The 65007-nt window shown below is 56.1% G+C and overlaps 9 protein-coding genes across 11 annotated transcripts in view; 2 read left to right on the top strand and 7 right to left on the bottom strand.

Annotated features, from left to right (window-relative positions):
• Positions 1-2225, top strand: part of LOC141476174 (C-type lectin domain family 2 member B-like) — a 5315-nt gene extending 3090 nt beyond the window's left edge. Inside the window, exons 5-6 of the mRNA XM_074164780.1 lie at positions 172-272; positions 452-2225. Coding sequence (XP_074020881.1) covers positions 172-272; positions 452-566 — 216 coding nt within the window. The 3' untranslated portion in view covers positions 567-2225. The remainder of the gene's footprint in view (positions 1-171; positions 273-451) is intronic.
• A 4290-nt stretch (positions 2226-6515) lies between these two features.
• Positions 6516-12409, top strand: LOC141476176 (C-type lectin domain family 2 member E-like). 3 transcript variants are annotated; one of them, XM_074164783.1, is made up of 7 exons: positions 6516-6817; positions 7074-7200; positions 8556-8722; positions 9407-9463; positions 9810-9902; positions 10008-10192; positions 10814-12409. In XM_074164783.1, exons 3-7 carry the CDS (start codon positions 8698-8700, stop codon positions 11033-11035), a joined length of 582 nt encoding a protein of 193 aa, XP_074020884.1. In that variant the 5' UTR covers positions 6516-6817; positions 7074-7200; positions 8556-8697; the 3' UTR covers positions 11036-12409. The 3 variants fall into 3 exon arrangements, with proteins under 3 accessions (XP_074020884.1, XP_074020886.1, XP_074020885.1); XM_074164784.1 differs by lacking the exons at positions 6516-6817; positions 7074-7200; positions 8556-8722 and adding an exon at positions 10277-10380 and having other exon boundaries at positions 9427-9457; positions 10038-10192; positions 10814-12403; XM_074164785.1 differs by lacking the exons at positions 6516-6817; positions 7074-7200; positions 8556-8722; positions 10814-12409 and adding an exon at positions 10277-10507 and having other exon boundaries at positions 9328-9463.
• A 362-nt stretch (positions 12410-12771) lies between these two features.
• Positions 12772-17752, bottom strand: LOC141476124 (butyrophilin subfamily 3 member A2-like). Its single transcript, XM_074164727.1, is given in 10 exon segments — positions 12772-13451; positions 13859-13891; positions 14131-14151; positions 14517-14537; positions 14991-15011; positions 15299-15403; positions 15730-16011; positions 16536-16883; positions 17344-17428; positions 17726-17752. Coding segments are annotated over 10 exon segments (1623 nt in total).
• Positions 17753-20613: 2861 nt separating this feature from the next.
• Positions 20614-25691, bottom strand: LOC141476153 (butyrophilin subfamily 1 member A1-like). The gene is made up of 8 exons (XM_074164756.1): positions 25619-25691; positions 24771-25118; positions 23974-24255; positions 23542-23646; positions 23234-23254; positions 22373-22393; positions 21701-21733; positions 20614-21293 (listed from the first exon to the last, which is right to left on the bottom strand). Exons 1-8 carry the CDS (start codon positions 25689-25691, stop codon positions 20614-20616), a joined length of 1563 nt encoding a protein of 520 aa, XP_074020857.1.
• Positions 25692-29666: 3975 nt separating this feature from the next.
• On the bottom strand, positions 29667-33603 carry LOC141476123 (butyrophilin subfamily 1 member A1-like). The gene is made up of 8 exons (XM_074164726.1): positions 33531-33603; positions 32737-33084; positions 31950-32231; positions 31715-31819; positions 31481-31501; positions 31023-31043; positions 30750-30782; positions 29667-30346 (listed from the first exon to the last, which is right to left on the bottom strand). The coding sequence occupies exons 1-8, from the start codon at positions 33601-33603 to the stop codon at positions 29667-29669; spliced, it is 1563 nt and encodes a 520-aa protein (XP_074020827.1).
• A 2435-nt stretch (positions 33604-36038) lies between these two features.
• Positions 36039-45115, bottom strand: LOC141476152 (butyrophilin subfamily 3 member A2-like). The gene is made up of 10 exons (XM_074164755.1): positions 45043-45115; positions 44172-44519; positions 43368-43649; positions 42937-43041; positions 42625-42649; positions 42144-42157; positions 41394-41414; positions 39802-39822; positions 37114-37146; positions 36039-36718 (listed from the first exon to the last, which is right to left on the bottom strand). Exons 1-10 carry the CDS (start codon positions 45113-45115, stop codon positions 36039-36041), a joined length of 1602 nt encoding a protein of 533 aa, XP_074020856.1.
• A 2943-nt stretch (positions 45116-48058) lies between these two features.
• Positions 48059-52083, bottom strand: LOC141476122 (butyrophilin subfamily 3 member A2-like). The gene is made up of 8 exons (XM_074164724.1): positions 52011-52083; positions 51142-51489; positions 50354-50635; positions 50119-50223; positions 49885-49905; positions 49425-49445; positions 49152-49184; positions 48059-48744 (listed from the first exon to the last, which is right to left on the bottom strand). The coding sequence occupies exons 1-8, from the start codon at positions 52081-52083 to the stop codon at positions 48059-48061; spliced, it is 1569 nt and encodes a 522-aa protein (XP_074020825.1).
• Positions 52084-55039: 2956 nt separating this feature from the next.
• LOC141476121 (butyrophilin subfamily 1 member A1-like) lies at positions 55040-59327 on the bottom strand. The gene is made up of 7 exons (XM_074164723.1): positions 59255-59327; positions 58382-58729; positions 57578-57859; positions 57147-57251; positions 56852-56872; positions 56118-56150; positions 55040-55713 (listed from the first exon to the last, which is right to left on the bottom strand). Exons 1-7 carry the CDS (start codon positions 59325-59327, stop codon positions 55040-55042), a joined length of 1536 nt encoding a protein of 511 aa, XP_074020824.1.
• Positions 59328-63473: 4146 nt separating this feature from the next.
• RPS18 (ribosomal protein S18) overlaps positions 63474-65007 on the bottom strand; it is a 3238-nt gene continuing 1704 nt past the window's right edge. The window contains exons 4-6 of the mRNA XM_074164786.1: positions 64252-64353; positions 64067-64158; positions 63474-63595 (exon numbers count right to left, since the gene is read on the bottom strand). Coding sequence (XP_074020887.1) covers positions 63520-63595; positions 64067-64158; positions 64252-64353 — 270 coding nt within the window. The 3' untranslated portion in view covers positions 63474-63519. The remainder of the gene's footprint in view (positions 63596-64066; positions 64159-64251; positions 64354-65007) is intronic.

Below are 65007 nucleotides of genomic sequence, written 5' to 3'. Positions count from 1 at the left end.
GGGCTGGTGAGCTCCTGCAGCAGCTCTGGAGCTTGTTGGAGCAGGTGTGGGGTGGGAGCTGCTGCCATCCCAGGGCTGGTGGCAGCCATGGGGGGCTGGGGCTGAGACAGGGACTGGTGTGGGGCTGGCAGCAGCATCTCCTGACTGTTGGCTTCTCTCTTTCCTGCCCAGGAGTTCCTCTCACGCCTCAAGGGCAACATTGATTACTGGATCGGGCTGCGGAGATGGGGCGAACGCCTGGAGTGGGTGGACGGCAGCAGCTTCAACCAGACGTGAGTCCCGTTGGGAGCCGGGGCTGTGGGGAGACCATCCTGCGGTGGGACGGGCAGGGTCCTGGTGGGAGGTGTCTGCTGGGGCTGTCCCTTGCAGGCAGCCCTTGTCTCCTCCCGGTGTCTTGAGGGGACAACCGCGTCCCCCTGGGTCCCAGCGGTGTCTTTGCTGCTTGTTACAGGTTTAAGGTACACGGCCAGGCAGAGTGTATGTATTTGTACGACCATGTTTTGGGGAGTACAGACTGCTCACAGCGCCGGCCGTACATCTGCAGCAAGCCCCAAGTGCTGAAGTGAGAGAGGTGCTGGAGAAAGGACCATCCCCACGCTGAGGAGTCACAGCTTCACCTCTTTCAGCAGCGTGGAGTGGTGGAGAGATGTCCCTCCCTCTCGTCTGGGTTGGCCCTGCAGGTCGGGAGATGTGGTGGGAGCTGCTGTGGGCCGGCTGGGGCTGGGACCTCATGCATGGAACTGGTTTCTTTCTCCTTCTCTCTGGGACCATCCCAGAGCTCTTCTTGCTTGTGTCACAAACCGCTTCTGACAGAATTTGAGGTAGAACAGCACCAACTTTCTGTTCAATTATTTTATTTTTTACCTAATCCTCTTCTGCTCTCTGAAATTAACAGCACGTTGTTTAAACACACCCTGCTCTCACTCTTGGGTTGATAATTAACTCAGCTAACTCTATTGAGAGTTAATGCCAGGGACTGGGGTGCAGAGAGGCTCTGGCTTATGATTGCTGCTTTAACAACCAAGGTAACTCTGTTACCTACCCCGTTGGAGGGTTGGAAGCAGAAGAGCGTAGAGGGGGTCACGCCTGTGGGGAGGAGTGGACAGGATGGGGGCCCCAAAACTGACCAAGGGGGTGTTCCATCCCATCTGCCCCACGCTCGGTACAAAAGCCGAGGGACCGAAGGGTCAGCTCTTTGTTCGATGGCCGACAATCTGATGAGGACCCTGTCTATTTGTCTGTCTTTGATCCTGATCTGTGTGTTCCTGACTCCAGATGGGGAATGTAGTTCCCGTCCATGGCTGAGTCCAGCCTGGGACTTCCCCAGTGCCTGCCCGTGATGCCATCCTTGAACCTTGATAGAGTTTTGTATAGGATGTACGTATCTATTTCTTTTTTTTTTCATTGAATTAGTTCCTTCTAAACTCACAGCTCTCTCTCCTCCTCCTCTCCTTGGAGTGGGAGGTGGGGGAGAGCATCTGTTGTCTTGTCATTGGCCAATTTGGCCTAAATGACAACAGAATAACCCAGAAAACCTTCTTTTAAGCTTTGGCCTTGGAGCTGGAGCGGCTGCTCCCAGATGAGGTGGGCACAGAAAGCCCTGGGCAGGTCAGAGGGGCCACAGAGTTGGGGGGTGAAGTGGCCCTTGTGGGGCTCCCATGAGAGCGAGAGTCTGTGTCACGCTGAGGCTTATTTTCTGCTTGTAATGTGTTCTCTGTTTTGTACTCTTTATTAAAACATAATGTATTTCTATGGGTGTTTGTCTCCTGCTGGGGGCAGCCCTTTCCCCTCCCCTCCTCGCCCCCGGGGCCACATTTCATCCTGTTTGTGGGAGCCTTGGAGGGGGCAGATGCCCCCCTGGGGTTTTCTCACTCCAGCCCTGGAAGCCTGGGGTGCCGGTGGTGGGAGGATGGGTGTCTGGAGCCCTTCCCTATTCCCTCCCCTGTTTTCCCGTTCACGGAGGCATGCAGGGGCTGCCTAATTCTTGACCCCTCAAGAAGGTGCTCCTGGGAAGTATTTTCCCTCAATATGGGGGTGCAAAGCCAGCTCTTGGGTCACACTCATGAAGATGTCAGCCCAGGTGGAGTCAAGGATTAGGGAGGCGCCATAAAGAGAATATTTTGTGTATAAATAACGGGTGAATGTCCCCAGGGAGGTGTGCTAGATTGGTGGATTTCCACCTAGAACCTGACATTGAATAAAGCAGTATCTCCTCTCTAAACTGCATCTGGTTTCAAGAGCTTTTGATTCAGGTAACAATTACACCCTTTTAATTGTTTAACGTTACCATTGAACCCCATTGAGGCTGGGAGAAGAGGACTCCTGGGGCCATAGCCTTCCTCAACCTGCTCTTACCTACTTTATCAGGCAGGGAGTTTTGGGGATGAGGACTTGATGGACCTTCATCTGAACCCCTGGCTCTCCTGTATCTTCTCAAGGAACAAGCCCAGTCTCTTCCTTGACTAAAGCCAAGCGCGTCAGGGCTCACCTTGAGCCAGCACCAGAAGGAGCAGCCCCGTTTCCAGTTGTTCCTGGCCAATTCTGACTCCCCCCACTTTGCACATGGAGTCAGGATGGGACCCGGCTGCAAATGACTCCAGCTTCTGGCTTGCAGCTGACTTTTCCCCACCTCTATTCCCACAGACTTGCTGGCTTTGAGGAGGCAGAAAACGCAGGATGATCATCTCCCTGTGCAGTGGGGTTTAGAGAGGAACCAGGATGACTTTTCCTTCCTCCAGTTCTCTTAAGCAACTTCCAAAGAAAAACCCGCAGGCCCAAAGGACTTAGAATTGCACTTTTACTTTTAACTCCCCATCAGGGCAAGATTGCAGGCACTCTGTAACAGCCATTTAGCGATTAAAAGATCAAAATAGAGGTCAAGGCATAGAAACGCTCCCATTTTGCACTAAAGGAAAGGAACCTGAACACTGCTACCATTTTCTGTCCCTTTGGTGGGATTGGGACAAAACCCAGCCCCTGGTCTCTTTCCCAAGGGTAAGTTGGTGGCTTTGAGTTTTTTTTTCCCTGTGCCTTAGGGAAGAAGTTTGAGTTGTGCATCCCCGTACACCATGAACCACGGGAAGACTCTCTCCCCTTGGAAAGACGCCGGCGGAAAAGCAAAGATCCGTTCTTTGCTCTCGGCATCAGAAAACACCACCCTCCCTTCCTCATAGTCCAAGCAGATTCGTATCCGCTTGGGGACACTGAGTAGAGTCAAGGGGATGTCATAAGGAGAGGTCAGAGCCTCGTACCCATTTTGGTTATAACACAGAGCCCATACCCCCTCATTAGGCTTCAGTTGCAACCAACGGTTCCTTGGAACTGACTCCTTGGCCACCCCGATGCCCCAAAAGCCTTCTCTGTGGACCTCCACGTCCCAGGAGTGCCACCCCGATGTGAAGCCCCTCGAGCCCAGCACACACTCAGCAACATAGAACCTCCTCAGGTTGAAGGGCAGGTCCTGCTCACACTCTTCCCACCGCACGAGCTTGCAGTCTTCTGAGAGATAAAGCATGGGGTTGGCCGTCTCCGGGTCCAGCGTCATCTGTGCTGGAGGTGGACAGAGAGTCAGGCTCATGGCAGCAGATCTGGGGGGAAACAGGGCTTTTTCTCTCCCTGCCCATCCCTCTGACCAAGTTGGGAACCCTCCAGGCATCGCCTGGTGGTGGGACCAAGGTGGGAGAAGGGGGAAAGGAGGCAGCAGAGCACTTTAGGTCAATCTTTGGGGGCAGCAGAGCTTCTTTTAGCATATTTTTTGATTTCATATTATGACTCAGTTGGGCACGCGTTCGGTTCACTTACTTGTCAAAGGAAACTCGAACTCCAGGAAATCTAGAGGGAAGAGAAAAATGTGAGAGGCAGAAAGATGAGTTGGTGTGATTGTGGGTTTCTGCAAAAGTCCCGAGAGTCAGGAACAGGCTTGGGGGAATGTCGAGAAACTTGAGGAGGCAGAGGAGAAGAAGAGGAGGACAGGCAGGGAACATCAGACCAACGCTCCCTGCTCCTTCGCTGTCTCACTGTGGGATCTTGAAAGAAACAACCCCTCATTCAGCACCCAGGATGCGTTTCCTTCCTGTGGCTTCTCTCCGTCCCTCCCCACCAAGAAGCACGATGGCATTTGCCTTTCTGCACCTGCCCTCGGTACCTTGGAATTTCTCCAGAGCCTCCTTGAATGGTGCAGATTTCTCAGTGAAATCAGAGAATTTCTTTTCCAGCTCCGGGGAAATATCGAGGGAGTGGGAGAGCGTTTCCCTCTGGCCCCTGGAAGGGAAGAGGGGATGGATTTACGCCTGGTTGTAGTTTGCTGCTCCGTGTTTTCTCAGCACTCCCTGCTCCTGCCTCCTGCCAGCCCGTGTCCAAATTCATTGTTCATTAAGGAGAGAGGGGCAGAGCCCTCCTTCCAACCCCCCGTGGCCTCGGTCAAGTCCAAGGGCTGTACTGCAGACGAGCCAACCCGTCCCTACGTGCTTTCTCCCAGTGTCCTGCCACAGAGCTGCTCTGTGGTGGTGACATGGTGACAGGAGAAGGACCACATACCTGATCAAGGTTGTTCCGATGTCCTGGATGAGAGAGAAAAAGAGACTCAGTGACATGGAACACCTCCCCTTGGAGTACCGTGGTCCCACTCTAAGGAAGTCCCTCTCTGAGTGGGTTGGGGTAGAAAAGCGAGGGCTGGAGACCAAGCTCAACGCGGGCCTTCACAGCAAGTTTGGGAAGCCTGGGCTCTCACCTTCAGGAGCTCCCAGTCTGGCTGCTGGTATGTCCTCTCCATCTCCCCAATCAGCGTGCCCAGGCTCGTCGCCTCCTCCATAAGCCTCTGGAGGATTTCTTCATGGGCTTTCCTTATCTCTGTGTCCAGCTGCTCCAGCTGGGCCAGAAGAGAGGACTCCTGCTTCTCCAGGAACTCATGCATCTTCCTATATGTCCTCACAACCTTCTGCTTTGCAGCTTCTGTCCTCTCCTGCCAAGGGCAAGCCGAAGCAGGGAAAAGGGAAGCAGAGAGCAGGAGAAGAGCATCAAGGGTCAAGGGTGGGCCATGCCTTAGTGGGACCCACCAAGAAGAGGCATTTGGAGAAGATACAAACCCCCTCTCCCTTCCCCACAGCCCTTGAGCATCACCCACCCCTGGGGGAGAGGAGGAGGAGGAGGAGATGTTCCTCCTTTCTTCCCCCACCCTCTGCCCAGGAAAAATGATGGGCACCTACAGTGTGGTCCTTGATTCTGTCTTGTCTGTCCTTCACGGAAGATTGAAGCTCCTCGTGCTGTGATTTCAGAAGGTACAGTTGGGTCTCAATGTGTTTCTGAGAGGAAAGAAAGAAGTCCCCTGTGGAATGGCATCGTGGTCTGGCACCCTCAGCAGAAGCAACGGGGAACTCTTGATGGCTCTTGGGGTTAGTGTTGGCAGAGTTTTGGGACCCCCATGACTGTTTCAAGGCGATTAACTTTCTCCCTTTTCGTTTTTTTTTCTTTTTCTATTTTGATCAATGTCAAGGAGGTTTCAGGGAGCTGTGGGGTGGGAGAAGGGCTGAAGATTTCTTTCTCTCCTTTCTGACCTTCAGCAGAGCTGACTTTAATAAGGACCCACAACCTGGAGGACAGAGCTATTTATGTCTGCTGGATAAAAAGCCATGCTGAGGCTCAGGAAACCCCTGGCACTGCAAATCGTGAGGTTAAAAGGTGTCTGAGGGATTGTGGTGGGGAGAAATCCTATGCCTCTGTTTCCTACCCTCCACTCTAGACCCTGCTCGTGGCTGAACCCTGGTGGGGAGGACCCCTTGGTCCCCAAGAGCGTGGTGCTCTTTCCTCCACCTCTTCCTCAGGGCAGGCAATGCCACCTCAAGAGTTGGTAGCAAGAGACAAGGATTGCTGACTCCACAGGGGGTTTATCCCACAGGCCAAAGGCTCTACAGGGATCTCCACCCATCAAGAGCAGCAACACCAGGAGCTTCTGGACATTTGTGTCTCAACGTGCCCATAACCCCCTCACCTTGTACTCCTGGGCAGCCTCGCTCACGGGAACCACAGAATGGTCACGGTGCACCTTGGACCTGTCACACACCACGCAGATAAGCCTTCTGTCGTCTTGGCAGAAGAGCTTCAGGGGTTCCTGGTGCTCCTCGCACAAGTTCTCCCCTCTGTCCATCTCTCTGACCGGTTGCAGGTTCAAGCTCTTGGCTGCTTCAATCACGTTGGCCAACTCCCTGTTGGGGCGTAGTCTTTTTCGTGACACCATCTTTCTGCACTGGGGGCAGGAGAAGTTTTTGGTCAGTCCTTCCCAGCTCCGAGTGATGCACGACCGGCAAAAGCTGTGCCCACAGGAGATGGACACAGGGTCCTGGAATATTTCCAGGCAGATGGAGCAGCAGGCTTCATCCCGCAGGATTTCCACAGGCGTCCTGGCTGCCATGAAGAGCGACCAACCGAGCTCCTTTCCCTCTCAAATGATCAGAAAATTGAGAGATTTCTCTTCCTGATTCTACACCATTGGTTACACTGAGACCCAGCCCCTTCCCGGCAGGGCTTCAGGCAATACATTAACTCATACTGCTCTGGGAAGTAGCGGTTGGACAGCTGAGGAGGACAGGAATTGGAGACACCTTGCTATTTATTGTAGAAGCAGCTGCTTTAATCCAAAAAGGAGCTTGAGCAGACTGAAAATCACTTAATGACGGGGCTGAAAAAAGCTGGGAGGGAGGAAAAGAGTGGAAAAAGCCCTCCGGGGGTGTTTGTGGTTCTGCCTCCATCCCCCCTTTTTTGCTTGGGGTAGCAGCTCCCAGTTCCCCCCAGCCCTTACTGCTGCAGGAGGGAGAAGCAGAAGGTAAATAATTCCATAATTAAATCCGTTTTGAGCTGGTTTGTGTTGATGGTGCTGGGGGTGGGGAGGGAGTGTTTCCTCTGGGTTTTATTTTCTGCTTGTTTTCTTTTTACATTTTTCCTTTATTTTTATTTTCTGATTGTTTTATTGTCCGGCTATTGTTTATTGTCCACCTCTGGCTCAGTATTTATTTCATTCTTTTTTTTTTTTGGTGGGGGGCGCTGAAAAAACATCTAAAAAGCTTTATGTTTATCTGTAGGAGGCAAGAGACGGGATGGGAGAAGAGATTCTTATCCCGGGGGCACCCCCCCACCCCAAGAAGAAGGACAATCCGGGGGTGTCATCCTGCCTCCAGCCACCGCCGTGGGCTGAAAAATCTTGAGCTGGTGGGGAACTGGGAAAACTGGGATTTGGTGGGTTTCCAGCCTAGCACCTAGCACCTTTCCCTGCTGAGTTCTGGGGCCATGAGCCTTAAAAACCTTCAGGAAAAAAAAAGGGGGGGGGGGGGGGGGGCAGCAGAATTTGGGCCATAGCAGTTTGGATTTGAGCTTAATTCTCAAATTCCAGCAATTTCTGGGCTAAATCTGAGGGAGGAGGGAAATTCTGGGCTGAAAAGTGGATTTTTCTCTCTTTTTGGTGGCCAAAAAGTGTATTTTTCTCCTTTTTGGTGACTGAAAAGGGGATTATTCTCTTTTTGCTGCAGTTTTCGGCTGTTGCTGGGGCAGGATCCTGGATTTTTCGCCCTCGGGCATGAGACAAAAGCACTTTTTATTCATATCCATGTGCCCTTTCCAGACGTTTCTTCACCCGGCAACGATGTTTCCCCCTCCCAAGACCATGAATGAGAATAATATTCTCCTTTTAATATTTTTAACGTGCTTTTTGGGACACAAAGTTCTTTATTTTACCATAAGCCCAGTGTATTTGGGAGTATTTTCCCTCCATCCTCACTTATTATTTATTTTTTTTAACTTTTCCTCCATCACCTGCTGTTTTACCCCAAACCTCACCAAGCTCCAGGGCAGGAATAATTTCATGTTTGGGTGTTGGGGACACCCAAAACCGCTTCATCCATGAAACTTTCAAAAATCGAAACGATTGGGAAGAAAAAAACTAAAATATCTTTTTTGATTCTTACTTTTATGAACATAAAGGTTGGAAGATTCTCGCTGCACAATGAGGAAGGTCCAAAATGCAGCTGTTTTAATTTGCATTTCGCTGTTGTTAATAAACAAATGCACCTGGAAACCGTCCTACCAGGTTTTATATTTATATTTTTAGTAAATACAGAAGCTCTTAGAGGAGGTGCAGCTGCTGGGGATTTCAAGGGCTTTTTGGGGGTTTTCTGCTTTGCATTGGTGGATTCTTACCCTGTTTACTTGAATATTTTCTTGCAAATGCAAATATTTAACTATTTTCTTTGGGGACCAATTTTATTCCTCTTCAGAGAGACTGGAGTCTGTCTGTTTTACCGTGGGCTTTAGAAAAAGGTTAAAAATCCAGGAAAAGGTTAAAAATCTGAAGAATTTAGGGAAAAAAAACCTAATTTGTAAGAAGATTGTAGACAAATAGGCGTTTGTGGGAGGTTGTGAGAAGCAAGAATTCAGCGTGAACATTAAACAGCGTGAAAAGAAGAAAAGGAGCTTTGAGAAAAGTAAGATATTTAGGGGAAAAAAGGGCTGTGCCGAGAAACACCGAGGTTTTGGAGGGGATTATGAGCTTTTTATCATTTTATTTTCAGAGCATCCTGGCAAATCCCCGGAGCTGGAGAAGGACCTGGCTGGTTCTTGGGGTCTTCTTGATCCAGCTGACCTTGGTGGTGGTGGAGTTGAGGGACACGCTTGTCCCCGAAGGGTCCTTCTATCCCTTCAGTGGCCCTAGGGATGGCAGAAGCTCTTGGTGACGCAGGTACTTGAGCACAAAACCCTCTTTTTTTAGAGGATTTAAGAGCTGCCCCACATTGCGGGGGGGGGGGGGGGTGGTTTCTGCGGCTCCACTGGGTTTGAAGGACTATCCAGCCCCACCTGAGGGTCCCACCTTGGAGTTGGAGAAGTGGGGAAGCGATTTTTCGGAGAGGGGAGCGACAGGACGAGGGGGGGACGACCTGTTTTAAACTGAAAAGGGGGAGATTTAGATGAGATACTGGGGAGAAATTCTTTATTCTGAGGGTGGGGGAGACACTGGAAGGGGTTGCCCAGAGAAGCTGGGGATCCCTGGAGATGTTCAAGGCCAGCTTGGACGGTGGGAGGACAACCTGGTCTGGTGGGAGGTGTCCCTGCCCGTGGAACTGGGTGGTCTTTAAGGTCCTTTCCCACCCAAACAAGTCAGATTCCGACTGGGACAACGCCTCTCCAGCACAAACAAGAGCCAGCAGGAGCCAATAAAATCAAGCCTGGAAAAATAAAGCAAATCCTGTTGTTTTTTTAAGGGTGGAAACCATGAAATCGTTTCCTTTCCTGACATTTACATGAAGCATAAATGAAGGGAAATGGGTGGGGTTTTTTTGTCCCCTTGGGGGTAGAAAATACTCATTTCCCATGGAATAACTTCACAGCGTGAACAATAAGTCCCTTCATTCTTGCTTTTGGGCAGGCGAAGACTCGCCTGTGACGATGCCGTCGCAGCGGAGAGCAAGGGACGAAGGCACCAGTAAGAACCAGTTTTGTGCTGGGGATAGTCTGTTTTTGCAGATCGTGGCAGGGTTTTAGTGTCCTCCGGGCAGTTAAAATTGAATTAAAATAACTGGGGGGGGAGGGTGGGCGAGGCAAGCGCTGGGTCTGGTGGTTGAGATGGGGGATGGAGAGAATGGAATGGGGTCGGGGAGCCCTAAAAATCCTTGGAAGCTGATAAAAGCACCCCCAAACTGAGCCTGCCCCCCGCCTCCCCGCGCTTTGTGGCTGTGTTTTAAGGTGCTGAAGGCACCATGGTGGTGGTGGGGGGGGTTAGAAGAGCCTGGGGGCTGCTCCGTGCCTCTTCCACGCCCGTTTGTCCCCAGATTTTAGCCTCAAGTGCCTTAAGGACAAGAAGGTCCCCATCGGGGTCACCCTGGTGGTGGCGGTGTTGCTTCTCACCATCATCTCCCTGGCGGGTAAGTGGCTGAGGATGGAGGGATCTCCCTCACCCAAATTTCCTCCTCCCCCGGAGAAAAAAACACGGGTGCAGCCACAGGGGAATATATTCTTCTTCTTTCCAGTTAAAAAATGTCCCTCCTGCCCGAACTGCCCTCCTCCCGTCCTTCCCAGCTGCTGGGAAAAGGGGATCGGTTTCGGGGAGAAGTGTTTTTACTTCCTGGAGGAGGAAGCGGATTGGAATGGGAGCGCGAGCTCCTGCCTCGCTCTTGGAGCCCATTTGGCCACCATCGACAGCCAGGAAGAGCTGGTAAATGAGAAATCCCTGAGGAACTGGGGTGTCCACAGCTTCGGGGAAGGATACAAAGGATGCTTCCTTTTTATCCCCCTCCAGTATTTCCTCCTGCGCTACGGGAGTTCCTTACACTATTGGATCGGGCTCCGCAGGGAAAGTTCTGGACCTTGGAAATGGTTTAACGGGTCTCTCTACAACAATTTGTACGTCCCTGGCTTCTCTTGGAGGGTGTAACCATGTCCTGGGCTGAGGGTCAGGGATTCAATGCCAGAAGATAAAAATACATATCAATTTAATGAGGTGGGAGCAATTAAACACCGGTTTTTCCTTGAAGTGAAGCACGTGGACCATGGTCCGTGGATTTGTCCTGGCAGGGAGTCAAGGACATCCCTGGATGAACACACCCCCCACCCCCCGGGATCAACCAACTGAAAATATTCCCTTTTTATGGAGTGGGAGGCGGTTTTTATTCTCTGTGGGGTGGGTTGTTTGGTGGGATGGGGGGGTCCCTGCTCCTCCCAGTGCCGTTAAACCCCTGTGGGAGATGCTCAGATGCTGATTTGAGGCTGACGCCGACCCGTGTTCTTCCCTTAAAAGTTTTGATTGTTTTTTTTTTTTTTCATTTATTGGGGGCAGGTTCGATGTCCGGGGCATGGGACAATGTGCTTATATCAATCAGGACGGGATCAGCAGCGACTGGTGCTCCCAGACGAAATATTCCCTCTGCAGCCACCTGCAAAAACACCCTGGCAGGATCCAGAAGGATCCAGAAATCCTGAATTTCAGCTGAAAACTCCCCCCCTCCACAGAGAAGATCAACCCCGAGCTGTTATTAACCCCCCCTCCATGTGGCAGTGAGTCCTCATAGTGTCTATTTATTTATATTTTAAATTAAAAAAGGAGAAATGAGACGACGACACGGAGCCCTGACCAAAGGATCTTTACTCTTAGCCTGACCTCTAGTGTCTTTCTGGATTTTGCAGTTGGGAATATCGAGGAATATTCCAAAGGCTTGAAAAACTCCCTGCTTTTGGTGTCTTTTGGGGGTGTTTTTGTGGTGGATTTGGAGGAGCTGAAAGGCAAAGTGGAGAAATAAAAAGAGAATTTCTTGGAAGACACCCCCCCCAAGGAGCCACCCAACGGCTGCCCTGAGCTGTGTTTTGACACTGTCCCCCAGGAAATCCTGGTCCCAGAATTGGAAAATCATGGATTTGATGGATGGATGAGGAACTGGCTGGATGGCGGCACTCAAAGAGCTGTGGTCAACAGCTCCCATGTCCAAGGGGACACCAGTGACAAGTGGTGTTCTTCAGGGGTCAGTACTGGGACCAGCGCTGGTCACCATCATTGTTGGAGACATGGACACTGGGATTTGAGGGCACCCTCAGGAATTTTGCCGCTGAGAGACCTGGTGGGACTATGTGAACCTCATGAAGTGCAACCAGGCCAAGTGCAAGGTCCTGCACATGGGTCCCAAGCCCAAAGGCAGGCTGGGAGGAGAATGCCTGGAGAACAGCCCTGAGGAGAAGGACTTGGGGGTGTTGGTGGATAGGGGTTCTGCTCCACACTGGGGAGACCCCTCCCCCCAGTGCTACCTCCAGCTCTGGGGCCACTAACAGCAGAAGGACATGGGACCTGTTGGAGCGGGGCCAGAGGAGGCCACGGAGATGCTGGGAGGGCTGGAGCCCCTCTGCTGTGAGGACAGGCTGAGGGAGTTGGGGGGAGTTCAGCCTGGAGAAGAGAAGGCTCTGGGGAGACCTTCAAGTCCCTTCGAGTCCCTCAAGGGGGTTCCAGGAAAGCTGGGGAGGGACTCTTGATCAGGGAGGGGAGCCATAGGATGAGGGGAAAGGGATTTAAGCTGAAAAAGGGGAGATTTAGATGAGATATTGGGAAGAAATGAGGAAGAAATGAGTGAGATATTGGGAAGAATATGATATTGGGAAGAAATGAGTAAGACCATGGCCCAGGTTGCCCAGAGAAGCTGTGTCTGCCCCATCTCTGGAAGGGTTCAAGGGAAGTTGGGGGTCTTGGAGCAACCTGGTCTGGTGGGAGGTGTTGCTGCCCAGGGCAGGGGAGTTTGAACTCGATGAGTTTTAAGGTCCCTTCCAACCCGAACCATTCTATGATTCTATGGATAAAGACGGCTTAAGACAACAGTTACGGTAGAAGAAAATAACATTATTAATTGTAAAAAAATATACAAAATAAAGTGATACACCACCAGTCGCCCTCAGCACCTGAGGACTGATTGCCCATCCCATCCCGAGCAGTGATGGAGGATCCCAGCCCCCCAGCAGCCCCTGTTTCTATCCCCAGCAGGAGGTCTGTGGGGTGGAATATCCCTTTGGCCATCTCGTCCTGGCCGTGCTCCCTCTCGGCTGCGAGGGGAAGCTGGAAAAGCCCTTGAACTGATGGGAACATTTCTCAGCCACGTATAAAAATGTGTGACGAATGTCATTCTCACACTAAATCCTAAACAGAGCCCATACCAGAAAGAAAATTAACTCCATCAAAGCTGAAACAAGGACACCTCACCCTGCTCAGAGCCTCCCAGCACCAAGGAGGACCCCACAGCAGCCCCTGTCCCCGGCCCCTCACTCCCCCTCTTCTCCCTCGGCTGGGGCAGGGCAGAGAGGGACATCTCCTGCAGGGGCCAGGAGAGGAGAGCAGGGAGTCTCTGGAGAAGGGCAGGGGGTGCTGGAAGCTGTGGTAGGGCTGGAAGTGGGGCTGAGACTCTAGGGGGTGCTGCGCGTGAGGCACAGCTGGGTTTCAACTTTTCCCACCCTAAACCAGGGACGCAGGGTCTCCCCGTGGAATGAGGCTGGTGGGAAAGTGAAGATTTCAATCCCAGTGTCGGCGTTGAGGAAAGTCACCAGCCCCTGTGTGCAGTCCAGACAGACCCAGATCCTCCTGGGGACCAGGGATTTGGAAAGGACAGTGGGAGGAGAGGTGAGAGCCTCAAACTGCCCTCTCCAGTACCACAACACCCAGACATCTACTCCAGGGCTCAGGAACACTTTCCTCTTCCTCTCCACGGACTCTCTGGCCACTCCAACCCCCCACCATGAATCACCTCCCACCTCCCCCTTCACCTCCACCTCCCAGCAGTGCTTCCCCTCCCAGAATCTCTCCAGGCCCAGCACACAACGCCAATAACTAAATCTCTCGGGCATCTCGGGTAGGTTCAGCTGTTCGGGTCCGTATCTCACACTTCTCAAATCCTCCGACAGGACAAGTTCAGAATGAGCCGTGTTTGGATCCAGGGTCACCACATCTACAGGGAACAGGAGGAGCGGAGCATCAGCGCTCAGTCCTGGGCAGGTTTCACTCCCCCCCTGGGCCAGGATGTGCCCCACAGGGCAGGAGAGTGGGCATCTCCTTCCTCCTTTCCATCCCCATCATGGCCATGGCCAAGCTCAGTCCAGTGGGAAGAGGCACTGGTGGGACCTTGGAGGCAGATGGCACCTCTGGGGCACCACGGTGTAACTCAGAACAGGGTGGAACGGCAAGAAAACGGGGTGAGATCCATGCCAGTGCCGTGGTCTGGGGGGTCTGAGTCACCAACACGCCCAGGCATGACCAGTCCCTTCACTGGACAGCCCAGTTACACCTCGCACAGAGGGAAAGGGAGAAGAACCACCCATAAAACAACATAAAATTAAAAAAAAAAATACAGATTACCTGGATTTTCAGGAAGCAGAAACTTTCTCCAAGCTACAAGGAGAGACAAGAGCAGGTCACATCCCATGGCCGGTCCCCAGTGGCTCTGGTCAGGGGAGAGGGTCCAGCCCTGCTCTGGTGTCCCAGAGCTGCCCACCCCCCACAGACACATCCCCTTGGGGTTTCCCAGACCCAGGGGATGCAGGGATGGAGGGGACGTGCAAGGGGGAAGGGGCTGAGCACAGAGAGGCAGGAAGAAGACACCAAGCCAGGAGGAGGTCACGGAGACTCACCCAGTGAGGCAGCTCCTTTCACTGGAAAAGAAAAAACAGAAGTAAAGAGTGTTCAGAGAGAACATCTTCTCATCACATGCCTGCAACCACAGGAGTGGGCAGATCCCAAACTCCTCTTTTTTGGGGATTGGGAAAACACCCCCCAAACCCTCTGATCCCTCCAGCCTGGTCAAGTCCCACAAACTCTCCACAGAGTCTCTGGTGAGGGGAGAGGGTCCATCTCTGCTCTGGTGTCTCCAAGATGACCACCCTCCCAGGCACCTCCCCTCGGGGCTTTCCTGGACCCATGGGATGCAGGGATGGAGAGGACGGGCAAGAGGGGAAGGGGCCAGGCAGAAAGCACCCGGTAGAGGACATGGAACCAGGAGGAGCTCATGGAGACTCACCCAGTGCTGCATCTTGTTGCTCTGGAAAGGAAAAAACAAAATCATTGAGTGATGAGAGGGGACAGCTTCTCACCCCATGGAGTGAGCAGGCAGAGCTTGGGCTGAGCCCAAACTCCTTCTCTTTGGGAAGCAGGAAAAGTCTCGTCTCCTTGGATCCCAGGGGTGTGAGTGGATCCCTCCCCTCCTATTCCCCACCCCAGCACACCCAGGCACTCCGCAGTTAGGCCTGACTTAAGCAGAGATTTCAGGCTCAGCCTGATTTAAGCTCACTCAATACTGCTCCACACTTCTTCCCATGAGTCAGGACACCTCCCGTGCCCAGTTCCCAACCCCAGTGCTCTCCAGTCCCCTTCTGGGCTCCATCAACCCAATTCAATGACCACAGAAACATCAAGAACCATCCAAAGACACATCCCTTCATGGGGGCTCCTTTCTCAGGAGGCTTTGCTGGTGGCAGGGGCAAGAAGGACTCACCCAGTTCTCTGGACTGCACCACTGGAAAGCAAAGGCAGAGGAAGAGGAGGTCAGGAGAACAGCTACTTCATCACTGGGACCATCTCCCCAGGGTCTCTAGGACCTTCCCACCAGCAAGATGCTCTGCCCATGCTCCCTCTCCTCCCAACCATACCCCATGTCCTTCTCCCCATCCTTCCTTTGCCCAAAAAGCTTCTTTAATGAAGGCAAAACCTGTTCTGACACAACTCTGATCCCGTTCTGCGTACATCCATGGGCCTCACTCCACCCTGAGCCCCTCCACTCCATCCCGACCACCACAAACTCACCTTTCCTTCGGAAGAGATAAACAATGACACCAAAACACATCAGTAAAAGTAGGAGGAGCACACCCAGAGCTGCCATCCAGGGACGGGCATTGTGGAAAAAGGGAGCTGAGAAACAAAAGAAACATCAGGAAAAGGCCTCGTTTTACACTCCCCTGTGTGAGGAGAAGAAAAAAGCCAAAACAACCCCAAAGTTCCAGCTCCTAAAGCCTTGTGCTTGGAGCCCTGGGCTCAAGGAGACATCCTCCTCCTCATCCCATGGACACCCCAAAGCTCCGCTGAAGCACACCAGGCTCAGGTGATCTCCTGCGCTAAAACTCACCTGTGGGTGCAACCCCTTCCCCTTCCCGTACCCCCCGCATGTTTCTCCAGCCCCCTGAGATCAAACCCCCCCAAACAGCGCAGCCAACCCCAGCCCTGCTGCCATCCTGCACCTGAGATGTGCAGGGACGACACCTCCTCCTGCTCCAGGCGGCTGTTCCTCACCACGCACGACACGTTCCCCTCTCCCTTCCCGCTCACAACGATGACATCTTGGATCTCAAAGAGGCCCCTCTCATCAGGGGAACGTCTCAGGGAGACCGAGGGGAGATGCTGCCCGCCGGCATCCTTCCACAGCAGCTGCGGTGGCGGGTACCAGCCGGCCGATCGACACACCACCCGGATGCCTCCGTCCTCGTAAGCCTCCAGAGAGAGGAGAGGGACAGAGCCCATGGCTGGGGGAAGAGCCCAGGGTTGCCCTGAGTTAGGGATGGACCCAGCTCAAAGGCCAAGACCGAATCCCAGACCAGACACATCAGAGGGTGCCCAGGGGGCTGTGGCCGGCCATGTGCTCCTCACACCACCAAACCCACCCCAACGTCTGCAGGAACCGGAGAGCACTGATGCCAAATGACCCCAGATCTCCCATAAAACAGCCTGGCAGAGGAGTACCCAGCGGCTGAGGTTTGGCACCTCAAGGCACCGTCTCTGCATTGACACAGCATCATGAGGACACCACAGACACCCAAAGCCACCGCGTCTGTGCCGCTCTGCCCCAAAAACTCCTCCAGCACCACGTGCGTACTCCCTCCTGATCAGGCATGGATGGGAAGAGACCCCTCACACCCGACCTCTCTCAATGGCACTTGGCGTTTGCCACTAAATAGATCAACATGAGAATAGGAGAGAGCTCTGGGAGGGACACACCAACCCAGGGACACCTGCACCATCCCCACAAAAGACAACAGCGGCCACAAACCTGCCACCTCCAGGTCCACTGTAGCTTCTCCATAAGAGGCAGCATCTTGCACAATGCAGACGTACTGGCCATCATCAGAGGGTCTCAACCCAGAGATTCGCAAGTCCAGGCTCCCACTGGAGAGACCATCTCTGGACAACTCTGTCCTTCCAGAGTATTCCTCCATCTGTGCCCCGACCAGATCCTCTCCGTTTCGGTAGAGGTGCACCGTTTCAGAGACCAGGTGCCGGATCCACCTGATCTCCAAGCTCCGAGCATCCACATGTGGGGACAAGTGACACGGCAGCACGACGTCCTGCCCCACGGTGGCAAGGAGAGGTCGACCTGGTCCCACCACTCTGAACTCCGCTGGGTGACAGAGAAGGACACAGAGAAACAGAGATTGCACCCATGTTAATTTACAGGCATCGCATGGCAAGGGGCCAACTTGGCGTGAGTGGTGCCTGCTCCATCCTGTGGGTGTTGGTTTGCCCTCCCAGTGGCCCAAAGACACTGGAGAAACTGGAGAGGGAGGGGGAGGACTTGAAGGAGAAGGAGGCTTCCTGGGGGTGGGAATCTGCTCCAGAATATCGTGACCCCCACCCCAGCCAGCCCTGGTAGAAGGGACAAAGGCTTTGGGGGAGCACCACAGGGTGGGACTGAAGATGTCCCAGGGCAATGGACATGTGGCATCACAAGCCCAAGGGAAAGTGAAAGCCATACGCGGCTGAGCTCTGGGCTCAATTCATCCTGCCCCACGGCACCTCCCGTGACCCACATCTGCCACCCGGAGCACGATCAGCCTCCCCCAGCCCTGCAGGATCCCTACCTGATCCCAGCTGGAGGAGGTGGAGAGTCAGGAAATGACTGAGCAGGCACCATGGGCTCGTGGGGAACGCCACCTGCTGCTGGAGCTGGAGAAGAGGGTGGGAAGGGAGGCAGAGGGAGGGCAAGGGGGGGTTACAGCCACCACAGAGGGGATGGGGAAGAACGGCTGCACCTACCCCCAATGAGGCTCCAGAAATCCCACCAAACCACCTGCACCCTGACGTCAGAAGGAACCCTCGGTCAAGGGCAGGACCAAGCGCTTGGCTCCCGGTGCATCCCCTTCTCTGCCCCACTGCCCTAACCAGGATTTACTCAAAATCCCTTCCAAAGACTTTAAATTCATTAAATATTCTTAATCCCCTGCGGAAAGGAAATTCACTCACCCGAGGTGTAGGAGCTGCACCCAACATCTCCAACCTTTGCCTGGTTCCAAGGTCCAGAATTCTCAGGAGCGGTTTAAGGCTCCACCTCCCATATTGTTGTGATCTCGGGTTCTTCATCCAGAGATGATCCACATCAGCAATTCCACAGTCATAAAAGTAAACACCAAGGGCAAAGCACCAAAGGGAACCCATCACCCTCCCCGTTCCTGGATGGGAGGGGCTGGAGGTGGCTTTTTCCAGGGCCGCGCCTCTCCCAGCAGCCTGTGCTGGGACAGAGACATTGGCGAGGTTTTGCACCCATAAATAAGTGGTTCTTTTTCCCCAAAAAGGGCTGGTTTTCCTGTGTACGGACATTGTCAAAAGGAAGGAGCAAACCCCCAAGCAGACCACGATGAATCGCCACCTGTTCTGCCTCTGCTCCATCCATCTCTTGGGGGTTTTTATTGGTGTTTCAAGATATTTCTCTATTTGGGAAGAAAACTCAGCAGTCCATCGGTCCCAGGAACCAAAAAAAGGAGGAAAAGAACTGAAAATGAAGGATAATAAGGTTTGTTTTGGGGGAATCATGTAAAGCTGAGAGCTTGGTTGTGATTTTTGGAGATGGCTGATGAGCCCAGCAGTGTCCCTGCAGCCCCACAACAGCCGGGAGCTTGTGGGGAGCGAGGAATGAGGGCACAAGATGGGATTGGGGGGGCTTTGAGTGTCGGGATACCCCAGCTGTACCCTGTCACCTAGGGGACCTCAGGTGCCTGGGGAGGACGTGTCCCCTGCTGTCCCCAATGTCCCACCATATACATGGGGAGCCCATGTCCAAAGTAAGGGTTGCGAGGAGGTTCATGGGGAGCTGTACCCATAGCTCCCATAGGGGTAGGAACCAGGGGGGGTCATAGCCAGCTCCGGGGGGGTCCCTGGGGTCATCCCCAGATGTGGGGAGGGGGACCAGGGTGAGCCGCGAGGGGTGTCAGGAACCCGTACCCAGCCCTAGCGGGCGGGGGAATAAGGAGAAGGGGAGATAAAGAGGGCCCATAACTTCCCGGGTTGGTGCAGCATGGGGGGGTTCCAGAGCCTGGTCCAGGCATCCTCCCCCCGTTACCTGCACGGCAGCATCACCTGGAGCGGATCCGTTTATCGGAACCTGCTCCGGTCATGGGAACTGACCCCGGTAGCCGGCAATTCCCAGTCTGGGCTTTGTTCTTGGTTCCCGCAGCCCCAGCCCCTTCCTGCGTGTCCCCCTGCCCCTTCCCACATCCTGCTGGGCTCAGCCACCCCCGGTCACCGATCCAGGGCCACCCCCGGTCCCCACAGCAGCGGCTGTCAATAACACGAAATATCGCTGTAAAATAGCCCCGGGCTGGGAATTCCTTCCACTCTCAGAAGTTTCCTCTTCTGCGGCACCACCTAAAGCTCCTCTGGGACAAAGATGCTTCCACGTACAGAGCCAAAAATCCCCCAAATAAACAAAAAGGCACAGCCGTCTTCACCCAGTGCCCAACTGGGAAGGGAATTGGGTAGAGAAAAAGCAGTTTTCTTCAGAAAAGGGTCATGGGGGCAGGAGGATGCTCAGAGTTAGTACAGTGTCGGGCAGAGCCCAGGGGATGCAAGGGGTTGTAAGGGGTTGCAAGAGATTCCAGAGGGGTCCAAGAGGGGTTCCCAAAGGTTGAAGAGGTTGCAAGGGGATCCGAAGGGATACAAGGGGTTCAAGGTGTTCCAAGCAGGGTTCTGAGTGGTACCGAGGGGATCCAAGAGGATCCAAGAGGTTCCAGGGGACCGGAGAGGATTGGAGGGTGTTCCAAGTGGAATGCGAGGGCATCCAAGAGGTGCCAAGGGGTTCCAAGGAGTTTCAAGTGGATCCAAGAAGATGCAAGAGGGTTCAAGGAGTCGAACGGATTCAAGGGGATGGAAGGGGGTTGAAGGGGATCCAAGAGATTCCAAGGGGTTCTAAGGGGGTTGAAGGGGTTGCAAGGGGATCCGAGGGGATACAAGGGGTTGCAAGAGGTTCCAAGCGGGGTTCTGAGTGGTACTGAGGGGATCCAAGGGGATCCAAGAGGTTCCAGGGGATCTGAGGGGATTGGAGGGGGTTCTGAGTGGAATCCGAGGGGATCCAAGAGGCGGCAAGGGGTTCCAAGGAGTTTCATGGTAATCCAAGAAGATGCAAGAGGTTCAAGGAGTCCAAGGGATCCAAGGGGATCAAAGAGGGTCAAAGAGGATCCAGGAGGTTCCAAGGGCACCCAAAGGGTTCTAAGGGGCTTCCAAGAGGTTGCAAGGGGATACAATGGGTTCCAGGAAAGTCCATGAGGGTCCAAGAGGTCCCTTGCCCCTCAGCATGTTTTAACCCAGACAGCAGCTCCTTCACTCCGCCCCCAAACTCCCCCACCAGGGTGGAGAGGAGAGGGAGAAAAGGAGGGGAAAACACCTCGTGGGTTGGAATAAAGAGAACACTTTAAGACAACAGTTACGGTAGGGTAAAATAACATTATTAATCGTAAAATAATATACAAAATAAAGGGATACAACACCAGTTGCCCTCAGCACCTGAGGACTGATAGCCAATGTCATCCCCAGCAGTGATGGAGGGTCCCAGCCCCCCAGCAGCCCCTGTTTCTATCCCGAGCAGGACGTCTGTGGGGTGGAATATCCCTTTGGCTTCCTCGTCCTGGCCGTGCTCCCTCTCGGCTGCGAGGGGAAGCTGGAAAAGCCCTTGACTGATGTGAACATTTTTCAGCCACGTATAAAAATGTGTGTGATCAAGGTCATTCTCACACTAAATCCAAACATCAGCAGCTACTAGAAGAAAATTAACTCCATCAAAGCTGAAACAAGGACACCCCCCTTTCTCGGAGCCTCCCAGCACTGTGGGGGATCCCACAGCAGCCCCGGTTCCCTTCCCCTCACTCCCCTTCTGCTCCCTGGGCTGGGGCAGGGCGGAGAGGGACATCTCCTGCAGGGTCCAGGAGAGGAGAGCAGGGAGTCTCTGGAGAGGGACGGGGTTTGCTGGAGGCTTTGGTGGGGCTGGAAGTGGGGTTGAGGGGCTGGCGGGTGCTGCCCCTGAGGCACAGCTCAGTTTTCCATGTTTCCACCCTAAACCAGGGGCGCAGGGTCTCCCCGTGGAATGAGGCTGGTGAGAAAGTGAAGATCTCGCCCCCGGTGTCGGCGTTGAGGAAAGTCACCAGCCCCTGTGTGCAGTCCACACAGACCCAGATCCTCCTGGGGAGTGGGGACTGCGACAGGACGGTGCGAGTAGATGTGAGAGCCTCAAACTGCCCTTCCCAGCACCGAACTGCCCAGATCCCTTCTTCAGGACTCAGGAACACTTTCCTCTTCCTTTCCATGGACTCTCTGGCCACTCCAACACCCCACACTGAATCACCTCCCACCTCCCCCTTCACCTCCACCTCCCAGCAGTGCCTCCCCTCATGGAACCTCTCCTGGCCCAGCACACAGAACCAATAACTAAATCTCTCGGGGTTGTTGGGCAGGTTCTGCGTTGTGGTTCCAAATGTCACACTTCTCAAATCCTTTGACAGGACAAGCAGTGGATGAGCCGTGTTTGGATCCAGGTTCACCACGTCTGCAGGGAACAGGAGGAGCCAGAGCATCAGCGCTCAGTCCTGGGCAGGTTTCACTCCCCCCCTGGGCCAGGATGTGCCCCAAGGGCAGGAGAGTGGGCATCTCCTTCCTCCTCTCCATCCCCACCATGGCCACCACCAAGCTCAGTCCCATGGGAAGAGGCACTGGTGGGACCTTAGAGGAAGATGGAACCTCTAGGGCACCACGGTGTAACTCAGAATGGGGTGGAAGGGCAAGAAAACGGGGTGAGATCCATCCCAGTGCCGTAGTCTGGGGGGTCTGAGTCACCAACACGCCCAGGCATGGCCAGTCCCTTCACTGGACAGCCCAGTTACACCTCGCACAGAGGGAAAGGGAGAAGAACCACCCATAAAACAACATAAAATAATTTTAAAAAATCCACATTACCTGGATTCTCAGGAAGCAAAAACTTTCTCCAAGCTACAAGGAGAGACAAGAGCAGGTCACATCCCATGGCCGGTCCCCAGTGGCTCTGGTCAGGGGAGAGGGTCCAGCCCTGCTCTGGTGTCCCAGAGCTGCCCACCCCCCACAGACACATCCCCTTGGGGTTTCCCAGACCCAGGGGATGCAGGGATGGAGGGGACGTGCAAGGGGGAAGGGACTGAGCACAGAGAGGCAGGAAGAAGACACCAAGCCAGGAGGAACTCACGGAGACTCACCCAGTGCTGCATCTCGTTGCTCTGGAAAGGAAAAACAGAAGCAATGAGTGATGAGAGGGGACAGCTTCTCACCCCACGGCCAATCCTTTCGGAGTGGGCAGAGCTTGGGCACATCCCAAACTACTTCTGTCTAGGGACTTGGAACAGACCCCCAAAGCCTGTGAATGGCTCCCTCCAGCCTGGTTATGTCCCACAGCTGGTCCCCAGGAACTCTGGGTATGGAAGAGGGTCCAACCCTGCTCTGGTGTTCCTGAGCTGCCCACCCTTGCAGGCACCTCCCCTGGGGGTTTCCCCTGACCCAAGGGATACAGGGATTGAGGGGATGTGCAAGAGGGGAAGGGACTGAGCACAGAGAGACAGGAAGAGGACACAAAACTGGGAGGAGCTCACGGAGACTCACCCAGTGCTACAGCTCGTTTCCCTGGAAAAGAAAAAACAGAAGAATGAGTGATCAGAAAAAACATCATCTCATCACACCTGCAACCACAGGAGTGGGAAGATCCCAAACTCCTCCTTTCTGGGGAGTGGGAAAACACCCCCCAAACCCTGTGAATGGCTCCCTCCAGCCTGGTCAAGTCCCACAAACTCTCCCCAGAGACTCTGGTGAGGGGAGAGAGTCCATCTTCATTCTGGTGTCCCTGAGATGCCCAGCCACACAGGCACATCTCCTCGGCGTTTCCCCAGACCCATGGGATGCAGGGATGGAGGTGACAGGCAAGAGGGGAAGGGGCCAAGCACAAAGCACTCCAGACAGGACACCCAGCCAGGAGGCACTCACGGAGACTCACCCAGTTCTGCATCTTGTTTCCCCAGAAAGGAAGAAACAAAATCAATGAGCGATGAGAGGGGACAGCTTCTCACCCCATGGAGTGAGCAGGCACAGCTTAGGCTGAGCCCAAACTCCTTCTCTTTGGGAAGCAAGAAAAGTCTCGTCTCCTTGGTTCCTGGGAGTGTGGGGGGCTCCCTCCCCTCCTATCCCCACCCCAGCACACCCAGGCACTCCGCAGTTACACCTGACTTAAGCAGAGATTTCAGGCTCAGCCTGATTTAAGCTCACTCAATACTGCTCCACACTTCTTCCCATGAGTCAGGACACCTCCCGTACCTGGTTCCCAACCCCAGTGCTCTCCAGTCCCCTTCTGGGCTCCATCAACCCACATCAATGACCACAGAAACATCAAGAACCATCCAAAGACACCTCCCTCCCAGGGGGCTCCTTTCCCAGGAGGCTTTGCTGGTGGCAGGGGACAGAAGGACTCACCCAGTTCTCTGGACTGCACCACTGGAAAGCAAAGGCAGAGGAAGAGGAGGTCAGGAGAGCAGCTGCTTCATCACTGGGACCATCTCCCCAGGGTCTCTTGGACCTTCCCACCAGCAAGATGCTCTGCCCATGCTCCCTCTCCTCCCACCCACAACCTGTGTCCTTGTCCCCATCCTTCCTTTGCCCAAAAAGCTTCTTTAATGAAGGCAAAACCTGTTCTGACACAACTCTGATCCCGTTCTGCGTACATCCATGGGCCTCACTCCACCCCAAGCCCCTCCACTCCATCCCCCCCACCACAAACTCACCTTTCCTTCGGAAGAGATAAGCAATGACACCAAAACACATCAGTAAAAGCAGGAGGAGCACACCCAGAGCTGCCATCCAGGGACGGGCATTGTGGAAAAAGGGAGCTGAGAAACAAAAAAAACATCAGGAAAAGGCCTCATTTTACACTCCCCTGTGTGAGGAGAAGAAAAAAGCCAAAACAACCCCAAAGTTCCAGCTCCTAAAGCCTTGTGCTTGGAGCCCTGGGCTCAAGGAGACATCCTCCTCCCCATCCCATGGACACCCCAAAGCTCCCCTGAAGCACACCAGGCTCAGGTCATCTCCTGTGCTAAAACTCACCTGTGGGTGCAACCCCCTCCCCTTCCCGTACCCCCCGCATGTTTCTCCAGCCCCCTGAGATCAAACCCCCCCCAAACAGCGTGGCCAACCCCAGCCCTGCTGCCATCCTGCACCTGAGATGTGCAGGGACGACACCTGCTCCTGCTCCAGGCGGCTGTTCCTCACCACGCACGACACGTTCCCCTCTCCCTTCCCACTCACAACGATGACATCTTGGATCTCAAAGAGGCCCCTCTCGTCAGGGGAACGTCTCTGGGAGACCGAGGGGAGATGCTGCCTGCCGGCATCCTTCCACAGCAGCTGCGGTGGCGGGTACCAGCCGGCCGATCGACACACCACCCGGATGCCTCCGTCCTCGTAAGCCTCCAGAGAGAGGAGAGGGACAGAGCCCATGGCTGGGAAAAGAGCCCAGGGTTGCCCTGAGTTAGGGATGGACCCAGCTCAAAGGCCAAGAACCCCATGCCAGACACATCAGAGGGTGCCCAGGTGGCTGTAGGGCCGGCCACATGCTCCTCACACCACCAAACCCACCCCAACGTCTGCATCAACCGGAGAGCACTGATGCCAAATAACCCCAGATCTCCCATAAAACAGCCTGGCAGAGGAGCACCCAGCGGCTGAGCTTTGGCACCTCAAGGCACCGTCTCTGTATTGACACAGCATCATGAGGACACCACAGAGACCCAAAGCCACCGCGTCTGTGCCGCTCTGCCCCAAAAACTCCTCCAGCACCACGTGCGTACTCGGTAAGCACGGATGGGAAGAGACCCCTCACACCCGACCTCTCTCAATGGCACTTGGCGTTTGCCACTAAATAGATCAACATGAGAATGGGACAGAGCTCTGGGAGGGACACACCAACCCAGGGACACCTGGAACATCCCCAGGAAACACCACAGCAGCCACAAACCTGCCACCTCCAGGTCCACTGTAGCTTCTCCATAAGAGGCAGCATCTTGCACAATGCAGACGTACAGGCCATCATCAGAGGGTCTCAAGCCAGAGATTCGCAAGTCCAGGCTCCCACTGGAGAGACCATCTCTGGACAACTCTGTCCTTCCAGCGTATCCCTCCATCTGCTTGCCATAGTGGTCCTCTCCATTTCGGTAGAGGTGCACCGTTTCAGAGACCAAGTGCCGGATCCACCTGATCTCCAAGCTCCGAGCATCCACGCGTGGGGACAAGTGACACGGCAGCACAACATCCTGCCCCACGGTGGCAAGGAGAGGTCGTCCTGGTCCCACCACTCTGAACTCCGCTGGGTGACGGAGAAGGACACAGAGAGACAGAGATTGCACCCACGTTAATTTACAGGCATCGCATGGCAAGGGGCCAGCCTGGCGTGAGCGGTGCCCGCTCCATCCCGCGGGCGTTGCTTTGTCCTCCCAGTGGCCCGCAGACACTGGAGAAACAGGAGAGGGAGTGGGAGGACTCAAAGCAGAAGTAGGTTTCCTGGGGTGGGGTCCTGCTCCAGAAAGTTGTGCCCCTCACCCCAAAAAATTACACCCACCCTGAAAATGACCCCCACCTCACCCCAGCCAGCCCCGGTAGAAGGGACAAAGGCTTTGGGGGAGCACCACAGGGTGGGACTGAAGATCTCCCAGGGCAATGGACATGTGGCATTACCAGACCAAGGGAAAGTGAAAGCAATGCACGGCCGAGCTCTTGGCTCAGCTCCTCCTGCCCCATGGCACCCCCCCCGCCCCACATCTGCCACCCGGAGCAGGATCAGCCCCCCCAGCCCTGCAGGATCCCTACCTGATCCCAGCCGGAGGAGGGGGAGAGTCAGGAAATGACTGAGGAGGCACCATGGGCTCGTGGGGAACCCCATCTGCTGCCGGAGCTGGAGAAGAGGGTGGGAAGGGAGGCAGAGGGAGGGCAAGGGGGGGTTACAGCCACCACGGAGGGGATGGGGAAGAAGGGCTGCACCTGCCCCCCACACCACTCCATAAATCCCACCAAACCACCTGCACCCTGACATCGGAAGGAACCCTTGGTCGAGGGCAGGGCAGGGCAGGACAGGATCCACGCGCGGCTCCCGGTGCAGCCCCTCCTCTGCCCCACTGCCCTCCCCGGGATTTACTCAAAATCCCTTCCAAAGACTTTAAATTCATTAAATATTCTTAATCCCCTGTGGAAAGGAAATTCACTCACCCGAGGTGTAGGAGCTGCACCCAACATCTCCAACCTTTACCCGGTTCCAGGGTGCGGTTTAAGGCTCCACCTCCCACGTCGTGAACTCAGGTTCTGCATCCAGAGATGATCCACATCAGCAATTCCAGAGTCATAAAATAAACTGCCAAGGGCAAAGCACCAAAGGGAACCCATCACCCTCCCCGTTCCTGGATGGGAGGGGGTGGAGGTGGCTTTTCTTAGGGCTGCACCTCTCCCAGCAGCCTGTGCTGGGACAGAGACTTCGGTGAGGTTTTGCACCCATAAATAAGCAGGTTTTTTTCCCCCAAAGGGCTGAATTTCCTGTGTACGGCCGTTGTCACAAAAGAAGGAGCGAATTCCCAACCAGACCATGATGGATCGTCCACCTGCGCTGGCTCTGCTCCGTCCATCTCTTGGGGGTTTTTATTGGTGTTTCAGGACATTTGTATTCAGGAGGAAAACTCGGCAGCCTATCAGTCCCAGGAACCAAAAAAAAGTGAAAAAGAACAGAAAATGAAGGAGGATAATGATTTTTTGGGAGGCATCTTGTGGAGCTGAGAGCTTGGTTGTGATTTTTGGACATGCCGGAGGAGACCAACAGTGTCCCTGCAGCCCCACAACAACTGGGAGCTTGTGGAGAGCTGGGAACGAGGGGACAAGATGGTGGGGGGGGGGGGGGCCTTCAAGTGTCGGGACAGCCCAGCTGTGCCCTGTTACCTTGGGGACATCACATCCCTGGGGACATCATGTCCCCTACTGTCCCCAATGTCCCACCTTCTGCATTGGGAGACCATGCTCAAAATAAGGGGTGGAGGAGGGTTTTGGGGGGGGCGCTGTACCCACAGAAAGGGGGGGGGGGGGAACACATCAGGGGGTGTCATACCCAGCTCTGGGGGGGTCCCTGGGGTCATCCCCAGATGTGGGGAGGGAGACCAGGACAAGCTCCTGTCCCAGTTTGAGGTAAAAGAGAACCAACTTTCCATTGAGTAATTCTACGTCTCAGCTCAGCCTCGTCCAGGGAGCGGAGGGGACAGGAGGGGGGACCCCAAACTGACCAAGGGGGTGTTCCATCCCATCTCCCCCACGCTCCGTACAAAAGCCGAGGGATCAAAGGGGCAGCTCTTTCTCCAGTGGCTGATGTCCGAGATGGACCCTGTTCATCTGCTTTTGATCCCAATCCCTGCATTCCTGATCCCGGAGCCGGAATCCAGTTCCCACCCATTGCTGAGTCCAGGCTGGGGCTTCCCCAGTGCCTGACGGTGACGTCATCTTGGGAGATTGATACAGTTTTATAGATACTGTATCTATTTCGTTCCTTTCCTTTTCATTTTGTTATTAATATCTCATTAAAGTAGTTTAGTTCCTGCTCAACTTGTGAATCTCTTTCTCTCTCCTCCTCCTCTGCCAGGAACGAGAGGTGGGGGGAGAGCATCTCTCACTGTCGTGGGCCATTTCGGCCTCAACCTGAAATTTACCCTAAATCCCTTCTTCTGGGTTTCTGGTAGGAAAAAATAGAAATAAGGAAGGGAAAAGACCTGCATTTGGGTGAGGACGTTGCAATTAGAGCTTGGTTGTGATTTTTTGGACATGGCAGAGTAGCCCAGAAGTGTCCCTGCAGCCCCACAACAGCCAGGAGCATGTGGGGAGCCAGAGATGAGGGGACAAGATGGGGTTGGGGGGGCTTTGAGTGTCGGGACACCCCAGCTGTGTCCTGTCACCTTGGGAACCTCAGATGCCTGGGAAGGATGTGTCCCCTGCTGTCCCCAGTGTCCCACCATCTGCATGGGGAGCCCATGCCCAAAGTAAGGGGTGCAGGGAGGTTCATGGGGAGCTCTACCCATAGCTCCCATAGGGGTAGGTACATACCCAGCTAAGGAGGGGGTCCCTTTGTGTCATACCCAGCTCCGGGGGGGTCCCTGGGGTCATACCCAGCTGTAGGGAGGGGGACCAGGATGAACCCCGAGGGGTCTCAGGGACCCGTATCCATCCCTAGGGGTTGGGGACTAAGGAGAAGGGGAGATAAAGAGGGCCTATAACCTCCCAGGTCGGTGCAGTGTGGGGGTGTTCCAGAGCCAGCTCCAGGCATCCTCCCCCCTTTACCTGCACGGCAGCATCACCTGGAGTGGATCCGTTCATCGGATCCCATCATGGGAACCAGCCCCGGGACTCCAGGATGCCCCATCTGGGCTTTGTTCTCGGTTCCCACACACCCCAGCCCCTTCCCCACATCCCCCTGCCTCTTCCCGCATCACACTGGGCTCAGCCACCCCCAGTCCCCAGTCCAGGGCCACCCCCCGGTCCCCACAGCAGCAGCTGTCAATAACATGAAATATCGCTATAAAATAGCCCCAGGATGGGAATTCCTTCCACTCTCAGAAGTTTCCTCTTCTGCTGCACCACCTAAAGCTGCTCTGGGACAAACATGTTGTCACACGAAGAGCCAAAAATCCCCCAAATAAACAAAAAGGCACAGCCATCTTCAGCCAGTGCCCAAGTGGGAAGGGAATTGGGTAGAGAAAAAGCAGTTTTCTTCAGAAAAGGGTCATGGGGGCAGGAGGATGCTCAGAGTTAGTACAGTGTCGGGCAGAGCCCAGGGGATGCAAGGGGTTGTAAGGGGTTGCAAGAGGTTCCAGAGGGGTCCAAGAGGGCTTCCCAAAGGTTGAAGAGGTTGCAAGGGGATCCGAGGGGATACAAGGGGTTCAAGGTGTTCCAAGCAGGGTTCCGAGTGGTACCGAGGGGATCCAAGAGGATCCAAGAGGTTCCAGGGGACTGGAGAGGATTGGAGGGTGTTCCAAGTGGAATGCGAGGGCATCCAAGAGGTGCCAAGGGGTTCCAAGGAGTTTCAAGTGGATCCAAGAAGATGCAAGAGGGTTCAAGGAGTCAAAGAGATTCAAGGGGATGGAAGGGGGTCGAAGGGGATCCAAGAGATTCCAAGGGGTTCTAAGGGGGTTGAAAGGGTTGCAAGGGCATCCGAGGGGATACAAGGGGTTGAGGGTGTTCCATGGGGCTTCCAAGAGGTTTCAAGGGGATTCAAGGGGTTCCAGGAGAGTCCATGACAGTCGAAGAGGTCCCTTGCCCCTCAGCATGTTTGAACCCCAGCCAGCAGCTCCTTCACTCCACCCCCAAACTCCCCCACCAGGGTGGAGAGGAGAGGGAGAAAAGGAGGGGAAAACACCTCGTGGGTTGGAATAAAGAGAACACTTTAAGACAGCAGTTACGGTAGGGTAAAATAACATTATTAATCGTAAAATAATATACAAAATAAAGGGATACAACACCAGTTGCCCTCAGCACCTGAGGACTGATTGCCCAGCCCATCCCCAGCAGCAACTGAGTGTCCCAGCCCCCCAGCAGCCCCTGTTTCTATGCCCAGCAGGATGTCTGTGGGGTGGAATATCCCTTTGGCTGCCTCGTCCTGGCCGTGCTCCCTCTCGACTGCAAAGGGAAGCTGGAAAAGCCCTTGACTGATGTGAACATTTCTCAGCCACGTATAAAAATGTGAGTGATCAAGGTCATTCTTACACTAAATCCAAACATCAGCAGCTACTAGAAGAAAATTAACTCCATCAAAGCTGAAATGAGGACAACCTCCCCCTGTTGAGAACCTCCCAGCACTGTGGGGGACCCCACACCAGCCCCTGTCCCCTGTCCCTCACTCCCCCTCTTCTCCCTCAGCTGGGGCAGGGCAGAGAGGGACATCTCCTGCAGGGGCCAGGAGAGGAGAGCAGGGAGTCTCTGGAGAAGGGCAGGGGGTGCTGGAAGCTCTGGTAGGGCTGGTAGTGGGGCTGAGACTCTGGGGGGTGCTGCCACTGAGGCACAGCTCAGTTTTCCATGTTCCCACCCAAAACCAAGGGTGCAGGGTCTCCCCGTGGAATGAGGCTGGTGGGAAAGTGAAGATCTCGCCCCCGGTGTCGGCGTTGAGGAAAGTCACCAGCCCCCGTGTGCAGTCCAGAGAGACCCAGATCCTCCTGGGGAGTGGGGACTGGGACAGGTGGGTGCGAGCAGAGGTGAGAGCCTTGAACTGACCTTCCCAGTGCCAAACTGCCCAGATCCCTTCTTCAGGGCTCAGGAACACTTCCCTCTTCCTCTCCACGGACTCTCTGGCCACCCCAACACCCCACCATGAATCACCTCCCACCTCCCCCTTCACCTCCACCTCCCAGCAGTGCCTCCCCTCACGGAACCTCTCCTGGCCCAGCACACAGCGCCAACAACTAAATCTCTCAGGGGTGTCAGGCAGGTTCTGCAATGTGGCTCCACATCTCACACTTCTCAAATCCTCCGACAGGCCAAGCTGTGGATGAGCCGTGTTTGGATCCAGGGTCACCACATCTGCAGGGAACAGGAGGAGCCAGCGCATCAGCGCTCAGTCCTGGGCAGGTTTCACCACCACAGGGCCAGGATGTGCCCCATGGGGCAGGAGACTGGGGAACTCCTTCCTCCTCTCCATCCCCACCATGGCCACCGCTGAGTTCAGTCCCATGGGAAGAGGCCCTCGTGGGACCTTTGAGGAAGATGACACCTCTGGGGCACCACGGTGTAACTCAGAACGGGGTGGAACGGCAAGAAAACAGGGTGAGATCCATCCCAGTGCCATGGTCTGGGGGACGTGAGTCACCAACACGCCCAGGCATGGCCAGTCCCTTCACTGGACAGCCCAGTTACACCTCGCACAGAGGGAAAGGGAGAAGAACCACCCATAAAACAACATAAAAAAAATAAAAATACAGATTACCTGGATTCTCAGGAAGCAGAAACTTTCTCCAAGCTACAAGGAGAGACAAGAGCAGGTCATGTCCCATGGCTGGTCCCCAGTGGCTCTGGTCAGGGGAGAGGGTCCAGCCCTGCTCTGGTGTCCCAGAGCTGCCCACGCCCCACAGACACATCCCCTTGGGGTTTGAACGGACTCAGGGATGCAGGGATGGAGAGGAAGGGCAAGACGAGAAAGGGCCAAGCACAGAGCACCTGGGAGAGGGCATCAAGCCAGGAGGAGCTCATGGAGACTCACCCAGTGCTGCATCTCGTTGCTCTGGAAAGGAAAAACAGAAGCAATGAGTGATCAGAGCGGACAGCTTCTCAACCCCTGGCGGGAGAGGGCAGAGCTCTGGCTGAGCCCAAACTCCTTATATTTAGGGGATGGGAAAAGTCCCCTTGGTCCACAGGGAGGCGTCCCTGCACTCCTATCCCCACCCCAGCCCACCCAGGCACTCCGCAGTTATGCCTGTCTTAAGCAGAGATTTCAGGGTCAGCTTCATTTAAGCTCACTCAGTACTCCCTGCTTCTTCCCATGAGTCAGGACACCTCCTGTGCCCAGTTCCCAACCCCAGTGCCCTCCAATCCCCTTCTGGGCTCCATCAACCCACATCAATGACCACAGAAACATCAAGAACCACCCAAAGTCACATCCCTTTGTGGGGTCTCCTTTCTCAGGAGGCTTTGCTGGTGGCAGGGACCAGAAGGACTCACCCAGTTCTCTGGACTGCACCACTGGAAAGCAAAGGCAGAGGAAGAGGAGGTCAGGAGAGCAGCTGCTTTGTCACTGGGACCATCTGCCCAGGGTCCCTTGGACCTTCCCACCAGCCAGATGCTCTGCCCATGCTCCCTCTCCTCCCACCCATACCCCATGTCCTTGTCCCCATCCTTCCTTTGCCCAAAGAGCTTCCTTAATAAAGGCAAAACGTTATGGTGATGCAAACTCACCTTTCCTTCGGAAGAGATAAGCACTGAGGGCAGTTGACACCACTGAAACCAGGAGGAACACCCCCAGAGCTGCCATCCAGGGACGGGCATTGTGGAAAAAGGGAGCTGAGAAACAAAAAAACACTAGGAAAAGGCCCTCCTTGACTTCCTGCACCCCCTGATGTTCTTTCACCCCCCCTGAGATCAAACCCCCCCAAGCAGTGTGGCCAACCCCAGCCCTGCTGCCATCCTGCACCTGAGATGTGCAGGGACGACACCTCCTCCAGCTCCAGGCGGCTGTTCCTCACCACGCACGACACATTCCCCTCTCCCTTCCCGCTCACAACGATGACATCTTGGATCTCAAAGAGGCCCCTCTCATCAGGGGAACGTCTCTGGGAGACCGAGGGGAGAAGCTGCCCACCGGCATCCTTCCACAGCAGCTCCGGTGCTGGGTACCAGCCGGCCGATCGACACACCACCCGGATGCCTCCGTCCTCGTAAGCCTCCAGGGAGAGGAGAGGGACAGAGCCCATGGCTGGGGGAAGAGCCCGGGAAGGCCCTGAGTTAGGGATGGACCCAGCTCAAAGGCCAAGACCGAATCCCAGACCAGACACATCACAGGGTGCCCAGGGGGCTGTGGCCGGCCATGTGCTCCTCACACCGCCAAACCCACCCCAACATCTGCATCAACCGGAGAGCACTGATGCCAAATGACCCCAGATCTCCCATAGAACAGCCTGGCAGAGGACCATCAAGCAGCCGAGCTTTGGCAGCATCTCTGCATCGACACAGCATCATGAGGACACCACAGAGACCCAAAGCCACCGTGTCTGTGCTGCTCTGCCACAAAAACTCCTCCAGCACCACGGAGCCTGGACAGGCACGGACGGGAAAAGCCTCCTCATGCCTGACCTCTTTCAACAGCTCCTGGCCTTTGGCACTGAATGGATGGATGTGAGGATGGGACAAAGCTCTGGGAGGGACACACCAACCCAGGGACACCTGGAAAATCCCCAGTAAACACCATAGAGGCCACAAACCTGACACCTCCAGCTCCACCATAGCTTCTGCATAAGAGGCAGCATCTTGCACAGTGCAGACGTACAGGCCATCATCAGAGGGTCTCAAGCCAGAGATTCGCAAGTCCAGGCTCCCACTGGAGAGACCATCTCTGGACAACTCTGTCCTTCCAGCGTATCCCTCCATCTGCTCGCCATAGTGGTCCTCTCCGTTTCGGTAGAGGTGCACCGTTTCAGAGAATTGGTGCCGGATCCACCTGATCTCCAGGCTCCGAGCATCCACACGTGGGGACAAGTGACACGGCAGCACAACATCCTGCCCCACGGTAACAAGGAGAGGTTGTCCTGGTCCCACCACTCTGAACTCCGCTGGGTGACGGAGAAGGACACAGAGAGACAGAGATTGCACTCATGTTAATTTACGGGCATCACATGGCAAGGGGCCAGCTTGGCGTGAGCGGTGCCCTCTCCATCCCATGGGTGTTGCTTTGCCCTCCGTGTGGTCCAAAGACACTGGAGAAACAGGAGAGGGAGTGGGAGGACTCAAAGGAGAAGGAGGTTTTCTGGGGGTGGGAACTGCTCCAGAATATCGTGACCCCGACCCCAAAAATGACCTCCACCCCAGCCAGCCCTGGTAGAAGGGACAAACGCTTCGGGAGACAGCCACAGGATGGGACTGAAGATGCCCAAGGGAAAATGAAAGCAATGCGCAGCCGAGCTCTGGGCTCAGCTCCTCCTGCCCCACGGCACCTATCCCTGCCCCACATCTGCCACACGGAGCACGATCAGCCCCCCCAGCCCTACAGGATCCCTACCTGATCCCAGCCGGAGGAGGGGGAGAGTCAGGAAATGACTGAGCAGGCACCATGGGCTCGTGGGGAACCCCATCTGCAGCCGGAGCTGGAGAAGAGGGTGGGAAGGGAGGCAGAGGGAGGGCAAGGGGGGGTTACAGCCACCACGGAGGGGATGGGGAAGAACGGCTGCACCTGCCCCCCACACCACTCCAGAAATCCCACCAAACCACCTGCACCCTGACATCGGAAGGAACCCTTGGTCGAGGGCAGGAGGGGATCCACGCTCGGCTCCCGGTGCATCCCCTACTCTGCCCCACTGCCCTCCCCGGGATTTACTCTAAATCCCTTACAAGATTTTAAGTGAAATTAAATACTCTAAATTCCTCACAGAAAGGAAACCTACTCACCAGACCCGTACGAGCTGCAGGAGGAAGCAGCCTACAGGATACACCCAAGGTCTCACACTTACCCTCGCTTTCCGGATGCAGCTTTAGGGGTTTTTGGGCTGCCTTCAAACTCTACCGCCAGCACTTGAACACATTAAGGAGCAGAAAAAAATGAAAAAAAAGGGGAAGAAGGAAAAATATGTGCATTTGGGTGTGAGAAGGTTAAGGTTAATTTAGAGCTTGGTTGCGATTTTTGGACGTGGCGGAGGAGCCCAGCAGTGTCCCTGCAGCCCCACAACAGCCAGCAGCTTATGGGGAGCCAGGGATGAGGGGACAAGAAGGGTTTGGGGGGCTTTGAGTGCCGAGACACCCCAGCTGTGCCCTGTCCCTCTGCCCTGTCAACTTGGGGGCCTCAGATACCTGGGGAGGACACGTCCCTTGCTGTCCCAAACATCCCATCCACATCCGTACCCAAAATAAGTGGTGCGGGGGGGGGGAGGGGGGGTGCAATGGGCTGTACCCATAGCAGGGGTGGGTATGGAGTTTCTGAGGTTCGGGGGGGCATACCCAGCTCTGGGGGTCCTGGGGACTGTACCCACACCTGGGGATGTGGACAAGGGATGAGCCCGTCTCTAACCCAAAGGGGGTCCAGGAGCCCATATCCAACCCCAGGGGGGTCCAGGAGGTGCAGGGGGGCTGAAGAGGAGCAGGGGGCACCCACACATCCCCGACCAAGTCAGAGGAACAGGAAGGTCCCATTCCCAGCCCCGAGTATCCCCAACATCCCATTCCCAGCAGATCCCACCCCCCGGTGCCCGGCCCCAATTCATCTTTCAGCTCTGGAGCAGCTGCAGCGATTCACCATTGTAATAAATCCATCTAAAATAGCCCCAGGATGGGAAATTCCTTCCATGGTCATAAGTTTCCTCTTCTGCTGCACCTAAAGCCACTCTGGGACAAAGATGTTTCCACGTATGGACCCAAAAATCCTTAAAATAACCCAAAAAAATGCAGCCGCCTTCACCCAGTGCCCAACTGGGAAGGGAATTGGGTAGAGAAAAAGCAGTTTTCTTCAGAAAAGTGTCACGGGATGCAGCAGGATGCTCACGGTGAGTACATGCCAGGCAGAGCCCAGGGGATGCAAGGGGTTGTAAGAGGTTGCAAGAGGATCCAGAGGGGTCCAAGAGAGGTTTCGGGGGGGTTGAAGGGGTTGCAAGGGGATCCGAGGGGATCCAAGGGGTTGCAAGAGGTTCCAAGCGGGGTTCCGAGTGGTACTGAGGGGATCCAAGGGGATCCAAGAGGTTCCAGGGCATCTGAGGGGATTGGAGGGGGTTCTGAGTGGAATCCGAGGGGATCCAAGAGGCGGCAAGGGGTTCCAAGGAGTTTCATGGTAATCCAAGAAGATGCAAGAGGTTCAAGGAGTCCAAGGGATCCAAGGGGATCAAAGAGGGTCAAAGAGGATCCAGGAGGTTCCAAGGGCACCCAAAGGGTTCTAAGGGGCTTCCAAGAGGTTGCAAGGGGATCCAAGGGGTTCCAGGAAAGTCCATGAGGGTCCAAGAGGTCCCTTGCCCCTCAGCATGTTTTAACCCAGACAGCAGCTCCTTCACTCCGCCCCCAAACTCCCCCACCAGGGTGGAGAGGAGAGGGAGAAAAGGAGGGGAAAACACCTCGTGGGTTGGAATAAAAACAACACTTTAAGACAACAGTTATGGTAGAGTAAAATAACATTATTAATCGTAAAATAATATACAAAATAAAGGGATACAACACCAGTTGCCCTCAGCACCTGAGGACTGATAGCCAATGTCATCCCCAGCAGTGATGGAGGGTCCCAGCCCCCCAGCAGCCCCCGTTTCTATCCCCAGCAGGATGTCTGTGGGGTGGAATATCCCTTTGGCTGCCTCATCCTGGCCGTGCTCCCTCTCGGCTGCAAAGGGAAGCTGGAAAAGCCCTTGACTGATGTGAACATTTCTCAGCCACGTATAAAAATGTGTGTGATCAAGGTCATTCTCACACTAACTCCAAACATCAGCAGCTACTAGAAGAAAATTAACTCCATCAAAGCTGAAACGAGGGCACCCCCCCCTTTCTCAGAGTCTCCCAGCACCAGGGGGACCCCACAGCAGCCCCTGTTCCCTGCCCCTCACTCCCCCTCTGCTCCCTGGGCTGGGGCAGGGCAGAGAGGGACATCTCCTGCAGGGTCCAGGAGAGGAGAGCAGGGAGTCTCTGGAGAGGGACAGGGTTTGCTGGAGGCTTTGGTGGGGCTGGAAGTGGGGTTGAGGGTCTGGGGGGTGCTGCCCCTGAGGCACAGCTGGGTTTCAACTTTTCTCACCCAAAACCAGGGGCGCAGGGTCTCCCCGTGGAATGAGGCTGGTGGGAAAGTGAAGATCTCAACCCCAGTGTTGGCGTTGAGGAAAGTCACCAGCCCCCGTGTGCAGTCCAGAGAGACCCAGATCCTCCTGGGGACCAGGGACAGGGACAGGACGGTGGGAGGAGAGGTGAGAGCCTTGAACTGCCCTTTATAGCGTCGAACTGCCCAGACCCCTTCTTCAGGGCTCAGGAACACTCCCCTCTTCCTCTCCATGGACTCTCTGGCCACCCCAACACCCCACCATGAATCACCTCCCACCTCCCCCTTCACCTCCACCTCCCAGCAGTGCCTCCCCTCACGGAACCTCTCCTGGCCCAGCACACAGCACCAATAACTAAATCTCTCAGGGGTGTCAGGCAGGTTCCACCGTGTGGTTCCACATCTCACACTTCTCAAATCCTCCGACAGGACAAGCAGTGGATGAGCCGTGTTTGGATCCAGGGTCACCACGTCTGCAGGGAACAGGAGGAGCCAGAGCATCAGCGCTCAGTCCTGGGCAGGTTTCACCACCCGGGGGCCAGGATGTGCCCCATGGGGCAGGAGACTGGGCAACTCCTTCCTCCTCTCCGTCCCCACCATGGCCACCGCTGAGTTCAGTCCCATGGGAAGAGGCCCTCGTGGGACCTTGGAGGAAGATGTCACCTCTAGGGCACTCAGAACGGGGTGGTACAGCAAGAAAACAGGGTGAGATCCATCCCAGTGCCATGGTCTGGGGGGTCTGAGTCACCAACACGCCCAGGCATGGCCAGTCCCTTCACTGGACAGCCCAGTTACACCTCGCATAGAGGGAAAGGGAGAAGAACCACCCATAAAATAACATAAAAGAATTTAAAATAATACATATTACCTGGATTGTCAGGAAGCAAAAACTTTCTCCAAGCTACAAGGAGAGACAAGAGCAGGTCACATCCAATGGCCAGTCCACAGCGGCTCTGGGAAGGGCAAAGGGCCCATCCCTGGTCTGGTGGCCCCAAGCTGCCCACCCCCCCAGGCACATCCCCTTGCGGTTTCCCCAGATCCAGGGGATGCAGGGATTGAGAAGACAGGCAAGGAGGGAAAGGAACATGCCCAGAGCACCCAGGAGAAGACAGGGAGCCAGGTGGAGCTCACGGAGACTCACCCAGTGCTGCATCTCGTTGCTCTGGAAAGGAAAAACAGAAGCAATGAGTGATGAGAGGGGACAGCTTCTCACCCCATGGCCAATCCTTTCGGAGTGGGCAGAGCTTGGGCGGATCCCAAATTCCTTCTGTCTGGGGACTGGGAACAGACCCCCAAAGCCTCTGAGTGACTCCCTCCAGCCTGCTCATGTCCCGCAGCTTGTGCCCTGGGACTCTGGGCATGGGAGAGGGTCCATCCCTGCTCTGGTGTCCCCAAGCTGCCCACCCCAGCAAGCACATCCCCTCATTGTTTGCCCGGACCCAGTGGTTGCAGGGATGGAGAGGATGGGCAAGAGGGGAAGGGGCCAAGCCCAGAGCGCCCAGGAGAAGAGAGGGAGCCAGGAGGAGCTCACAGAGACTCACCCAGTGCTGCGTCTCGTTGCTCTGGAAAGGAATAACAGAAGCAATGAGTGATGAGAGGGGACAGCTTCTCACCCCATGGCTGCTCCTGTAGGAGTGGGCAGAGCCTGGGCAGATCCCAAACTTCTTCTGTCTGGGGACTGGGAACAGATGCCCAAACTATCTGAATGGCTCCCTCCAGGCTGGTCATGTCCCGCGGCTGGTCCCCAGGGACTCTGGGCATGGAAGAGGATCCAGCCCTTGTCTAGTGTCCCCGAGCTGCACCCCCCCTCTCTCCCCCCCAGGCACATCCCCTTGTTATTTGTCCGGATCCAGGGGATGCAGGGATGGTGGGGATGGGCAAGGGGCAAAGGGGTTGAACATAGAGGGCCCAGGAGAGGACACGCAGCCAGGAGGAGCTCACGGAGACTCACTCAGTGCTGCATCTCGTTGCGCTGGAAAGGAAAAACAGAAGCAATGAGTGATGAGAGGGGACAGCTTCTCACCCCATGGCCAATCCTTTTGGAGTGGGCAGAGCTTGGGCAGATCCCAAACTTCTTCTGTCTGGGGACTGGGAACAGACCCCCAAAGACTGTGAATGGTTCCCTCCAGCCTGCTCATGTTCCGCAGCCTGTGCCCAGGGACTCTGGGCATGGGAGAGGGTCCATCCCTGCTCTGGTGTCCCCAAGCTGCCCACCCCAGCAAGCACATCCCCTCATTGTTTGCCCGGACCCAGTGGTTGCAGGGATGGTGGGGACAGGCAAGGGGGGAAAGGGATCGAACATAGAGGGCCCAAGAGAAGATACTGAGCCAAGAAGAGGTCATGGTTACTCACCCAGGAGTGCACCTTGTTCCTCTGGAAAGCAAAAGGAATATTTGATCAGACAGGACAGCTTCTCATCCCAAAAGTGCTCAAGAAGGAGTAAGCAGAGCTGGGGAAACCCTAAATTGCTTCTTTTTGGGGAGTGGGAAAATACTCCCTGGGTCCCAGGGATGGTTCCCTCCAGCCTGGTCATGATCCACAGCTGGTCCCCAGGGACTCCAGGCATGGGAGAGGGTCCAGCCCTACTCTGTTGTCCTGGAGCTTCGCAACACTCCAGGCATCTCCCCTCGGGGTTTCCCCAGATCCATGGGATGCAGGGGTGGAGAGGATGGGCAGGAGGGGAAGGGGCTGAGCATAGAGCACTCGGGAGAGGACACGGAGCCAGGAGGAGTTCATGGAGACTCACCCAGTTCCGCATCTCGTTGCTCTGGAAAGGAAAAACAGAAGCAATGAGTGATGAGAGGGGACAGCTTCTCACCCCATGGCCAATCCTTTCGGAGTGGGCAGAGCTTGGGCGGATCCCAAATTCCTTCTGTCTGGGGACTGGGAACAGACCCCCAAAGCCTCTGAGTGGCTCCCTCCAGCCTGCTCATGTCCCGCAGCTTGTGCCCTGGGACTCTGGGCATGGGAGAGGGTCCATCCCTGCTCTGGTGTCCCCAAGCTGCCCACCCCAGCAAGCACATCCCCTCATTGTTTGCCCGGACCCAGTGGTTGCAGGGATGGAGAGGATGGGCAAGAGGGGAAGGGGCCAAGCCCAGAGCGCCCAGGAGAAGAGAGGGAGCCAGGAGGAGCTCACAGAGACTCACCCAGTGCTGCGTCTCGTTGCTCTGGAAAGGAATAACAGAAGCAATGAGTGATCAGATGGGACAGCTTCTCACCCCATGGCTGCTCCTGTAGGAGTGGGCAGAGCTTGGGCAGATCCCAGACTTCTTCTGTCTGGGGACTGGGAACAGACCCCCAAACTATCTGAATGGCTCCCTCCAGCCTGATCATGTCCCGCAGCTGGTCCCCAGGGACTCTCGGCATGGAAGAGGGTTCAGCCCTTGTCTAGTGTCCCCGAGCTGCACCCCCCCTCTCTCCCCCCCAGGCACATCCCCTTGTTATTTGTCCGGATCCAGGGGATGCAGGGATGGTGGGGACGGGCAAGGGGCAAAGGGGTTGAACATAGAGGGCCCAGGAGAGGACACGCAGCCAGGAGGAGCTCACGGAGACTCACCCAGTTCTGCATCTCGTTTCCCTGGAAAAGAAAAAACAGAAGCAATGAGTGATCAGAAAAAAACATCATCTCATCACACACCTGAAACCGCAATAGTGGGCAGATCCCAAATTCCTCTTTTTGAGAGTGGGAAAACACCACCAAACCCTGTGAATGGCTCCCTCCAGCCTAGTCAAGTCCCACAACTGGTCCCCAGGGATTGTGGTGAAGGGAGAGGGTCCATCCCTGCTCTGGTGTCCCCGAGATGCCCACACCCCGGCACTTCTCTTCAGGGTTTGCCCAGACCCTCATGCAGGGGGGATGCAGGGATGGAGAGGACGGGCAAGAGGGGAAGGGGCCAAGCCCAGAGCACCCAGGAGAAGAGAGGGAGCCAGGAGGAGCTCACGGAGACTCACTCAGTGCTGCATCTCGTTGCGCTGGAAAGGAAAAACAGAAGCAATGAGTGATGAGAGGGGACAGCTTCTCACCCCATGGCCAATCCTTTTGGAGTGGGCAGAGCTTGGGCAGATCCCAAACTTCTTTTGTCTGGGGACTGGGAACAGACCCCCAAAGCCTGTGAATGGCTCCCTCCAGCCTGCTCATGTCCCACGGCTGGTCCCCAGGGACTCTGGGCATGGGAGAGGGTCCATCCCTGCTCTGGTGTCCCCAAGCTGCCCACCCCAGCAAGCACATCCCCTCATTGTTTGCCCGGACCCAGGGGTTGCAGGGATGGTGGGGACAGGCAAGGGGGGAAAGGGATCGAACATAGAGGGCCCAAGAGAAGATATTGAGCCAAGAAGAGGTCATGGTTACTCACCCAGGAGTGCACCTTGTTCCTCTGGAAAGCAAAAGGAATATTTGATCAGACAGGACAGCTTCTCATCCCAAAAGTGCTCAAGAAGGAGTAAGCAGAGCTGGGGAAACCCTAAATTGCTTCTTTTTGGGGAGTGGGAAAATACTCCCTGGGTCCCAGGGATGGTTCCCTCCAGCCTGGTCATGATCCACAGCTGGTCCCCAGGGACTCCAGGCATGGGAGAGGGTCCAGCCCTACTCTGTTGTCCTGGAGCTTCGCAACACTCCAGGCATCTCCCCTCGGGGTTTCCCCAGATCCATGGGATGCAGGGGTGGAGAGGATGGGCAGGAGGGGAAGGGGCTGAGCATAGAGCACTCAGGAGAGGACACAGAGCCAGGAGGAGTTCATGGAGACTCACCCAGTTCCGCATCTCGTTGCTCTGGAAAGGAAAAACAGAAGCAATGAGTGATGAGAGGGGACAGCTTCTCACCCCATGGCCAATCCTTTCGGAGTGGGCAGAGCTTGGGCGGATCCCAAACTTCTTTTGTCTGGGGACTGGGAACAGACCCCCAAAGACTGTGAATGGCTCCCTCCAGCCTGGTCATGTCCCGCGGCTGGTCCCCGGGGACTCTGGGCATGGGAGAGGGTCCATCCCTGCTCTGGTGTCCCCAAGCCGCCCACCCCAGCAAGCACATCCCCTCGGGGTTTTACCCAGACCCAGGGGATGCAGGGATGGTGGGGACAGGCAAGGGGGGAAAGGGATCGAACACAGAGGGCCCAGGACAGAACATTGATCCAAGAAGAGGTCATGGTTACTCACCCAGGAGTGCACCTTGTTCCTCTGGAAAGCAAAAGGAATATTTGATCAGAGAGGACAACTTCTTATCCCAAAAGTGCTCAAGAAGGAGTAAGCAGAGCTGGGGAAACCCCAAATTGCTTCTTTTGGGGGAGTGGGAAACACTCCCTGGGTCCCAGGGATGGTTCCCTCCAGCCTAGTCTTGTCCCACAGCTGGTCCCCAGGGACTCGGGGCATGGGAGAGGGTACATCCCTGGTCTGGTGTCCCCAAGTTGCACACCCCCCAGGCACATCCCCTCATTTTGCCTGCACGCAGGGGATGCAGGGATAGTGGGGATGGGCAAAGGGGGAAGGGGTCAAACACAAAGATACAGGAAGAGGACAGAAAGCTAGGAGGAGTTCACGGAGACTCACCCAGTGCTGCATCTCGTTGCTCTGGAAAGGAAAAAACAAAAGCAATGAGTGATGAGAGGGGACAGCTTCTCATCACACGCCTGCAACCACAGGAGTGGGCAGATCCCAAACTCCTCCTTTTTGAAAGTGGGAAAACACCCCCCAAACCCTGTGAGTGGCTCCCTCCAGCCTGGTCAAGTCCCACAAACTGTCCCCAGAGACTCTGGTGAGGGGAGAGGGTCCATCTCTGCTCTGGTGTCCCCGAGATGCCAACCCACCAGGCACCTCCCCTCGGGGTTTTCATGGACTCAGGGGATACAGAGATGGAGAGGGCAGGCAAGAGGGGAAGGGGCCAAGCAGAAAGCACCCGGGAGAGGACACGGAGCCAGGAAGAGCTCACAGAGACTCACTCAGTGCTGCATCTCGTTTCCCGGGAAAAGAAAAAACAAACTCAATGAGTGATGAGAGGGGACAGCTTCTCTCCTCATGGTGTGAGCAGGCAGAGTTCAGGCTGAGCCCAAACTCCTTCTGTTTAGGGAATGGGAAAAGCCCCCTTGGCTCACAGAGGGGCTCCCTGCCCTCCTATCCCCTGCCCACCCAGACACTCTGCAGTTACATCTGACTTAAGCAGAGATTTAAGGCTCAGCTTCATTTAAGCTCACTCAATACTCATCTCCATTTCTTCCCAGGAGCCAGGACATCTCCTGTGCCCAGTTCCCAACCCCAGTGCTCTCCAGTCCCCTTCTGGGCTCCATCAACCCACATCAATGACCACACAAACATCAAGAGCCAACCAAAGCCACATCCTTCCCAGGGGACTCCTTTCTCAGGAGGCTTTGCTGGTGGCAGGGGACAGAAGGACTCACCCAATTCTCTGGACTGCACCACTGGAAAGCAAAAGCAGAGGAAGAGGAGGTCATGAAAGCAGCTGCTTCATCACTGGGACCATCTCCCCAGGGTCTCTAGGACCTTCCCACCAGCCAGATGCTCTGCCCATGCTCCCTCTCCTCCCAACCATACCCTGTGTCCTTGTCCCCATCCTTCCTTTGCCAAAAGACCACCTTTAATGAAGGCAAAACCTGTTCTGACACAACTCTGATCCCGTTCTGCGTACGTCCATGGGCCTCACTCCACCCTGAGCCCCTCCACTCCATCCCCCCCACCACAAACTCACCTTTCCTTCGGAAGAGATAAGCAATGACACCAAAACACATCAGTAAAAGCAGGAGGAGCACACCCAGAGCTGCCATCCAGTGTTGGGCATTGTGGAAAAAGGGAGCTGAGAAACAAAAGAAACACAGGAAAAGGCCTCATTTTACACTCCCCTGTGTGAGGAGAAGAAAAAAGCCAAAACAACCCCAAAGTTCCAGCTCCTAAAGTCTTGTGCTTGGAGCCCTGGGCTCAAGGAGACATCCTCCTCCCCATCCCATGGACACCCCAAAGCTCACCTGAAGCACACCAGGATCACGTTATCTCCTCTGCTAAAACTCACCTGTGGGTGCACCCCCCTCCTCTTCCCGTACCCCCCGCATGTTTCTCCAGCCCCCTGAGATCAAACCCCCCCCAAACAGCACGGCCAACCCCAGCCCTGCTGCCATCCTGCACCTGAGATGTGCAGGGACGACGCCTGCTCCTGCTCCAGGCGGCTGTTCCTCACCACGCACGACACGTTCCCCTCTCCCTTCCCGCTCACAACGATGACATCTTGGATCTCAAAGAGGCCCCTCTCGTCAGGGGAACGTCTCAGGGAGACCGAGGGGAGATGCTGCCCACCGGCATCCTTCCACAGCACCTGCGGTGGCGGGTACCAGCCGGCCGATCGACACACCACCCGGATGCCTCCGTCCTCGTAAGCCTCCAGAGAGAGGAGAGGGACAGAGCCCATGGCTGGGGGAAGAGCCCAGGGTTGCCCTGAGTTAGGGATGGACCCAGCTCAAAGGCCAAGAACCCCATGCCAGACACATCACAGGGTGCCCAGGTGGCTGTAGGGCCGGCCACATGCTCCTCACACCACCAAACCCACCCCAACGTCTTCATCAACCGGAGAGCACTGATGCCAAATAACCCCAGATCTCCCATAAAACAGCCTGGCAGAGGAGCACCCAGCGGCTGAGCTTTGGCACCTCAAGGCACCGTCTCTGTATTGACACAGCATCATGAGGACACCACAGAGACCCAAAGCCACCATGTCCATGCCACTCCGCCCCAAAAACTCCTCCAGCACCACGTGCGTACTCCCTCCTGGTCAGGCACAGATGGGAAGAGACCCCTCATACCCGACCTCTCTCAATGCCTCTTGGCATTTGCCACTAAATAGATCAACATGAGAATGGGAGAGAGCTCTGGGAGGGACACACCAACCCAGGGACACCTGCACCATCCCCAGAAAACACCACAGCAGCCACAAACCTGCCACCTTCAGGTCCACTGTAGCTTCTCCATAAGAGGCAGCATCTTGCACAGTGCAGACGTACTGGCCATCATCAGAGGGTCTCAAGCCAGAGAGTCGCAAGTCCAGGCTCCCACTGGAGAGACCATCTCTGGACAACTCTGTCCTTCCAGCGTATTCCTCCATCTGCTCGCCATAGTGGTTCCCTCCGTTTCGGTAGAGGTGCACCGTTTCAGAGAATTGGTGCCGGATCCACCTGATCTCCAAGCTCTGAGCATCCACGCGTGGGGACAAGTGACACGGCAGCACGACGTCCTGCCCCACGGTGGCAAGGAGAGGTTGACCTGGTCCCACCACTCTGAACTCCGCTGGGTGACGGAGAAGGACACAGAGAGACAGAGATTGCACTCATGTTAATTTACGGGCATCGCATGGCAAGGGGCCAGCCTGGCGTGAGCGGTGCCTGCTCCATCCCATGGGTGTTGCTTTGCCCTCCCAGTGGCCCAAAGACACTGGAGAAACTGGAGAGGGAGGGGGAGAAGGAGAAGGAGAAGTAGGTTTCCTGGGGTGGGGTCCTGCTCCAGAAAGTTGTTCTGGGGGTGTTTCGGGGTGAAAGTTTTTTACCCCAAAAAATTACCCCCACCCTGAAAATGACCCCCACCTCACCCCAGCCAGCCCTGGTAGAAGGGACAAAGGCTTCGGGGGAGCACCACAGGGTGGGACTGAAGATGTCCCAGGGCAGTGGACATGTGGCATCACAAGACCAAAGGAAAGTGAAAGCAATGCACAGCTGAGCTCTTGGCTCAGCTCCTCCTGCCCCATGGCACCCCCCACGCCCCACATCTGCCACCCGGAGCATGATCAGCCCCCCCAGCCCTGCAGGATCCCTACCTGATCCCAGCTGGAGGAGGTGGAGAGTCAGGAAATGACCGAGGAAGCACCATGGGCTCGTGGGGAACCCCATCTGCTGCCGGAGCTGGAGAAGAGGGTGGGAAGGGAGGCAGAGGGAGGGCAAGGGGGGGTTACAGCCACCACGGAGGGGATGGGGAAGAAGGGCTGCACCTGCCCCCCCCACCACTCCAGATCCCATCAAACCACCTGCACCCTGACGTCGCAAGGAACCCATGGTCGAGGGCAGGACAGGATCCACGCGCGGCTCCCGGTGCATCCCCTCCTCTGCCCCACTGCCCTAACCAGGATTTACTCAAAATCCCTTCCAAAGACTTTAAATTCATTAAATATTTTAAATCCCCTGCGGAAAGGAAATTCACTCACCCGAGGTGTAGGAGTTGCACCCAACATCTCCAACCTTTACCCAGTTCCAGGGTGCAGTTTAAGGCTCCACCTCCCACGTCGTGAACTCAGGTTCTTCATCCAGAGATGATCCACATCAGCAATTCCAGAGTCATAAAAGTAAACACCAAGGGCAAAGCACCAAAGGGAACCCATCACCCTCCCCGTTCCTGGACAGGAGGGGGTGGAGGTGGCTTTTTCCAGGGCTGCACCTCTCCCCGCAGCCTGTGCTGGGGCAGAGACATTGGCGAGGTTTTGCACCCATAAATAAGTGGTTCTTTTTCCCCAAAAAGGGCTGGTTTTCCTGTGTACGGCCATTGTCAAAAGGAAGGAGCAAACCCCCAAGCAGACCACGATGAATCGCCACCTGTTCTGCCTCTGCTCCATCCATCTCTTGGGGGTTTTTATTGGTGTTTCAAGATATTTCTCTATTTGGGAAGAAAACTCAGCAGTCCATCGGTCCCAGGAACCAAAAAAAGGAGGAAAAGAACTGAAAATGAAGGATAGTAAGGTTTGTTTTGGGGGAATCATGTAAAGCTGAAAGCTTGGTTGTGATTTTTGGAGATGGCTGATGAGCCCAGCAGTGTCCCTGCAGCCCCACAACAGCCGGGAGCTTGTGGGGAGCGAGGAATGAGGGCACAAGATGGGATTGGGGGGGCTTTGAGTGTCGGGATACCCCAGCTGTACCCTGTCACCTAGGGGACCTCAGGTGCCTGGGGAGGACATGTCCCCTGCTGTCCCCAATGTCCCACCATATACATGGGGAGCTCATGTCCAAAGTAAGGGTTGCGAGGAGGTTCATGGGGAGCTGTACCCATAGCTCCCATAGGGGTAGGAACCAGGGGGGGTCATAGCCAGCTCCGGGGGGGTCCCTGGGGTCATCCCCAGATGTGGGGAGGGAGACCAGGGTGAGCCGCGAGGGGTGTCAGGAACCCGTACCCAGCCCTAGCGGGCGGGGGAATAAGGAGAAGGGGAGCTAAAGAGGGCCCATAACTTCCCGGGTTGGTGCAGCATGGGGGGGTTCCAGAGCCTGGTCCAGGCATCCTCCCCCCGTTACCCGCACAGCAGCATCACCTGGAGCGGATCCGGTTATCGGAACCTGCTCCGGTCATGGGAACTGACCCCGGCAGTCGGCAATTCCCAGTCTGAGCTTTGTTCTTGGTTCCCGCAGCCCCAGCCCCTTCCTGCGTGTCCCCCTGCCCCTTCCCACATCCTGCTGGGCTCAGCCACCCCCGGTCCCTGATCCAGGGCCACCCCCGGTCCCTGCAGCAGCGGCTGTCAATAACACGAAATATCACTGTAAAATAGCCCCGGGCTGGGAATTCCTTCCACTCTCAGAAGTTTCCTCTTCTGCGGCACCACCTAAAGCTCCTCTGGGACAAAGATGCTTCCACGTACGGAGCCAAAAATCCCCCAAATAAACAAAAAGGCACAGCCGTCTTCACCCAGTGCCCAACTGGGAAGGGAATTGGGTAGAGAAAAAGCAGTTTTCTTCAGAAGAGGGTCATGGGGGCAGGAGGATGCTCAGAGTTAGTGCAGTGTCGGGCAGAGCCCAGGGGATGCAAGGGGTTGTAAGGGGTTGCAAGAGGATCCAGAGGGGTCCAAGAGGGGTTCCCAAAGGTTGAAGAGGTTGCAAGGGGATCCAAGGGGATACAAGGGGTTCAAGGTGTTCCAAGCAGGGTTCTGAGTGGTACTGAGGGGATCCAAGGAGATCCAAGAGGTTCCAAAGGAACGGAGGGGATTGGAGAGAGTTCTGATTGGAATCCGAGGGGATCCAAGAGGTGCCAAGGGGTTCCAAGGAGTTTCAAGTGGATCCAAGAAGATGCAAGAGGGTTCAAGGAGTCAAAGAGATTCAAGGGGATGGAAGAGGGTCGAAGGGGATCCAAGAGATTCCAAGGGGTTCTAAGGGGGTTGAAAGGGTTGCAAGGGCATCCGAGGGGATACAAGGGGTTGAGGGTGTTCCATGGGGCTTCCAAGAGGTTCCAAGGGGATCCAAGGGGTTCCAGGAGAGTCCATGACAGTCGAAGAGGTCCCTTGCCCCTCAGCATGTTTTAACCCCAGCCAGCAGCTCCTTCACTCCACCTCCAAACTCCCCCACCAGGGTGGAGAGGAGAGGGAGAAAAGGAGGGGAAAACACCTCATGGGTTGGAATAAAGAGAACACTTTAAGACAACAGTTACGGTAGGGTAAAATAACATTATTAATCGTAAAATAATATACAAAATAAAGGGATACAACACCAGTTGCCCTCAGCACCTGAGGACTGATTGCCCAGCCCATCCCCAGCAGCAACTGAGTGTCCCAGCCCCCCAACAGCCCCCGTTTCTATCCCCAGCAAGATGTCTGTGGGGTGGAATATCCCTTTGGCTGCCTCGTCCTGGCCGTGCTCCCTCTCGGCTGTGAGGGGAAGCTGGAAAAGCCCTTGACTGATGTGAACATTTCTCAGCCACGTATATAATCATGTGTGACCAACAGCATTCTCACACTAAATCCTAAACGGAGCCGATACTAGAAAAAATATTAACTCCATCAAAGTTGAAACGAAGACAACCTCCCCCTGTTCAGAGCCTCTCAGCACCAGGGGGACCCCACAGCAGCCCCTTTCCCCTGTCCCTCACTCCCCCTCTGATCCCTGGGCTGGGGCAGGGCAAGGAGAGACATCTCCTGCAGGGTTCAGGAGAGGAGAGCAGGGAATCTCTGGAGAAGGACAGGGTCTGCTGGAGGCTGTGATGTGCATGGAAGTGGGGCTGAGACTCGGGGGGGAGCTGCCCGTGAGGCACAGCTGGATTTCCTCTGTCTCCACCCAAAACCAGGGGCGCAGGGTCTCCCCATGGAATGAGGCTGGTGGGAAAGTGAAGATCTCAATCCAAGTGTTGGCGTTGATGAAAGTCACCAGCCCCCGTGTGCAGTCCAGAGAGACCCAGATCCTCCTGGGGACCGGGGACAGGGACAGGGACAGGATGTTGCGAGGAGAGCTGAGCGCCTTGAACTGCCCTTTATAGTGCCAAACTGCCCAGACCCCTTCTTCAGGGCTCCAGAACACTTTCCTCTTCCTCTCCACGGACTCTCTGGCCACCCCAACACCCCACCATGAATCACCTCCCACCTCCCCCTTCACCTCCACCTCCCAGCAGTGCTTCCCCTCACGGAACCTCTCCTGGCCCAGCACACAGCACCAACAACTAAATGTCTCAGGGTTGTTGGGCAGGTTCAGCTGTGTGTGCCGCCATCTCACACTTCTCAAATCCTCCGACAGGATAAGCTGTGGATGAGCAGTGTTTGGATCCAGGGTCACCACATCTGCAGGGGACAAGAGGAGCCAGCGCATCAGCGCTCAGTCCTGGGCAGGTTTCACCACCCCGGGGCCAGGATGTGCCCCATGGCGCAGTAGACTGGGCAACTCCTTCCTTCTCTCCATCCCCACCATGGCCACTGCTGAGTTCAGTCCAATGGGAAGAGGCCCTGGTGGGACCTTGGAGGAAGACGGCACCTCTGGGGCACCACGGTGTAACTCAGAACAGGGTGGTATAGCAAGAAAACGGGGTGAGATCCAGCCCAGTGCTGTGGTCTGGGGGGTCTGAGTCACCAACATGCCCAGGCATGGCCAGTCCCTTCACTGGACAGCCCAGTTACACCTCGCACAGAGGGAAAGGGAGAAGAACCACCCATAAAACAACATAAAATTAAAAAAAAAAAATACAGATTACCTGGATTTTCAGGAAGCAGAAACTTTCTCCAAGCTACAAGGAGAGACAAGAGCAGGTCATGTCCCATGGCCAGTCCGCAGTGGCTCTGGTCAGGGGAGAGGGTCCAGCCCTGCTCTGGTGTCCCGGAGCTGCCCACCCCCCACAGACACATCCCCGTGGGGTTTGAACGGACCCAGGGATGCAGGGATGGAGAGGAAGGGCAAGAGGGGAAAGGTCCGAGCACAGAGCACCTGGGAGAGGACATTGAGCCAGGAGGAACTCATGGAGACTCACCCAGTGCTGCATCTCGTTGCTCTGAAAGGAAAACCAGAAGCAATGAGTGATCAGAGCGGACAGCTTCTCAACCCCTGGCAGGAGAGGGTAGAGCTCGGATTGAGCCCAAACTCCTTCTCTTTGGGGAACGGGAAAAGTCCCCTTGGTCCACAGGGGGGCATCCCTGCACTCCCATCCCCACCCCAGCGCACCCAGGCACTCCGCAGTTAGGCCTGTCTTAAGCAGAGATTTCAGGCTCAGCTTCATTTAAGCTCACTCAGTACTCCTCCCCACTGCTTCCCATGAGTCAGGACACCTCCCGTGCCCAGTTCCCAACCCCAGTGCTCTCCAGTCCCCTTCTGGGCTCCATCAACCCACATCAATGACCACAGAAACATCAAGAACCATGCAAAGACACATCCCTTCGTGGGGGCTCCTTTCTCAGGAGGCTTTGCTGGTGGCAGGGGACAGAAGGACTCACCCAGTTCTCTGGACTGCACCACTGGAAAGCAAAGGCAGAGGAAGAGGAGGTCAGGAGAGCAGCTGCTTCATCACTGGGACCATCTCCCCAGGGTCCCTTGGACCTTCCCACCAGCCAGATGCTCTGCCCATTCTCCCTCTCCTCCCACCCACACCCCGTATCCTTGTACCCATCCTTCCTTTGCCCAAAGAGCTTCCTTAATGAAGGCAAAACCTTATGGTGATGCAAACTCACCTTTCCTTCGGAAGAGATAAGCACTGAGGGCAGTTGACACCACTGAAACCAGGAGGAACACCCCCAGAGCTGCCATCCAGGGACGGGCATTGTGGAAAAAGGGAGCTGAGAAATAAAACAACATCAGGAAAAGGCCCTCCTTGACTTCCTGCACCCCCTGATGTTCTTTCACCCCCCCTGAGATCAAACCCCCCCAAGCAGTGTGGCCAACCCCAGCCCTGCTGCCATCCTGCACCTGAGATGTGCAGGGACGACGCCTCCTCCTGCTCCAGGCGGCTGTTCCTCACCACGCACGACACTTTCCCCTCTCCCTTCCCGCTCACAACGATGACATCTTGGATCTCAAAGAGGCCCCTCTCGTCAGGGGAACGTCTCTGGGAGACCGAGGGGAGATGCTGCCCACCGGCATCCTTCCACAGCAGCTCCGGTGGCGGGTACCAGCCGGCCGATCGACACACCACCCGGATGCCTCCGTCCTCGTAAGCCTCCAGAGAGAGGAGAGGGACAGAGCCCATGGCTGGGGGAAGAGCCCGGGAAGGCCCTGAGTTAGGGATGGACCCAGCTCAAAGGCCAAGACCAAACCCCATGCCAGACACATCACAGGGTGCCCAGGGGGCTGTGGGGCCGGCCACGTGCTCCTCACACTGCCAATCCCACCCCAACATCTGCATCAACCGGAGAGCACTGATGCCAAATGACCCCAGATCTCCCATAAAACAACCTGGCAGAGGACCATCAAGCAGCCAAGCTTTGGCAGCATCTCTGCACCAACACAGTATCATGAGGACACCATAGAAACCCAAAGCCACCGCGTCTGTGCTGCTCTGCCACAAAAACTCCTCCAGCACCACGGAGCCTGGCCAGGCATGGATGGGAAGAGCCTCCTCATGCCTAACCTCTTTCAACAGCTCCTGGCCTTTGGCACTGAATGGATGAACGTGAGGATGGGACAGAGCTCTGGGAGGGACACACCAACCCAGGGACACCTGAAAAATCCCCAGAAACACCATAGGGGCCACAAACCTGACACCTCCAGCTCCACCATAGCTTCTGCATAAGAGGCAGCATCTCGCACAGTGCAGACGTACTGGCCATCATCAGAGGGTCTCAAGCCAGAGATTCGCAAGTCCAGGCTCCCACTGGAGAGACCATCTCTGGCCAACTCTGTCCTTCCAGCGTATTCCTCCATCTGCTCGCCATACCGGTCCTCTCCATTTCGGTAGATGTGCACCGTTTCAGAGAATTGGTGCTGGATCCACCTGATCTCCAAGCTCCGAGCATCCACGCGTGGGGACAAGTGACACGGCAGCACAACGTCCTGCCCCACGGTGGCAAGGAGAGGTTGACCTGGTCCCACCACTCTGAACTCCGCTGGGTGACGGAGAAGGACACAGAGAGACAGAGATTGCACTCATGTTAATTTACGGGCATCGCATGGCAAGGGGCCAGCCTGGCATGAGCGATGCCCGCTCCATCCATAGGCATTGCTTTGCTGTCCCAGTGGCCCAAAGACACTGGAGAAACTGGAGAGGGAGGGGGAGAAGAAGAAGGAGAAGTAGGTTTCCTGGGGTGGGGTCCTGCTCCAGAAAGTTGTTCTGGGGGTGTTTCGGGGTGAAAGTTTTTCACCCCAAAAAATTACCCCCACCCTGAAAATGACCCCCACCTCACCCCAGCCACCCCTGGTAGAAGGGACAAAGGCTTTGGGGGAGCACCACAGGGTGAGACTGAAGATGTCCCAGGGCAGTGGACGTGGCATCACAAGACCAAGGGAAAGTGAAAGCAATGCACAGCTGAGCTCTTGGCTCAGCTCCTCCTGACCCACAGCATCCCCCCATGCCCCACATCTGCCACCCGGAGCACGATCAGCCCCCCCAGCCCTGCAGGATCCCTACCTGATCCCAGCTGGAGGAGGTGGAGAGTCAGGAAATGACTGAGCAGGCACCATGGGCTCGTGGGGAACCCCATCTGCTCCCGGAGCTGGAGAAGAGGGTGGGAAGGGAGGCAGAGGGAGGGCAAGGGGGGTTACAGCCACCACGGAGGGGATGGGGAAGAAGGGCTGCACCTGCCCCCCACACCACTCCAGAAATCCCACCAAACCACCTGCACCCTGACGTCGGAAGGAACCCTTGGTCGAGGGCAGGAGGGGATCCACGCTTGGCTCCCGGTGCATCCCCTACTCTGCCCCACTGCCCTAACCAGCATTTACTTGAAATCCCTAACAAGATTTTAAGTGAACTTAAGTATTATTAATCCCCTGTGGAAAGAAAATTCACTCACCCGAGGTGTAGGAGCTGCACCCAACATCTCCAACCTTTGCCTGGTTCCAGGGTCCAGAATTCTCAGGGGCGGTTTAAGGCTCCACCTCCCATGTTGTTGTGAGCTCGGGTTCTTCATCCAGAGATGATCCACATCAGCAATTCCACAGTCATAAAAGTAAACACCAAGGGCAAAGCACCAAAGGGAACCCATCACCCTCCCCGTTCCTGGATGGGAGGGGCTGGAGGTGGCTTTTTCCAGGGCCGGGCCTCTCCCAGCAGCCTGTGCTGGGACAGAGACATTGGCGAGGTTTTGCACCCATAGATAAGTGGTTCTTTTTCCCCAAAAAGGGCTGAATTTCCTGTACGGCCATTGTCACAAAGGAAGGAGCAAACCCTCAAGCAGACCACGATGAATCGTCCACCTGTGCTGCCTCTGCTCCATCCATCTCTTGAGGTTTTTATTGGTGTTTCAAGATATTTGCCTATTTGGGAAGAAAACTCAGCAGTCCATCGGTCCCAGGAACCAAAAAAAGGAGGAAAAGAACTGAAAATGAAGGATAATAAGGTTTGTTTTGGGGGGATCATGTAAAGCTGAAAGCTTGGTTGTGATTTTTGGAGATGGCTGATGAGCCCAGCAGTGTCCCTGCAGCCCCACAACAGCCGGGAGCTTGTGGGGAGCGAGGAATGAGGGCACAAGATGGGATTGGGGGGGCTTTGAGTGTCGGGATACCCCAGCTGTACCCTGTCACCTAGGGGACCTCAGGTGCCTGGGGAGGACGTGTCCCCTGCTGTCCCCAATGTCCCACCATATACATAGGGAGCCCATGTCCAAAGTAAGGGTTGCGAGGAGGTTCATGGGGAGCTGTACCCATAGCTCCCATAGGGGTAGGAACCAGGGGGGGTCATAGCCAGCTCCGGGGGGGTCCCTGGGGTCATCCCCAGATGTGGGGAGGGGGACCAGGGTGAGCCGCGAGGGGTGTCAGGAACCCGTACCCAGCCCTAGCGGGCGGGGGAATAAGGAGAAGGGGAGATAAAGAGGGCCCATAACTTCCCGGGTTGGTGCAGCATGGGGGGGTTCCAGAGCCTGGTCCAGGCATCCTCCCCCCGTTACCCGCACAGCAGCATCACCTGGAGCGGATCCGGTTATCGGAACCTGCTCCGGTCATGGGAACTGACCCCGGCAGTCGGCAATTCCCAGTCTGAGCTTTGTTCTTGGTTCCCGCAGCCCCAGCCCCTTCCTGCGTGTCCCCCTGCCCCTTCCCACATCCTGCTGGGATCAGTCACCCCCGGTCACCGATCCAGGGCCACCCCCGGTCCCTGCAGCAGCGGCTGTCAATAACACGAAATATCACTGTAAAATAGCCCCGGGCTGGGAATTCCTTCCACTCTCAGAAGTTTCCTCTTCTGCGGCACCACCTAAAGCTCCTCTGGGACAAAGATGCTTCCACGTAAGGAGCCAAAAATCCCCCAAATAAACAAAAAGGCACAGCCGTCTTCACCCAGTGCCCAACTGGGAAGGGAATTGGGTAGAGAAAAAGCAGTTTTCTTCAGAAGAGGGTCATGGGGGCAGGAGGATGCTCAGAGTTAGTACAGTGTCGGGCAGAGCCCAGGGGATGCAAGGGGTTGTAAGGGGTTGCAAGAGGTTCCAGAGGGGTCCAAGAGGGGTTCCGGGGGGTTGAAGGGGTTGCAAAGGGGTCCGAGGGGATACAAGGGGTTCAAGGTGTTCCAAGCAGGGTTCCGAGTGGTACCGAGGGGATCCAAGAGGATCCAAGAGGTTCCAGGGGACCGGAGAGGATTGGAGGGTGTTCCAAGTGGAATGCGAGGGCATCCAAGAGGTGCCAAGGGGTTCCAAGGAGTTTCAAGGGGATCCAAGAAGATGCAAGAGGGTTCAAGGAGTCAAAGAGATTCAAGGGGATGGAAGGGGGTCGAAGGGGATCCAAGAGATTCCAAGGGGTTCTAAGGGGGTTGAAAGGGTTGCAAGGGCATCCGAGGGGATACAAGGGGTTCAGGGTGTTCCATGGGGCTTCCAAGAGGTTTCAAGGGGATTCAAGGGGTTCCAGGAGAGTCCATGACAGTCGAAGAGGTCCCTTGCCCCTCAGCATGTTTTAACCCCAGCCAGCAGCTCCTTCACTCCACCTCCAAACTCCCCCACCAGGGTGGAGAGGAGAGGGAGAAAAGGAGGGGAAAACACCTCATGGGTTGGAATAAAGAGAACACTTTAAGACAGCAGTTACGGTAGGGTAAAATAACATTATTAATGGTAAAAAAATATACAAAATAAAGGGATACAACACCAGTTGCCCTCAGCACCTGAGGACTGATTGCCCAGCCCATCCCCAGCAGCGATGGAGTGTCCCAGCCCCCCAGCAGCCCCCGTTTCTATCCCCAGCAGGATGTCTGTGGGGTGGAATAGACCTTTGGCCATCTCGTCCTGGCCGTGCTCCCTCTCGGCTGCGAGGGGAAGCTGGAAAAGCCCTTGACTGATGTGAACATTTCTCAGCCACGTATATAATCATGTGTGATGAACGTCATTCTCACACTAAATCCAAAATGTAGCTGATACTGGAAAGAAAGCTAACTCCATTAAAGCTGAAATGAGGACACTCCCTCCTGCTCAGAGCCTCCCAGCACCAGGGGGGGGACCCCACAGCAGCCCCTGCCCCTCACTCCCCCTCTGCTCCCTCGGCTGCGGCAGGGCAGAGAGGGACATCTCCTGCAGGGTCCAGGAGAGGAGAGCGGGTAGTCTCTGGAGAAGAGCAAAGTCTGCTGGGGGCTGTTGTGGGTATGGAAGTGGGGCTGAGACTTTGGTGGGTGCTGTCCCTGAGGCACAGGTGAGTTTTACTTGTCTCCACTTGAAACCAGGGGCGCAGGGTCTCCCCGTGGAATGAGGCTGGTGGGAAAGTGAAGATCTCGCCCCCGGTGTCAGCATTGAAGAAAGTCACCAGCCCCCGTGTGCAGTCCAAACAGACCCAGATCCTCCTCGGGACCAGGGACAGGATGGTGGGAGGAGAGGTGAGAGCCATGAACTTCCCTCCCCAGTGCCAAACCGCCCAGATCCCTTCTGCAGGGTTCAGTGACACTCTCCTATTCCACTCCACGAACTCTCTGGCCACCCCAACAGCCCACCATGAATCACCTCCCACCTCCCCCTTCACCTCCACCTCCCAGCAGTGCCTCCCCTCACAGAACCTCTCCTGGCCCAGCACACAGCGCCAGTAAATACATCTCTCAGGGGTGTCGGACAGGTTCCACCATGTGGTTCCACATCTCACACTTCTCAAGTCCTTTGACAGGATAAGCATTGGATGAGCCATGTTTGGATCCAGGGTCACCACATCTGCAGGGAACAGGAGGAGCCGGAGCATCAGCTCTCAGTCCTGGTCAGGTTTCACCACCCCAGGGCCAGGATCTGCCCCGCAGGGCAGGAGACTGGGCATCTCCTTCCTCCTTTCCATCCCCACCATGGCCACGGCCAAGCTCACTACAGTGGGAAGAGGCCCTGGTGGGACCTTGGAGGCAGATGGAACCTCTAGGGCACCACGGTGTAACTCAGAACAGGTTGGAACAGCAAGAAAACGGGGTGAGATCCACCCCAGTGCCAATTCGGGGGACCTGAGTCACCAACACGCCCAGGCATTGCCAGTCCCTTCACTGGACAGCCCAGTCACACCTCGCACAGACGGAAAGGGAGAAGAACCACCCATAAAACAACATAAATTAATTTTAAAAAATCCACATTACCTGGATTCTCAGGAAGCAAAAACTTTCTCCAAGCTACAAGGAGAGATAAGAGCAGGTCACATCCCATGGCCGGTCCCCAGTGGCTCTGGTCAGGGGAGAGGGTCCAGCCCTGCTCTGGTGTCCCAGAGCTGCCCACCCCCCACAGACACATCCCCTCAGGGATTGCTCGGACCAAGGGACGCAGGGATGAAGAGGAAGGGCAAGAAGGGAAAGGGCCGAGCACAGAACACCGAGGGGAGGACATCAAGCCAGGAGGAGCTCACAGAGACTCACCCAGTGCTGCGGCTCGATTCTCTGGAAAGGAAAAAAAAGAAATCAATGAGTGATCAGAGGGGACAGCTTCTCACCCCATGGCGTGAGCAGGCAGAGCTCGGGTTGAGCCCAAATTCCTTCTCTTTGGGGAACGGGAAAAGCCTCCTTGGTCCACAGGGGGGCGTCCCTGCACTCCCATCCCCACCCCAGCGCACCCAGGCACTCTGCAGTTACGCCTGACTTAAGCAGAGATTTCAGGCTCAGCTTCATTTAAGCTCACTCAGTACTCCCTGCTTCTTCCCATGAGTCAGGACACCTCCCGTGCCCAGTTCCCAACCCCAGTGCTCTCCAGTACCCTTCTGGGCTCCATCAACCCACATCAATGACCACACAAACATCAAGAACCATGCAAAGACATATCCCTTTCGTGAGGTCTCCTTTCGCAGGAGGCTTTGCTGGTGGCAGGGACCAGAAGGACTCACCCAGTTCTCTGGACTGCACCACTGGAAAGCAAAGGCAGAGGAAGAGGAGGTCAGGACAACAGCTGCTTCATCATTGGGACCATCTCCCCAGGGTCTCTTGGACCTTCCCACCAGCAAGATGCTCTGCCCGTGCTCCCTCTCCTCCCACCCACAACCTGTGTCCTTGTCCCCATTCTTCCTTTGCCAAAAGACCACAAAACCTGTTCTGACACAACTCTGATCCTGTTCTGTGTACGTCCATGGGCCTCACTCCACCCCGAGCCCCTCCACTCCATCCCCCCCACCACAAACTCACCTTTCCTTCGGAAGAGATAAACAATGACACCAAAACACATCAGTAAAAGCAGGAGGAGCACACCCAGAGCTGCCATCCAGGGACGGGCATTGTGGAAAAAGGGAGCTGAGAAACAAAAAAAACATCAGGAAAAGTCCTCATTTTACACTCCCCTGTGTGAGGAGAAGAAAAAAGCCAAAACAACCCCAAAGTTCCAGCTCCTAAAGCCTTGTGCTTGGAGCCCTGGGCTCAAGGAGACATCCTCCTCCCCATCCCATGGACACCCCAAAGCTCCCCTGAAGCACACCAGGCTCAGGTGATCTCCTACGCTAAAACTCACCTGTGGGTGCAACCCCTTCCCCTTCCCGTACCCCCCGCATGTTTCTCCAGCCCCCTGAGATCAAACCCCCCCAAACAGCGCGGCCAACCCCAGCCCTGCTGCCATCCTGCACCTGAGATGTGCAGGGATGACACCTCCTCCTGCTCCAGGCGGCTGTTCCTCACCACGCACGACACATTCCCCTCTCCCTTCCCGCTCACAACGATGACATCTTGGATCTCAAAGAGGCCCCTCTTGTCAGGGGAACGTCTCTGGGAGACCGAGGGGAGATGCTGCCCACCGGCATCCTTCCACAGCAGCTCCGGTGACGGGTACCAGCCGGCTGATCGACACATCACCCGGATGCCTCCGTCCTCGTAAGCCTCCAGAGAGAGGAGAGGGACAGAGCCCATGGCTGGGGGAAGAGCCCAGGGTTGCCCTGAGTTAGGGATGGACCCAGCTCAAAGGCCAAGAACCCCATGCCAGACACATCAGAGGGTGCCCAGGTGGCTGTAGGGCCGGCCACATGCTCCTCACACCACCAAACCCACCCCAACGTCTGCATCAACTGGAGAGCACTGATGCCAAATAACCCCAGATCTCCCATAAAACAGCCTGGCAGAGGAGCACCCAGCGGCTGAGCTTTGGCACCTCAAGGCACCGTCTCTGCATTGACACAGCATCATGAGGACACCACAGAGACCCAAAGCCACCATGTCCATGCCACTCTGCCCCAAAAACTCCTCCAGCACCACGTGCGTACTCCCTCCTGGTCAGGCACGGATGGGAAGAGACCCCTCATACCCGACCTCTCTCAATGCCTCTTGGCATTTGCCACTAAATAGATCAACATGAGAATGGGAGAGAGCTCTGGGAGGGACACACCAACTCAGGGACACCTGGAAAATCCCCAGAAAACACCATAGAGGCCACAAACCTGACACCTCCAGCTCCACCATAGCTTCTGCATAAGAGGCAGCATCTTGCACAGTGCAGATGTACTGGCCATCATCAGAGGGTCTCAAGCCAGAGAGTCGCAAGTCCAGGCTCCCACTGGAGAGACCATCTCTGGACAACTCTGTCCTTCCAGCGTATTCCTCCATCTGCTCGCCATAGTGGTTCCCTCCGTTTCGGTAGAGGTGCACCGTTTCAGAGAACTGGTGCCGGATCCACCTGATCTCCAAGCTCCGAGCATCGATGCGTGGGGACAAGTGACACGGCAGCACAACGTCCTGCCCCACGGTGGCAAGGAGAGGTCGACCTGGTCCCACCACTCTGAACTCCGCTGGGTGACGGAGAAGGACACAGAGAGACGAAGATTACACTCATGTTAATTTACAGGCATCACATGGCAAGGGGCCAGCCTGGCATGAGCGGTGCCCGCTCCATCCCACAGGCGTTGCTTTGTCCTCCCAGTGTCACGCAGACACTGGAGAAACAGGAGAGGGAGGGGGAGAAGGAGAAGGAGAAGTAGGTTTCCTGGGGTGAGGTCCTGCTCCAGAAAGTTGTTCTGGGGCTGTTTCGGGGTGAAAGTTTTTTACCCCAAAAAATTACCCCCACCCTGAAAATGACCCCCACCTCACCCCAGCCAGCCCTGGAAGAAGGGACAAAGGCTTTGGGGGAGCACCACAGGGTGGGACTGAAGATGTCCCAGGGCAGTGGACATGTGGCATCACAAGACCAAGGGAAAGTGAAAGCAATGCACGGCCGAGCTCTTGGCTCAGCTCCTCCTGCCCCACGGCACCCCCCCCCCACCCCACATCTGCCACCCGGAGCAGGATCAGCCCCCCCAGCCCTGCAGGATCCCTACCTGATCCCAGCCGGAGGAGGTGGAGAGTCAGGAAATGACTGAGCAGGCACCATGTGCTCGTGGGGAACCCCATCTGCTGCCGGAGCTGGAGAAGAGGGTGGGAAGGGAGGCAGAGGGAGGGCAAGGGGGGGTTACAGCCACCGCGGAGGGGATGGGGAAGAAGGGCTGCACCTGCCCCCCACACCACTCCAGAAATCCCATCAAACCACCTGCACCCTGACATCGGAAGGAACCCTCGGTCGAGGGCAGGACAGGATCCACACGCGGCTCCCGGTGCAGCCCCTGCTCTGCCCTACTGCCCTAACCAGGATTTACTCAAAATCCCTTCCAAAGACTTTAAATTCATTAAATATTTTAAATCCCCTGTGGAAAGGAAATTCACTCACCTGAAGTGTAGGAGCTGCACCCAACATCTCCAACCTTTACCCAGTTCCACGGTGCGGTTTAAGGCTCCACCTCCCACATCGTGAACTCAGGTTCTTCACGCAGAGATGATACGCATCAGCAAGTCCAGAGTCATAAAAGTAAACACCAAGGGCAAAGCACCAAAGGGAACCCATCACCCTCCCCGTTCCTGGACAGGAGGGGGTGGAGGTGGCTTTTTCCAGGGCTGCACCTCTCCCCGCAGCCTGTGCTGGGGCAGAGACTTCGGTGAGGTTTTGCAACCATAAATAAGCGGGGTTTTTTCCCCAAAAGTGCTGATTTTCCTGTGTACAGCCATTGTCACAAAGGAAGGAGCGAATTCCCAACCAGACCATGACGGATCGTCCACCAGCCCGGGTTCTGTTCCATCCATCTCTTGGGGGTTTTTATTGGTGTTTCAGGACATTTGTATTCAGGAGGAAAACTCGGCAGCCTATCAGTCCCAGGAACCAAAAAAAAGTGAAAAAGAACAGAAAATGAAGGATAATAATGATTTTTTGGGAGGCATCTTGTGGAGCTGAGAGCTTGGTTGTGATTTTTGGACATGCCGGAGGAGACCAACAGTGTCCCTGCAGCCCCACAACAGCTGGAAGCTTGTGGAGAGCTGGGAACGAGGGGACAAGATGGGGGGGGGGGGGGCTTCAAGTGTCGGGACAGCCCAGCTGTGCCCTGTCACCGTGGGGACATCACATCATCACATCCCTGGGGACAACATGTCCCCTACTGTCCCCAATGTCCCACCTTCTGCATTGGGAGACCATGCTCAAAATAAGGGGTGGAGGAGGGTTTTGGGGGGGGCGCTGTACCCACAGAAAGGGGGGGGGAACACATCAGGGGGTGTCATACCCAGCTCTGGGGGGGTCCCTGGGGTCATCCCCAGATGTGGGGAGGGAGACCAGGACAAGCTCCTGTCCCAGTTTGAGGTAAAAGAGAACCAACTTTCCATTGAGTAATTCTACTTCTCAGCTCGGCCTCGTCCAGGGAGCGGAGGGGACAGGAGGGGGGACCCCAAACTGACCAAGGGGGTGTTCCATCCCATCTCCCCCACGCTCCGTACAAAAGCCGAGGGATCAAAGGGGCAGCTCTTTCTCCAGTGGTTGACGTCCGAGATGGACCCTGTTCATCTCCTTTTGATCCCAATCCCTGCATTCCTGATCCCGGAGCCGGAATCCAGTTCCCACCCATTGCTGAGTCCAGCCTGGGGCTTCCCCAGTGCCTGACGGTGACGTCATCTTGGGAGATTGATACAGTTTTGTAGATACTGTATCTATTTCGTTCCTTTCCTTTTCATTTTGTTATTAATATCTCATTAAAGTAGTTTAGTTCCTGCTCAACTCGGGAATCTCTTTCTCTCTCCTCCTCCTCTGCCAGGAACGAGAGGTGGGGGGAGAGCATCTCTCACCGTCATGGGCCATTTTGGCCTCAACCTGAAATTTACCCTAAATCCCTTCTTCTGGGTTTCTGGTAGGAAAAAATAGAAATAAGGAAGGGAAAAGACCTGCATTTGGGTGAGGACGTTGCAATTAGAGCTTGGTTGTGATTTTTGGACATGGCAGAGTAGCCCAGCAGTGTCCCTGCAGCCCCACAACAGCCAGGAGCACGTGGGGAGCCAGGGACGAGGGGACAAGATGGGTTGGGGGGGGCTTTGAGTGTCGGGACACCCCAGCTGTGCCCTGTCACCTTGGGGACATCAGATCCCCGGGGAGGACGTGTCCCCTGCTGTCCCCAGTGTCCCATCTACACCCACACCCAAAATAAGGGGGGGAGTGTGTGTGGGGGTGGGCTGTACCCACAGCTGGGGGTGGGTACAGGGGTGTCAGGGGGGGCCATAACCAGTTCTGGGGGGGGCTTTAAGTGTCGGGACACCCCAGCTGTGCCCTGTCACCTTGGGGACATCAGATCCCCGGGGAGGACGTGTCCCCTGCTGTCCCCAGTGTCCCATCTACACCCACACCCAAAATAAGGAGGGGGGGGGGGGGCTGTACCCACAGCTGGGGGTGGGTACAGGGGTGTCAGGGGGGGCCATAACCAGTTCTGGGGGGGGCTTTGAGTGTCGGGACACCCCAGCTGTGCCCTGTCACCTTGGGGACATCAGATGCCTGGGAAGGACGTGTCCCCTGCTGTCCCCAGTGTCCCATCTACACCCACACCCAAAATAGGGGGGGGGGGGGCCTGTACCCACAGCTGGGGGTGGGTACAGGGGTGTCAGGGGGGGCCATAACCAGTTCTGGGGGGGGGGCTTTGAGTGTCGGGACACCCCAGCTGTGCCCTGTCACCTTGGGGACATCAGATCCCCGGGGAGGACGTGTCCCCTGCTGTCCCCAGTGTCCCATCTACACCCACACCCAAAATAGGGGGGGGGGGGGCCTGTACCCACAGCTGGGGGTGGGTACAGGGGTGTCAGGGGGGGCCATAACCAGTTCTGGGGGGGGGGCTTTGAGTGTCGGGACACCCCAGCTGTGCCCTGTCACCTTGGGAACATCAGATCCCCGGGGAGGACGTGTCCCCTGCTGTCCCCAGTGTCCCATCTACACCCACACCCAAAATAAGGGGGGGTGTGTGGGGGGGGGGTGGGCTGTACCCACAGCTGGGGGTGGGCACGGGGGTGTCGGGGGGGGGGGCCGTACCCACCTTTGGGGGTCCTGGGGACTGTACCCAGCCCCGGGGGGGGGGGGTCCAGGAGGAGCTGGGGTGGGGGGAGTGAAGAGGAGGAGGGAGGACCCAAAGCGCCCCCCCCCCCGCCCCCCCACCAAGTTTGCAGGAGCAGGGAGGTCCCATTTCCAGCCCCAGATATCCTCAAAAGCCCAGGGTCCCATCCTCGTGCAAAGCCCCGTCCTCGTGCGAGATGCTCACGCGACGCCACGTCCTCGTGCAAAGCCCCAGCCTCGTGCAATGCCCTTGTGCAAGGTCCCCAGGTGAGGCCTCATCCTCATGCAAAGCCCCGTCCTCGTGCAAGATGCTCACGCGATGCTGCGTCCTCGTGCAAAGCCCCAGCCTCGTGCAAGGCCCTCGTGCAAGGTCCCCAGGCGGGGCCTCATCCTCATGCAAGGCCCCATCCTCATGTGAAGCCTCATCCTCGTGCAAGATGCTCACGCGATGCTGCGTCCTCGTGCAAAGCTCCAGCTTCGTGCAAGGCCCTCGTGCAAGGTTCCCAGGTGAGGCCTCATCCTCATGCAAGGCCCCATCCTCGTGTGAAGCCCCGTCCTCATGCAAGGCCCTCGTGCAAGGCCGCATCCTTGTGCGACATCCCATCTTCCCGAGGCCCCATCCTCGTGCAAAACCTCATCCTCATGGAAGGCCCCATCCTAGTGCAAGGCCCCATCCTCGTGTAAAGCCCCATCCTCGTGCAAGGCCCCATCTGCTGCTTAGGTCCTGTCCTTCTATGAGACCCCATCCTCGTGCAAGGCCTCATTATCACACAAGGCCCCATCCTTGTGTGAGGCACCATCACCTCCAAGGTCCCAACCTTGTGCAAGGCCCCATTCTCATATAAAGCCCCATCCTCGTGCAAGGCCCTGTCCTTGTGTGAGGCACCATGCAAGGTCATGCCCTTGTGCAAAGCCCTTGTGTGAGGCGCCACCCTCGTGCAAGGCCCCATCCTCGTGCAAGGCTCCGTCCTTCTATGAGATCCTGTCCTCGTGCGAGGCCTTATCCTCGTGTGAGGCCCCCATGACAGGTCATGCCCTCGTGCAAAGCCCTTGTGTGAGGCGCCATCCTCGTGCAAAGCCCCATCCTTGCACCACACCCCGTCCTCGTGCGAGGCTCCACCCCCCGTCACACAGAGCCAGGCGAGTGTCACTTGTGTCACCAACGTCACTTTTATTCCTCTCCCCCCACCCTTCTCACTTCTTCTTGGAGACACCGACGGTGCGGCCCCGCCGGCCGGTGGTCTTGGTGTGCTGGCCTCGCACGCGCAGCCTGGGGGGGGGACGGGGGACACGAGCGGCGTCAGGGACATTGTCCCCAAGTGCCACCTCCCCCCCGTCCCCTCCAGTGTCCCCAACATCCCCCCACAATGTCCCCAAACCCCCTCATCACCCCTAGAAGTGCCACAGCCCCCCCCTTGCACGCATGGCCTGGGGGGGACACCAAAGCCACCTCACTGACCCTGTCCCCAAGTGCCACCTCCCCCGGTGTCCCCGTGTCCCCAAGACCCCTTGGTGTCCCCAAGACACCCCTAGTGTCCCCAAGACCCCTGATCGCCCCCAGAAGTGCCACAGCCCCCTCACACGCACGGCCCTGGAGGGGGGAACGACACACCACGGTGGTCTCAGGGACCCCGTCTCCAAGTGCCACCTCCCGCCATGTCCCCACATCCCTCCCTGCCGTGCCCCTGTGTCCCCCCCTGGTGTCCCCAACCCCCCTCAATGTCCCCAAGCCCCTCCTCACCCCCAGAAGTGCCGCAGCCCCCGATGCGCCCGGATTTTCTTCAGCCGCTCCAAATCCTCTCGCAGTTTATTGTCCAAGCCGTTGGCCAGCACCTAGGGGAAGAGGGGACACGGGGGGACGTCAGGGGACACAAGGGGACATCAGGGGACATGGGGGGACATCGGGGAGGTGTCCCTCCCCCTCACCTGGCTGTACTTCCCGTCCTTCACGTCCTTCTGTCTGTTGAGGAACCAGTCGGGGATCTTGTACTGCCGGGGGTTCTGCATGATGGTGATCACCCGCTCCACCTGCAGGGACAGGTTGGGTGACACCCCCGGGATGTCCCCAAACCCCCCCAGGATGTCCCCAACCCCCTTGAGATATCCCCAATCTCCCCCGAGATGTCCCCAACTCCCCTAAGACATCCCCCAACACCTCCAAGATGTCTCCAACACCCCTGAGACATCCCCAACCCCCTTGCCTCCTAAGATGTCACCACGGCCCTCAGAGATGTCCCCAATGCCACCAAGAACTCCCCAACCCCCCTAGAAATGTCCACATCCACCCACAGGTGTCCCCAAACCCTCTGAGATGTCCACAACCCTCCCCAAGATGTCCCTAACCCCCATAGATGTCCCCAACCTCTTTCAGAGGCAAGCCCAACCACCCCTGAGATGTCCCCACTCTCCTCAGAAATATTCCCAATGCCCCTGAGACGTCCCCACCCCCCCCAGAGGCGTCCCAAACTACCCCAGAAGTGTCCCCAGTGTCCCCAGAGATGACCCAAACCACCCCCAGAAGTGTCCCCAACGCCCTCAGGGTGTGCCCAATCCCCTCAGAAATGTCCCCAACACCCCTGAGACATCCCCCAACTCCCCCCGAGATGTCCCGAACCACCCCAGAATTGTCCCCAACGCCCCTGAGACCTCCTCAACTGCCCCAGACACGTCCCCACGCCCCAG

The sequence above is a fragment of the Numenius arquata genome, chromosome 28, assembly GCF_964106895.1.
Source record: "Numenius arquata chromosome 28, bNumArq3.hap1.1, whole genome shotgun sequence".
Taxonomy (NCBI): domain Eukaryota; kingdom Metazoa; phylum Chordata; class Aves; order Charadriiformes; family Scolopacidae; genus Numenius; species Numenius arquata.
This window is presented reverse-complemented; position numbering and strand designations above follow the sequence as displayed.

What these genes read in the sequence shown, in the direction of transcription:
- LOC141476121 (XM_074164723.1), bottom strand. Translation starts at nt 59,327, where the DNA reads ATGGGGTTCCCCACGAGCACATGGTGCCTGCTCAGTCATTTCCTGACT. An exon ending in CCTCCTCCGGCTGGGATCAG is followed by an intron (nt 58,730 to 59,254) that starts GTAGGGATCCTG and finishes TCCGTCACCCAG; the next exon opens with CGGAGTTCAGAGTGGTGGGA. An exon ending in GGTGGAGCTGGAGGTGTCAG is followed by an intron (nt 57,860 to 58,381) that starts GTTTGTGGCCTC and finishes CTCTTCCCCCAG; the next exon opens with CCATGGGCTCTGTCCCTCTC.
- LOC141476152 (XM_074164755.1), bottom strand. Translation starts at nt 45,115, where the DNA reads ATGGGGTTCCCCACGAGCCCATGGTGCTTCCTCGGTCATTTCCTGACT. An exon ending in GTCGTCCCTGCACATCTCAG is followed by an intron (nt 43,042 to 43,367) that starts GTGCAGGATGGC and finishes TTTGTTTCTCAG; the next exon opens with CTCCCTTTTTCCACAATGCC. An exon ending in GAAACGAGATGCAGAACTGG is followed by an intron (nt 37,147 to 39,801) that starts GTGAGTCTCCGT and finishes CTCTCCTTGTAG; the next exon opens with CTTGGAGAAAGTTTTTGCTT.
- LOC141476123 (XM_074164726.1), bottom strand. Translation starts at nt 33,603, where the DNA reads ATGGGGTTCCCCACGAGCCCATGGTGCCTGCTCAGTCATTTCCTGACT. An exon ending in GGTGGAGCTGGAGGTGTCAG is followed by an intron (nt 32,232 to 32,736) that starts GTTTGTGGCCTC and finishes CTCTTCCCCCAG; the next exon opens with CCATGGGCTCTGTCCCTCTC. An exon ending in TCTGCTTCCTGAGAATCCAG is followed by an intron (nt 30,347 to 30,749) that starts GTAATCTGTATT and finishes TGTTCCCTGCAG; the next exon opens with ATGTGGTGACCCTGGATCCA.
- LOC141476122 (XM_074164724.1), bottom strand. Translation starts at nt 52,083, where the DNA reads ATGGGGTTCCCCACGAGCCCATGGTGCCTGCTCAGTCATTTCCTGACT. An exon ending in GTCGTCCCTGCACATCTCAG is followed by an intron (nt 50,224 to 50,353) that starts GTGCAGGATGGC and finishes TTTATTTCTCAG; the next exon opens with CTCCCTTTTTCCACAATGCC. An exon ending in TCTGCTTCCTGAAAATCCAG is followed by an intron (nt 48,745 to 49,151) that starts GTAATCTGTATT and finishes TGTCCCCTGCAG; the next exon opens with ATGTGGTGACCCTGGATCCA.
- LOC141476153 (XM_074164756.1), bottom strand. Translation starts at nt 25,691, where the DNA reads ATGGGGTTCCCCACGAGCCCATGGTGCCTCCTCAGTCATTTCCTGACT. An exon ending in GGTGCAGTCCAGAGAACTGG is followed by an intron (nt 22,394 to 23,233) that starts GTGAGTCCTTCT and finishes TTTCTTTTCCAG; the next exon opens with GGAAACGAGCTGTAGCACTG. An exon ending in GAAACGAGCTGTAGCACTGG is followed by an intron (nt 21,734 to 22,372) that starts GTGAGTCTCCGT and finishes CTCTCCTTGTAG; the next exon opens with CTTGGAGAAAGTTTTTGCTT.
- LOC141476176 (XM_074164783.1), top strand. Translation starts at nt 8,698, where the DNA reads ATGGCAGAAGCTCTTGGTGACGCAG. An exon ending in AGAAGCTCTTGGTGACGCAG is followed by an intron (nt 8,723 to 9,406) that starts GTACTTGAGCAC and finishes GCTTTTGGGCAG; the next exon opens with GCGAAGACTCGCCTGTGACG. An exon ending in CACCATCATCTCCCTGGCGG is followed by an intron (nt 9,903 to 10,007) that starts GTAAGTGGCTGA and finishes TCTTCTTTCCAG; the next exon opens with TTAAAAAATGTCCCTCCTGC.